The 72,089-nt window shown below is 39.5% G+C and overlaps 1 pseudogene; it reads right to left on the bottom strand.

Moving 5' to 3' along the window:
- Window positions 1-31,794: 31,794 nt before the first annotated feature.
- Cep19-ps1 (centrosomal protein 19, pseudogene 1) lies at window positions 31,795-32,527 on the bottom strand (annotated as a pseudogene).
- Window positions 32,528-72,089: the final 39,562 nt, after the last annotated feature.

The following is a 72,089-nucleotide window of genomic DNA, read 5'->3' as shown; positions in this document are numbered from 1 at the left end:
GATCAGAGTTAACTTGCAGTCAATATTAACTGGATATTCTGCACTCTCCTGTATATTTTACACATATTGATTTTTCTCATATGCTCAGCAACTGTAAGAGGTGGGGGTTAATAGCACCATTGTGCCTATATTGGAACTGGACTCTAGAGAGTGAGAAAAATAACTATCCTGGAGTTGTACAGACACCACTTGGTAAAAAGAAGCAAACTCAGGTCCCCACTTTGGGCGTTTATTTTGATTTTGATAGTTGATTTTTGTTTTGTTTACAAAATGAGGTCTCTTTGTTTAACTTAGGATGTACTTGAAATGACTGGTACCCAGGTTTGTCTCAAATGTAAGATCCTCCTGCATCAGGCCTCCTAGGTTCTGTAGACATCCCTCTGACCTACTATTGAAGTTGCTACTATATGTCTGCTGTGTCTGTTAGACTTTTAAAAACATGTTTGTTTGTTGTGTTTTAAAGGCAGGGTCTCATGCATTCAAGGATAACCTCAAATTTGCTATGAAGCCGAGGATGACCTTGAATTTATGATATACTCCTGTCTCTACTTTCCAAATCCTGAGACTACAAGTATGTTCCCAGTCATGCCTTCTTTAATATGTCTTTTTAAAAATAATTTATATTAAAAAAGAATACAAGTGACTGTATATAGCCAAATATTTTTCCATATTGTTAATCTATTCCAAATGATTTTAATGGACTATCAAATTTCTATAATATAGACTTAGGGATGACTTGTAAAAGTGGTTTCATGACAAAAAGAATTCACAGAAACCAGTCTGTGTGGACTATTTTTATGTGATATTTGGGAAGTAATGAATAAGATACATTCTATGTGAGGTCAATGTTTCTCTCTTTACAATAATAATGTAATGATAAAGTGTGTAAATCAGTTTGCTAAAGACAATCGTTTCATGCTCTAATTTAATTACTGCAATACCTATTGTATAAGGTAATCCATTTGTAATAAAGAAATGGATTTGAAAGACCAAGTAAATGGCTAAGTGAAACAGAGCTCAGAATCAATATAAGTTCTGTTCAATTCCAAAATACACATCCCAAATCACTAATCTGCCAATATTTAGCAGCATCAAGTGACTCAGTTTTCTACCAACTGGGACTCCATACAGGAACAAATCTAAAAGGATCCTTAGAAGGAGGAGGGTGATAGGTAGCTGCAACTGAGTCTGTTGTCTAAAGCTTTTGTTTTGACTTCAAAGAAAAATCTGCGAAGTAATTATGAGTTTGCTTATTTGCATGAATCCCAGATGACTTGATAATTTAAGAAATACTGAGTCTAGGAATCCTATTATTCCAGAACCTTGGTTACCTAAAAATCCAATCGAATACATTAAATCCATGTAATCTGTAACTGTATCTGCTGCCAAGAGGACTCTTCAGAAGACAGAATGGAAAGGCTATGTCTTCCCTCCTTAGAGGTGTTCCATTATCGGGATATGATAGTGTGGTTCTACTGACAGTGTCAAGTGAAGGTTATAACTTCATTTGACTTTACAAGTGAAATAAAAAACAACTTTAATCATAGGCTGCCTTATTTCCCTCACTTATGATACATCAAAAAATGTCTATTACATAGGACACATGTCTCCTATATCCTGCAGTCACAGACATGTGTCAGAACAAACCCTACCTCATAATCTACACTCTACTTCACTATTATACCACTTATCTGCTTCAAATTACAAACAAGCCTTTTATCTAATGTACTAGTCATCAAGTCCACTTGGACAACCAGAGATTTTTCTTATTACTTTAAGCTCCATGACCTTGATGATTTCTACCTAGTTCCTTAATAGAAGAACTCAAGTTAACACGGACTGAATGTGCATGGTGCAGAATCTTGGGTACCAGCTTTGGAATTTTGCCTATCTCAATTATATAACATGTAATCATTAGGAAAATAAGAAGAAAAAAAGCATTTTACTACTTTTTTTTTGCAAGTTCTTGTGTGTGTATACTTAAAGGAAAGAGGATTTGAATGCAATAAAAAGTAATATAACTGCATTTTTTATCAAAATATTTTCTAGCAGGATAAGACTGGAAGAGTGCAAGACACTGAAAGGTAAATTGCTACAGTTGGAGGCATGAAACTTCAGGAAATAAGGAATGCTGAATAGGTAAATACATGAGGCAAATCAAAGGTGACATTGACTTTATAACACAATAACAATGACATTTTGGGTTTAAAAATACACAAAGAATTAAAATATATATCAAGAGTGAAATAAAATGAAGAAAGAGAGTGAATGAAATTGAATGTCTTACTATTCTACTGTAGAGAAGGTTTAAGTTACTATATTACAGGTGACTAGGAAAAGCCAAGGACGGGAATTATAATTTTGAGTGTAGTTATTAAATAGATAATAAAAGCGTATCTGATTAACAATCAATAAAGTGAAAGAAGTAGAAAACATGATAGGAAAGAACAAATATAGAATGATCATCAAGGTGCAGCAAGAACAAAGCTGAACAAACACATTAGCACGAGCATGTCAAGTGTTCTCATTAAAAGACGAAGACTGTAAGAGTGGATCAGACAAACGATATGCTACCTAGAAGGTCGAACGACTTTTTCACTACCTCTCTCCAAGAAAGAAAGAAGCAAAGAAGGAAAGAAACAAAGAAGGAAGGAAGAAAATCAATCAATCAATCAATCAATCAATCAATCAGGGCCCGGAGCTACCACTCAGCAGTTGAGAACGCTCTATGTCTTCCACAGGACCCAAGTTCTGTTCTTAGCACCTGCATCAGGGGGCTCGCAACTGCCTATATCCCAAGTTCCAAGGGATCTGAAATTCTCCTCTGTCCTCTACAGGCACCCACACACAAGTGGCATACACTCACACTGACATATGCAAATACACATAAAAATTAATCTTTTTCAAAAAGAAAATGGCGATCAAGAGATGCCTGTTGTGGTGATTAATTACAATAGCAAGTTTTCCTGAAACTATGGCCACTCTTTCATGTTTTGCTTTTGATTGGTACAATTTGATTTTTTTGAATCGCAGCCTCATTCCATAACCCAAGCTAAGTTGAATATGGCCTTGGTCTCCTATGTATAGGAAATAATGATTTTTAATATTTATTGTTCCATCATTTTCCAGGGGAATTTATTTCTGTTTGTTCCATACAGAAAAAAACACAGCATATATTTTAAAAAATAAAATAAATAAAAATTCATTTAGTGGACCAGAGTTACTTACAGGAGCATTGATAGATCTGAGTGTATTAATTATTGATTAGCTAATTGATATGTGTGCATTCCTATGTCAGATCAAATTTGATCTGATATAAGAATACACACATGTAAAGAATATACTTTTTAGATTAAGCATTTACAAAGACTGTTACATTTAACAAACTAGGCATGCAGAAATTTCTGTAAGCTACAATGGGAAGGCTGAAGCAAAAGGATTACAAGTTTAAGGCCAACTAGGGATACGTGGAGGGAGTTGGAGTCCAGATTTCACTCTATATAAAAACACTGTCTCAGTTAGAAAGTAATACCAGTCTTTGTATATGAACACTGCTGCCAATCCTCAGAAATTCCAAAGGAGTGGCACCCAGCAGAGAGGAACTCTCTTATCACAGGTGAATTCAAGGTGAAATCAGTTTCATTCAAAAGGTAAGCAGGAAACCAGCAAAGAGTTGAAAACCAAATATTCCACTTTGAGAGAACACAGGGGTCAAAGAAAATATTCTACTAGAAATTAGAAAGTATTTTTTTGCAGTGAAAATAAGCAAATTACAGCACATCAGACTCCCCAGGGTAGAGCACATACTCGAGGTTTAGAGAAATCTAAGCTTCATAGGTACTTATCTGGAAAGAGGCTTGGTTTGTGAGCCAGTTGAATATTGGAAGAGGTTACAATCAGAAAGATCAGTGTTGTCTTGCCCTTCTCCATTTGCGAGTGTTTCAGATACTCAGGATTTTAAAAGAAGACCTTTCCAAATCCATGTACCTGTCATGGAGGTGCTGTTGTTAGATTTGGAACAGTAGTGCTTCCTGTAGGCTTTCACTTTAGTCAATCTGGTGATTTTGGAGATTCATGCTGCTATTCAGTGAACTCATGGACACCTTTGTCTTAAGGGCCTTCATAGACACACATTCTTGTATCTCAGAAAGCTATTTATAACCACTAATACATGTTTTTTTTTAAAGATTTTATAGCTCTGTTGATAAGAGCAATATAAATGCAAAAAAGTACATATTCTTCAAACCATTTACAACGTTCAAAATAAAGGAGATATGAGAGAAACTGAAAGGTGAACTGAACCACAAAATTGGAGTGTTTCCCTCCTGATTGCAGTTTTAAAGCACCAAGACTTCATGGAATAAAGATAAGGGTGGATGTAGAACTGCTGTCCCAGTACACTAATAATCATTCCAAAAACAAGGTAAATGGCTGAAGAAATGAAGGACGTTCTTAAATAAAACAAGCGATTACTTTTCCTCAAATTAATGGATAGCAATCTGAGACAAAGCCCTCTGAGCAAACTGCTTGCTTTCCCTTCACCAATTAGTCCATTTGGTGCAGTGCAGTTGGCTGTAAACCAGTGTAGTGTGCAGTAGTTGCCTTGTCCCATGGTGGGCGCAACCAGAAGTTTAGTCTCACGAATCCAAGAAACAGAACGCTTGTTGAGCATCTAATTTAGGGGATAACTTTAGGCACGAAAGAGTTCCCTGCTTTAGAAAATCTTCCTGGTCTACAATCTGAAAAGGAACATCAGCCATCTCCACAAATGGAGAGAAGTAGAGAGAAAGGCTTTCTGGAACAAGCAAAAGCCATGTATAGATCTGGAGAGGATGCATGGCTAAAGGCCCAGCTGACAAAAGATTCCTGGGTAAGATGCTTGGATAAAAGGATCAGTGAAGAGAGCTAGGTAAAGCAGTAGGAAGGTACAAGACACACAAGCTGTAGAGACCATGTTGAAGTTTGATTTTCCTGTCACTAAGGAAAGGAAACTAGGAAAAAGTTAGATAGGGAGATGAAATGGCTAACCCCAACATTTCAGAGACCGAACCCTACCTTCTAGGAACTATAAGTCTGGACTCCAATATATGAGTATTGATCCTGTTGCCTCACTGTAGTTGGATCCATAACAGGTTGGTATGATGTTGGGTCGATCACATTCCTCCTAGGCTAATTTTTTTTTCTCAGTGTCATCCCTAAATCATTTCTAGCTTTTCACTCTTGTTCTTGGTGCACCCTCCTTCATGAATGTCATCTTCTTACTTCTGGGTCACCACTTCTTTCTACAGCAGGCCTCATGTTCCACCTCCCTGCTTCCTTAGAACAATATCACATCCTTTCTCAACAGTGCATGTATGCCCTCTCCCTCTCCTTCTCCCTCTTCCCTTCCTTCTCCCTCTCCTTCTCCCTTTTCCCCTTCTCCCCTCCATCCCTCCCATCCCCTCCTCTCTCTGGTAAAACTATAAGATACTGATGCAGAGGCAAGAAAATATGGCTTGCATTTATCTGCAGTCTCTCGAGGACAGCAATTGGCTAAGATTACCTTTGGCACTAATCAAATTCTTTTCTAGTAGAAAGTATCCACAGCTTATGGGTAGATATTTGAAGGAATCCTATGTCTCAAGTTCTACCTAAGAAAGGTGTTGTGTTAATTAATTATAGAATACATAGTATAAAATATCATTTTTGATAAAAACCCAAGTCATTCTAATTTGCCTCCAGAATCCATGGACTATGAGTTCTCTTTAGTGAAGCATGCCTTGTCTGACTTCTTCATGTTCTTGGGGAAGCCAAATTCTGCCCAGTGCCCAGAAACTCAACTTGCTGGGTTTCCATTAGTATACTTTTCAGGATATGAACAGAGTGTGTTTTTGTTCACAAGTGCTAGTGTTCCTGGTGTGGCTACGTTACTAAAATTCTAGCTAGTGGTCTTATGAACCCAAAAGCTTTCAAACAATAGGTTTTCTGAAGACTGAGAATGTACATCTATGTTCATCATGTGTACATGATGAGTGTCTCTTAACTGGAAATTTATTATCATATTCTGGAGTGTTTTTTCTACATAATGAATGGTCTATATCTATTATATAATGAATGGGACCCTAGCCTAAATAAGAAATTCATTTCTGTATCATATATGCCCTATACACATAACTTGAAGGTAATTTCATAAGGTAGTTTAGTTCATCCATTTGTGTGTGTGAATGGGATGGGAAGATATATATCTGTGTGGTGTACATGCACACTGAGGAAGATTTTAGTTGCTCTGTTTCATTGCTTTCCATCTTTTTTCTTTGAGACAGGGTCTCTCACTATTCCTGGAACAAGGATGGTGACCAGATCGTCCTAGTGATCCCCCCTCTGCACTCCCCTCAGTAGTGGGGTTACAGATTTGGCCAAGTATGTCTTCAGCTCCTTGCCTGTACTTTGACCATGCTTTATGACGTCAGGACTCAAAGAACTTCCTGTTTGCAGTATTAGGCATATCAGATTTTGAGGCTAGGGAGACTCAGTCTGTGATACCAATCATCAATAAAGGAACAGCACACTTTGTAAACTTGAGCTTTTGGAAGGGGCTGGTACAGAGGCCACATTTATGAGATTTAAAATGAGAATTAAATGTTTCCAACCGCAAGTATAGAACCTAGAGCAGAAAGATCTGCATTTGAGATTAATTTTGGCCACAAATGGATCCAAGGACAACCTTAGCTAAAAAATTAGGCTTTATCTTTTTAAAAAAATCAAAACCCACCCTATATGCACAGGTATCCTAGGCACCAGCTAATGTATTCAGAATATGTCAGGGGAAGTCTTTTAAAGTTATTCATTTTGCTCATTTTTACAGCTGATCAAAAATATCATGTATTGTTCAATAAAAACCAAGAAACTCAGGAAACAGGCAGCTCATTCAATAACTCAGAAGCAGCAGTGAAGAGGTTGGGACTCTAATTGGGATGTGTCTGATTATTTAAGGCCTTAGTCTTGGGTCCCACTACACGGTGACCAGTCTGAGTTCTTCTAAATCATCCAGAACAAACGTTGAACACTGCATCAAGATTCTCTTCCTCCCATTTACCAACCCATAAAAGCTTTCCTGTGTTGTACCTTGGCTGTCTCAAGAACACACCCCAGGGAGGAAGAACTCTCCATTTGGGATATATAATACCCCCAAAAACTTCCACAGGAGACACAGCAAAACATTACATGTAAAAGTTCTTCCTGCATGTCAGAGAAAAAGACTTGAATCCTCGTCCAGGGACTGGAGAGATGGCTCAGTGGTTAAGAGCACTGGCTGCTCTTCCAGAGGTCCTGAGTTCAATTCCCAACAACCACATGGTGGTTCATAATCATCTGTAATGAGATCTGATGCCTTCTTCTGGTGTGTCTGAAGACAGGAACAGTGAATCCTCATCCAATAATAGGCATATGACCATCTATAACTTAGTTTACCCCTATGATTTTACTTTCTAATAGTACAAAATTTGTGGAGGTTTTTCTGATCAGTAGAATTAAAATTGTAGTGCTTCATAGAATTTCTCGCATAAAACAAAAGGACAATACCTTTCTTCACTCCTCTTATTTGTCCTACACATGCAGTGTTAGTTACTTTTCTATTGCTCTTATAAAACATCATGACCAAGTGAATTGAGGAAAAGATGGTTTGTTTCGTCATTTGGTTCCAGACGGAGACATCAGAGCAGGAAACTGAGAGATCACATCTTCACACATGAAGCCAACGGGAAGTACTGTGAGGCAATAAACTCTCAAAGCCTAACCCCTAGGATGTACTTCTCTCCAGCTAGGTTTCACATCCTAGAAGTTCCATATCCTATATAAACAGCACCACTAACTGGGACCCAAGTGATTAGGTACATGAAATTATGGGGAATATTTCTCATTCTAATCACCACATTCCACTCCCTGGTTTCAATATCATAATCATAACCACACCCCTGTAAAAGTATACTCAGCTCAACTTTAAAAGCCACTATCATCTCAAACAGTCTCAGCACTGTCTATCCAAGTCCAAACTATCTTCTGAAACTCAAAACAATCTCTTTACTGTGGCTGCTTTACACACACACACACACACACACACACACACACACACAGAGAGAGAGAGAGAGAGAGAGAGAGAGAGAGACAGAGAGACAGAGAGAGAGAGAGAGGTGGAGGATTGGAGAAGAGCAAGGAAATACTTGAACCAAAACAAGTTCCAAAATCCAGCAGGGCAAACAACAAATCCCATAGCTTTACAATCAGTGTATGGGGCTTTAGATTTAATGGACTTAAAGAGCTCCACTTCTTCGGCTTTGCTGCCTACAACATAATCTCTCTCCCTTACTGATCCCACTCCCTGTATAAAGCTTGACTCAGCAGATGTCTCACATCTTGGGCAATTCCAACACTATGTGGTCTCCACCATCACCCAGTCTTCCTTTTCACAGATTAATGCAAGGGTCTCTCACAGCATAGGTTGCCTCGCTGCAGTGGGTCTCTGAAACTGTCAATCTTTCATGTTTTCATTCCCCCAAAGCTAGTACCATGTAAGAGATACCACTAAGTTTATGTGCCAGCTACAGATGGATGCTCACATTCTCCTGAATCGCAGGGGCAATAGCTTCTGTATGTTGAAGCAATTGTTTTCTAAAACCAAGCAACATTCTAGGCTTTCTCCTTTCATAAGTTGGAAGCTTATTGGGGTGGGATGGTGCCCTAATGCTACCCACCCTTTCCATCGTTCTAGGGAAACACAGATGGCCACTCCTTAGTGGTGCTAATTCTCATTAACATCTAAAACATCTCTTTCAACATATGACTTTTCTGTAAAATTAAGTTTCTTATAGTTCTCTTTCTCTCAAAACCATATATTTTGTTTTTCTTTCCCCCATTTGCTCTTTTTCCCATTGTACATCTGCATAAATGCAAATCAATTACAACTATTTCACATACTCAACATTATGTTGCCTTAAAATTTTCTGTGCCAAAGAAATTAGTCATTTGTATTTTTACACTAATATTAAATTACATAAACTAAATTACAAAGATTAGTATTAACATGGACACTTACAGGTTTTTTTTTTTTTGGAAAGTCGGTCAGATGGTGTTTTGTTGGGGCAAATGTGTGAAGGAATGTTTCATTTAAGTGGACACAGGTGTGAAAGGCTAAGCCCGACTCAAGAAGGAATGTTTAACAGAAGGAGACACAGGAAAGAGGATGTTCTGCTAAAGCAAGCATGTGAAAGGACATATGATGAAGGACTCTTTACTAACACATGTATATTGGTCTGCCTTATATTGTGTAGTTGAGCTCCATTTGTCAAGACATGGCAGACTCAGGCTGATGGGATGCACATGCTGAGACAAGGCATATGTTAAATCAAGGCATGTGGAGGACATGTGATATTTGGACGGTATAAATAGGACTTGACAGACAGTGACAGAGGCTGAAGTTGGCTGGTACAGCTAGCTATGCAATGCTTGTGGGTCTCACTGATCATCATTTCCCAGAGAAAGGTACAGTCGAGAACATGTTGTGTTCCTGCTGGTCCCTCCTGCTGACTCAAGTTAAGACTGAGGCCTGTCTGTCTCTGCTAAGTCGTATCACTGCTGTTGTTAATCTGACTCTACTGAACTGGATTGCTGTGAAGTGTTTGCAAGTGGATCAAGCTGCCACTGCCTGCTAACCTGTGAAATGAACTGCTGATTTCCAGACAACACAGAGTTGTTACAAAGAACCTTCCTAAATATGTTCATTTCCTCCATATCCTTTCTTTTCCACTACCTCTGGTGGGTGGTGGGGTACAAGGGAGGCTAAAGCATTTAAAAACCATCATTAAAAACACGATTTGAAAAAAATTAAAGTTACAAATAATTTAGCCCAGGCAAGTTCTCAGGACATAGACAGAAGTAAGATGGATTTATTTTGCCAAATAACCCATGAATCAAATTTAGCACAGTTGCTAATAAAGTTCTTGCTTCCCTTTAAAACCTTTCACCGTCCTACAGAACATCCTATTAAGATCTACTTATAGCATTAAATCAAATTTCAAAGTCTTCCACATTCCTCCAAAAAACAATATGGTCAGGTTCTTCACCGTAAAAACCCACTCTCTGTTACCCACTTTTGTATTAGTTACTTTGCTTTACTCTGTGATAAAACACCATGCACAAACCCAACTACTAGAGAAAGGATTTGTCTTTGGTTTATAGTTCCAGGGAGAGAGTACATTAGTGATAGGTAGTCATAGCAGCAAGCAGTCAAAAGTGGAAATCTGAGAGATCACTTCTTCAGTATACAGAAAAGCAAGAGACTCTGTGCTAGAAGTAAAGGGAGGTTGCAATGCATACTCCTGGTGACATGCTTCCTGTAGCAAGGATTTATGCCCTCAAAGTTCCATGATCTCCTCTGGCAGTGCCACCAACTGGAGACCAAGTGTTTGGGTACATGCACCTATGGAGAACATTTCTCCTTTAAGTTATTACATCCCCTCTAATTTTTTAAGTACACTGCCTAATTTGTTACATAAGGAGCATTGTGATTGCTCATTGTTTTTGGTTGGACATCAGCCCAAGTATGCTATTTAAGAAATGATGCCAGGAAATACATTATCTGATAGGAAAGGCTGAAACAGGAAAAAAGCCAATGTAGTACTTATTAGTGTGCACCAATTGGTCTTGATAACTGAAGTCCAGTCTTACTGGGTACCTCCACATGTTGGCGTCATCTTACCTAGGAACTGAGGTCTCCATTTGTCCTTTTGGGGTTATATTCAAGAGTGTCATCTCCCATGATCCATTAGCCAAAAGAGAATTCTTGGCCAGAGCAGTAGAACATAAAGAAACTGTGGTCATGCACTAAAATGATGTGTATTACAAGATGTGAGAAGACCTTCAAATCTCCAACCCTCCTTCTTATGTCATCATAACTGCCACTCAGGTTTTCAAATTTTTGAGAAACCCATTGGGGAGGGGCATTGGACTTTGCCATCAAACAGAAGAACTGGTAAGCAAAGTTCAAAATCCCAATAAAATTCATAATTGAGAACAGCAGGAGTTTGGGCTAGCTCCTGACCAGATTCCTATCCTGGAGCATGTGACCAGGACACCCCACTAAAAAGGCCATGATTACCAGTCTCCTATCATAGAAACTAGAGTTGTTCTTGCTAATGAAGTACCTAGGGGCTCTGGTTTAGCTAAGGAGCATGCTATCCTAGGCATTCCTTCCAGCAAAATATTTAATCTCTGGTTCACCCTGAGTAAGTCGTATGCATCATCATGTGCCAAGAGTGAAGCAGTTTGGACAAGCAAGGATTGTCTCTTTCATCAAGGATCAGCATGGGGGGTCTTCATACAGAGCTGTACCCAAGACTCCCATAGAGGGCCTCTCATCCAGCCCTCTGCACTCCTGGCCCTCACTCATAGCTGAGTCGGATTCTCCTACCCCAGGCTCTTCGTAGGCCTGTAGGCCCTGACCCCAACTACTCCAAGTCCCCAGCAGCATCTGGGTACATAACAGGATGGGAGCCCTCATTCTCAACTCCTCGAGGTTCCCAGCAGTATCTGGGTACCCAGGAGTTTTAGAACCACAGCCTCTATCCCAGCCCCCGACATTTCTCACCCAGAAAAATATGGACTGGGACCCCTATCTTAGACTGTATGTTGCTTCCCCATGCATGTTGACATCCACAAGCCTGGCAGCCCAGCTGGTAGAAATAAAAGTAGCCCAACACTCCTGCCTTTCACCTTCCTGAAAGATGTTCTGACAACCCCACCTCCGAGGCAGAAACTCAGAACCACAGTGGTTGGACATTCTTCCTCTTCTTATGTTCTAGTTTTAATATTTTCAAGGTTAGAAGTTGCGTGGCTCTTTTTTCATTGTACATGGTAGTCAGCTTTGGATTATGTCATTTATAATGTAAGCTTGAATTTAGAGGAGAAGATTAACTATTCATCATCTTGCTATTACAGAACTTTGACCATAGTCAATGCTCAATTAATATTGGTTGGATTACATTGTGTTTCAAATTGAGAATGATTACGCACAAAATGCCTGTATCTTCTTCACAGTGCAACTTTTATATACTTCGGTCTCTTGGAAAATATTTGATAAATCATCTCTGTCTTCTTTAATGTGTTTTAGTTTTATACCACCTTTAAATGCTTTGAAGTTCCAAAATACAAATATATCTTCATGTAATTTAAATGGCAATCAGCAAGCTCTTTCTTCCTTATGAATATACAGAAAGCCAATGGCCACAGCAGGTAACTGATGAGGCTAATCTTTCAATGTCCTCATAATTCTCTGCCTGATTGCTTCTGGTGTGGGAGGATACATGATCACAGAAATGTCAGGTGATTTGATCAGGATCAGAATAGATTATTGACTGTCCTCAAGTGAACTGCATGCTTGCAGATGATGATATCTCAAGGGAACCCTAAGAAGAAATCAATATGGAAACTGCAGAATCTTGTAAATGAGGGCTAAAGGAAGGATTCATGAAATGCAAAACCCAGGATCGCGTAATGCAGTGATGTTATTATACTTCATAGTCTGTTACTCTGACCAAAAGCATGTAGCAAGGCCGGCAGGTTTCAGTCTGCAACTCTACATTTTGAATAATTTGCTTTCGTGCTTCACTAAAGTTTTTCTAAGCAGTAGGAATATTTTTGAATAATGTTAACAAAAATATTCCATTAGATGTTGTTTCCAAGGTGCAGAAAATAAGCAGATGGCAAAACCTTTATAATCATTAGGGCTACTAATATTACTGCCAACGGTTGGCGATAAACAAAAATGTATATGCATTATAGTTTTATCTTTGTATTATACTTCAGATGAACTCTACTGAGCTATAGTTCAGATCAATTAACATTTACATGATGAGATAATTCTACTCTGTATGTTCCGCAGATATGCCCTCCTTAGTCTTGGCTTCTTTTCCCATGTGTGATCTTCTTCATTATTCTCATTTTAGTACCCTAAAGAAGCCCTCTACTCTTCCTTTTGCCTTTTCTTTAACTGGTTTGTAATACCTAAGAACAGAGTTAGTAGACTAATGAGATGCTCAGTTTTTATTGGTAACCTGTGATGTCATAATAATAGAGCTCTCCAACATGGTGTGTGTTTATAACATTTCTCTTCTGAAGTTCATTTGTGGTTCCAGTGTCTGAGGATATTGATTGCACATGCTATCCTGGTTTGAAGGCATTCGTTTAGGAATGGCTGCTAGAACCTAAGACTCCAGAGATAACAAGAGGTTTTCTGTGTCAGAGATTATGCAATCTTCCAAATGCTTCTATCAGTAGGGACCACTTTTCTAGTAAGGTCAAAAAACCCCCTCATACTTTCTATGCACAGCCAACTCCATGGATTCAATGTTTTTGTAAGTGGAAGCTACTCCTGTCTATTGTCACATCTAGTTTCTTACTTTATCCATTTTCTATATCTAGAGCAAACTCCAGCACACTATCCCTCCAAATGTGTTAAATTCTTGCAATGACTTTGTGGTCCAAGAGTTTAAAATCACCCTTGACTTACTCACTGAACTCTCTTCCATACTTTAAGCTTCTCTTCTCTGTAGGCTCCTAAATAGACTTACTCTAGTTGTAGAAAGCACTGCCCTGTTCATGTTGTATCTCTGTTCCACTCATTGCACTGGATTCTGATATCCATCCACGTTTAGAGACCCTTTCTCTACTTACATCAGAGACAACACAGTTCCTGGAGTCTAATTGTTCAACCCATTGAACTTGTTTTCAAATGAAGCTTACCTCCATACTTAGGTTTTTCTTTATCTCCTTTTATCTCTCTTGACAATAGAGCATGAATATCACGCACCTGATCTTCACCTCTTGCAGAGGAAAAGAAAGGATAAACAAGTCACCAAAAGCTCTCCCTGCTACTATGAAAACCTCTCCAAGTATGCAGTTGTTGCAGGTGAAAGGTTGGGTTTTGCTGGTTTGTTGACTTGTTTGCTTGTTTACACTATTTGGTTTACTCTGTCTATGGTATAGTCTATCTTCTAGAACACAACTTTTTGAGTGTCTTTTAAAATCTCATTAAGTTAAGAAATGCATTTGTAGGAAAGAAAATTTTTCTCTACTCTCTAAATTTCAAAAAATTTAAGAGTGCTAATTTACTTAACAATACGAAAACCACAGAAAATGCATCTATTTTATTAATAATTTTGACAGTAAAGAAGTGAAATTTAAGAGTGATTAGACTCAGCATAGTATGACCCTTTTAGCAAAGTAAAGAGAACTGGAACTTCAAATATTATCAGTTACAGACTGTGCTAATGTGGCAATACAATATGTGACAATTCAGTCCTTGAAGGACAGATTCTCTCAGTAACATCAACTTACACACACTCCTCCTGATGATGATTCCTGTTTCCATCAAAATAATGAGACTTTTTTTCTCTGTTATGGAAGATCAGGAAAGTCTCTTTCTCCAAAGAAAATTTATACCACGAGCATGGGATATCTTTCCATCTTCTGAGATCTTCTTCAATTTCTTCCTTCAGAGACTTGAAGTTCTTGTCATATAAATCTTCACTTCCTTGGTTAGAGTCACACCAAGGTATTTTATATTATTTGTGACTATTGTGAAGGGTTTTGTTTCCCTAATTTCATTCTCAGCCTGGTTATCCTTTGAGTAGAGGAAGGCTACTGATTTGCTTGAGTTAATTCTATATCTATCCAACTTTGCTAAAGTTGTTTTTATCAGCTGTAAGAGTTCTGTGGGGGAACTTTTGCGGTCACTTAATATCATATCATCTGTAAATAGTGATATTTTGATTTCTTCCTTTCCAATTTGTATCTCTTTGACCTCTTTTTGTTGTCTAATTGCTCAGGTTAGGACTTCAAGTACTATAATGAATAGGTAGGGAGAGAGTGGCCAGCCTTCTGTAGTCCCTGATTTTAGTGGTATTGCTTCAAGTCTCTCTCTATTTAGTTTGATGTTAGATATTGGTTTGCTCTATATTGCTTTTACTAGGTTTAGTTATGGGCCTTGAATTCCTGATCTTTCCAAGACATATCATGAAGGGGTGTTGCACATTGTCAAATGCTTTCTCAACATCTAATGTGTTTTTTTTTCCTTGAGTTTGTTTATATAGTGGATTACTTTGATGGATTTCTACATATTGAACCATTCTTGCATCCCTGGGATGAAGCTTACTTGATCAAGGTGAATGTGTTCTTGGATTCAGTTTGCAAGAATTTGGATGAGTATCTTTTGCATCAATATTCATGAGGGAAATTCATCTGACTTTCTCTTTCTTTGTAGGGTCTTTGTATGGTTTATGTATAAGCATAGTTGTGACTTCAAAGAACTAATTAGATAGTGTTACTTCTGGTTCTATTTTGTGGAATAGTTTGAAGAGTATTGGTATTAAGTCTTCTTTGAAGGTCTAATAGAATTCTCTACTAAAACCATCTGGTCCTGGGCTTTGTTTTTGGTTGAGAGACTTTTCTTTTTTTTTTTCTTTTTTTCTTTTTTTTCCCCGGAGTTGAGGACTGAACCCCGGCTAGGCAAGTGCTCTACCACTGAACTAAATCCCCAACCCTGAGACTTTTAATAACTGCTTCTATTACTTTAGAAGTCATGTGACTGTTTAGATGGTTTATCTGATCCTGATTTAACTTTGGTACCTGGTATCTGTCTAGAAAATTGCCCATTTCATCCAGATTTTCCAGTTTTGTTGAGTATAGACTTTTGTAGTAGGATTTGATAACTTCTTGAATTTCCTCAGTGTCTGTTGTTATATCTCCCTTTTCATTCCTGATTTTGTTGATTTGGATACTGTCTCACTGCCCTCTGGTTAGGCTGGTTAAGGGTTTATCTATGTTGTTGATTTTCTCAAAGAACCAGCTCCTGGTTTTGTCTATTCTTTGTATAGTTCTTTTTGTTTCTAAAAAATGGTCATCTTGCCGAAAGCAATCTACAGATTCAATGTAATCCCAATTAAAATACCAACTCAATTCTTAATAGAGTTAGGAAGAGCAATTTGCAGATTCATTTAGGAAAGCAAAAAACCCAGGATAGTAAAAAGTATTCTCAACAATAAAAGAACTTCTGGGAGAATCACCATCCCTGATCTCAAGCTGTATTACAGTGCAATCCTGATAAAAATTGGTATTGGTACAGAGACAGGCAAGTAGATCAATGGAATAGAACTGAAGACCCAGAAATGAACTCACACACTTATGGCCACTTGATCTTTGACAAAGGGTCCAATGGAAAAACTATCCAATGGGAAAAAAGACAGCATTTTCAACAAACAGTGCTGGAATTGGAATCGTGAATTGGAAGTCAACATGTAGAAGTATGCAAATCAATCCTTTCTTATCTCCTTGTACAAAGCTCAAGTCCCAGTGAATCAAAGACCTCCACATAAAACCAGATACACTGAAACTAATAAAAGAAGAAGTGGGGAAGAGCCTGGAACACATAGGCACAGGTGAAAATTTCCTGAACAGAACACCAATGACTTATGATTTAAGATCAACAATCTCAAATGGGACCTCATAAAATTGCGAAGCTTCTGTAAGGCAAAGGACACTGTCATTAAGACAAAACAATAACAAACAGATTAGAAAAAGGTGTTTACCAATCCTACATCCAATAGAGGGCTAATATTGAATATATACAAAGAACTCAAGAAGTTAGACGTTAGAGAATTAAATAATCCAATTAAAAAATGGGGTGCAGAGCTAAACAAATAATTCTTAACTGAGGAGTACCGAGTAACTGAGAAGCACTTAAAGAAATGTTCAACATCCTTAGTCATAAGGGAGATGCAAAATGGCGAGATACCACCTCATACCAGTCAGAATGGCTAAGATCAAAAACTCAGGTGACAGCAGATACTGGTGAGGATGTAGAGAAAGAGGAACATTCTTCCATTGCTGGTGGGATTGAAAGCTAGTACAAGCACTCTGGAAATCAGTCTGGCAGATCCTCAGAAAATTGAACATAGTTTTACCTGAGGACTCAGCTATACCACTCCTGGGCATACACCCAAAAGATGCTCCAATATATAACAAGGACACATGCTCCAGTATGTTCATAGCAGCCTTATTTATAATAGTTAGAAGCTGGAAAGAACCCAGATGTCCTTCAACAGACGAATGGATACAGAAAATGTACATTTACACAATGGAGTACTACTCAACTATTAAAAACAATGACTACATGAAATGCATGGGCAAATGGATGGAACTAGAAAATATCATCTTGAGTGATGTAACACAGTCACAAAAGAATACACATGATATGAACTCATTGATAGGTGCATATTAACCCAAAGGCTTGGAATATCTAACAAAAATTCACAGTTCATATGAAGCCCAAAAAGAAGGAAGACTAAAATGTAGATGTTTCACTCCTTCATAGAAGGAGAACAAAATACTCATGGGATGAAATACAGGGACAAAGAGTAGAGGAGGGACTGAAGGAAAAGTCATTCAGAGACTACTCAACCTGGGAATCCATCCCATATGCTGCCATCAAACCCAGATACTATTGCTGATGCCAAGAAGTGCTTGATGGCAGGAGCCAGATATGGGTGTCTCTTGAGTCTCTGCCAGAGCCTTACTGATACAGATGAGGATGTTTGCAGCTAACCATTGGACTGAACAAGGGGACTGTGATGGAGGAGTTAGAAAAAAGACTGAAGGAGCTGAAGGGGTTTGCAACACCATAGGAAGAACAACAATATTAACCAACCAAATCCACCAGAGTTCACAGGGACTAAATTACCAACCAATGAGTACACATGCAGGGACCCATGACTCCAGTCACATATGTGGCAGAGGATGGCATTGTCCAGCATCAATGGGAGGAAAAGCTCTTGGTCCTGTGAAGGCTTGTTTCCCCAATATAGGGCAATGTCAGGTCATTTAGGTTGGAGTGGGTGGGTGGGAATGGGAGCATTCTCATAGAAGCAGGGGGAAGGGGAGGAATTATGGGAGACCAGAGGAAAGGGGATGATAACATTTGTAATGTAAATACATAAAATATCCAAGAAAAGTAAAACTATAAAAAAAGAAAATTTATACCTAATGTTTACATGAATAAATGAAGGCAAAAGAACTCTTCCTGCATCTGCTGGTTTTCAATTGTCTTCAGCCAAAATAATCCTTAGTCCAAAGTGCCCTTCACTTCAGTATATATCTGGTTTAGGGGCAATTGTAGAAGCTATTCAAATATACTGAATAGAAAGTACTTGGGTGTCTGGGACTTAGAATAATGGAACCAAAGTATGATTTTTACAACCTCAATCTTTACAGTTGAATGCATTCAGGGACAAGTAGGAAAATATAATTCAATAAATGTCCAATAAAATATCAAGTAACATCCCAGTTAATGTTATCTTTGGAAATTATTAAGTGCATGCTTATAAATTTCCCTATCATGTTTGATGATGAAAAATATTCTACTGAGGAAAATGCTCTGGTCAAGCAAGGCACATCACTGGGGAGTGTCCTTTTGAATGGTTGAAATGTTCTACCTAGTTAGGCAGGTCACACAGAGTCCTGACCAGCAATGCAAGGAGCCTGTGTTTTATTTTGTCTGAGATGGAAGGCACTGGATGCTTTCCAGCAGGAGAGACTCATATCTGATCTAGACTTAATTTTAATAGTTCCTTCTTGGCTGCTAGCTGGAGAAGGGACAACAGAAGGCAAAGAATGGCAGGTATATAAGAATCTAGTCTAGACAGAGAAGGTGACTTTTCCAACACAGTTGGCGCCACTGAGGAACTGAAAACAAATTCCTGTGGATCCACGGCCCTGTGTGGTAGAACGACTTGTAGTGCACCTAACACTGAGACCCTGGAATGGATCTGAAATCAGGCTGCACTTGTCAATTTTTCTCTCACACTCCACACTTTTGCCTCCATAAGTCACATCCTCGCTCATCTCTCCCACGTGACGTCTCCCTGGCATGCACACCTTCCAGGATTTACCTTCTTTCTACAGCAGCAGCAACCTGCACAACTCAGGAGTGGAGAATGATCCTCTGGAAACGACAACCACAAAAGCCAACATAAGTACCCTTCTCTTCCTTTTTTTATGTCACAAAAACTAGGAGTATTTTCCACATTAAGATCAGATCTCTCAACCCAGCTGCATAGACATAATGGCATTGCACAAATTATTTATGTTCACCCTACTTATCTTCTGGAGGCAGAAAACAAATGTTAAAAACAGACAGATCTTATTTTCCAGGCCAGGAGCATATGCAGTTTTTTTTCCTTCTTAGGACCAGCTTAGCATTTAATTCTAGAGCAGCTGAGCCTCGGTGTGTTTAGCGATCTCCGTACACCAGAACGAAGGAGTTGACTGGAAGGGTTATTTCCTAGACAGATGATGAAGCAATCTCTTAGCCTATGAGAAATAGAGCAACCAGGTGAAAAGAAACCTTCGAGTCAAAAACCATCACAGACTTACAAATGGCCCCTTGTAAGAAGTAAAGTACCTTCCCCCAAAATGTAGATCTCCTGCTTGTGACCCAGAATGAATGCCTTTGAGATGATTCACCTGGATACCCAAAGAGAGTTGTGTCTCTCATATGAGCTAATTCATATTTTCAAGCTCATTTTCAAATTCACACACTAGCAAGTTATAAAAATATCTTCTAAACTAGACAGAAATGTGTACACTTCAGCAAATCGGTGATTGCAAACCACCTGCACTCTACTGTATTGAATAGGAAGAGAGAGTGGGAAGCCTTTTCTAGTCCCTGATTTTAGTGGTATTGCTTCATGTTTCTCTCCATTTAGTTTGATATTGGCTACTGGTTTGCTGTATATTGCTTTTACTATATTTAGGTATGGGTCGTGAATTCCTGATCATTCCAATACTTTTAACAATTCAATACTTTTTGAATTTTGTCAGATGCTCAGCATCTAATGAGATGATCACGGTTTCGTTTTTTTTGTTTGTTTGTTTGTTTGTTTTGTTTTGTTTTTTATTTTTTTGTAAATACTGGATTACGTTAATAGACTTCTGTGTATTGAACCGTTCCTGCATCTCTTGGATGAATCCTATTTGATCATGATGAATCATCATTTTTCTGTGTTCTTGAATTTAGTTTGCAAGAATTTTATTGAGTATTTTTGCATCGACATTCATGAGGGAAATTGGTCTGAAGTTCTGTTTGTAGGGTTTTTGTATGTTTGTAAGGATTACTTATAAGTATAATTGTGGCTTCATAGAATGAGTTATGTAGTGTTACTTTTGTTTCTATTTTGTGAAATAGTTTGAAGAGTATTAGTATTAAGTCTTCCTTGAAGATCTAATAGAATTCTGCACTAAACCCATCTGGTTCTGGGCTTTTTTTGGTTGGGAGACTTTCAATGACTGGTTCTATTTCTTTAGGGGTTAAAGGACTGTTTAGATAATTTATCTGATCCTGATTTAACTTTGGAACCTGGTATCTGTCTAGAAAATTGCCCATTTCATCCAGATTTTCCAGTTTTGTTGAGTACAGGCTTTTGCAGCAGGATCTGATGATTTTTTTGAATTTCATTGTTTTCTGTAGTCTCCCTTTTCATTTCTGATTTTGTTAATTTGGTTATTGTCTTTGTGCCCTCTGGTTAGTCTGGCTAAGGGTTTATCTATCTTAATGATTTTCTCAAAGAACCAGCTCTTGATTTTGTTAATTTTTTGTACAGTTCTTTTTTTTTCCTACTTAGTTGATTTCAGCCCTGAGTTTATTTCCTGCCATCTACTCCTCTTGGGTGTCTCTGCTTCTTTTTTTGTTCTAGAGCTTTAAGGTGTGCTGTCAAGCTGTTAGTGGATGTTGTCTCCAATTTCTTTTTGGAGGCACTCAGAACTATTTGTTTTCCTCTTAGAACTGCTTTTATTGTGGCCCATATGTTTGGGTATATTTTGCCTTCATTTTCATTAAATTCTAAAATGTCTTTAATTTCTTTATTTCTTCCCCTACCAAGTTATCATTGAGTAGAAAGTTGTTCAGTTTCCGTATGTATGTGGGATTTCTGTTGTTTTTGTTCTTATTGAAGACTAGCCTTAGTCCATGGTGATCTGATAGGGTACGTGGGATTATTTCGATCTTCTTGTATTGTTGAGGCTTGTTTTGTGACCTACTTTATGATCAGTTTTGGAGAAGGTAGCATGAGGTGCTGAGAAGAAAGGATATTCTTTTGTTTTAGAATGGCATGTTCTATAGATCGATGTTAAATCCATTTGGTTCATAACTTTTATTAGTTTCACTGTGTCTCTTTAGTTTCTGTTTTCATGATCTGTCCATTGGTAAGAGTAGGGTGTTGAAGTCTCCCACTCTTATTGTTTGAGGTGCAATGTGTGCTTTGAGCTTCAGTAAAGTTTCTTTTATGAATGTAGGTGCCCTTGCATTTGGAGCATAGATATTCAGAATTGAAAGTTCATGTTGGTGGATTTTTCCTTTGATGAGTATAAAGTGTCCTTCCTTGTCTTTTTTAATAACTTTGGTTAAAAGTCAATTTTATGTGCTATTAGAATGGCTACTCCAGCTTGTTTCTTTGGACCATTTGCTTGGACATTTTTTTCTCAGCCTTTCACTCTGAGGTAGTGTCTGTCTTTGTCACTAAAGTGTGTTTCCTGTTTGTAGTAAATGCAGGGTTCTGTTTACCTATGCAGTCTGTTAGTCTGTGTCTTTTTATTGGGGAATCAAGTCCATTGATATTAAGAAATAATAAGGACCAATGATTATTGCTTCCTGTTATTTTTGTTGTTAGAGGTGGAATTATGTCTGTGTGGCTCTCTTCTTTTGGACTTGTTGAAAGATTACTTTCTTGCTTTTTCTATGGTTTAGTTTTCTTCCTTGTGTTGGAATTTTCCATATACTATCCTTTATAGAGCTGGATTAGTGAAAAGATAATGGGCAAATTTGGTTTTGTTATGGAATATCATGGTTTCTCTATCTATGGTAATTGAGAGTTTTGCTGGATATAGTAGCCTGGGCTGGCATTTGTGTTCTCTTAGTGTCTGTATGATATCTGCCCAGGATCTTCTGGCTTTTAAAGTCTCTGTCATGAAATCTGATACTGATAGGTCTTCCTTTATATTTTACTTGGTCTTTTTCTCATACTGCTTCTAATATTCTTTCTTCATTTTGTGCATGTGGTATTTGATTATTTTGTGATAGTAGGAATTTCTTTTCTAGTCCAATCTATTTGGAGTTCTGTAGGCTTCTCATATGTTTATGGGCATCTCTTTCTTTAGGTTAGGGAAGTTTTCTTCTATAATTTTTTTGAAGATACTTACTGACCCTTTAATTTGGGAGTCTTTACTCTCTTCTATACCTATTATCCTTAAGTTTGGTCTTCTCATTTTGTCCTGGATTTCCTTGGTGTTTTGTTTTAGGAGCTTTTTGCATTTTGCATTTTCTTTGACTATTGTGTCAATGTTTCCTATGGTATCTTCTGTACCTGTGATTCTCTCTTCTATCTCTTGTATTCTGTTTGTAATGTTTACATCTATGACTCCTGATCTTTTTCCTAGGTTTTCTATCTACAGGATTGTCTCCCTTCATAATTTCTTTATTGTTTTTATTTCCATTTTTAGATCCTTAATGGTTTTTTAAATTCCTTCACTGGATTGATTGTGTTTCATGTATTTCTTTAAGGGACTTGTGTTTTTCCTCTTTAAAGGCTTCTACCTGTTTACCTGTGTTCTCCAATATATCTTTAAGGGAGTTATTTATGTTCTTCTTAAAGTCCTCTATCATCATCATGAGATAAGATTTTTAAATCAAAATCTTGCTTTTCGCTTGTGTTGTGGTATTCAGGGCTTGCTGTGGTCAGAGAACTGGGTTCTGATGATGCCAGTTAGCCCTGGTTTCTGTTGCTTAGGCTCTTGTGCTTGCCTCTCACCATCTGGTTATCTCTGGTGTTAACTGGTCCTGTTGTCTCTGACTGGACCTTGTCCCTCCTGTGAGCCTGTGATCTGGGGTATGCCAGCACTTCCGACAGACCAGTTCTCTCCAGGTAGGATTTGATTGCAGAGAGCTGTGGATTTGCTCCAAGGTGCAGCTGGAAACAGAAGAATCCTGTCCCTGGGTGCTCTGCAGTTCTTATTGCCTGTGAGTAACTGGTGGGTTCCTCTTTGGCCAGGCATTGGGGCAATAGTGGTAGTCTCACCTGTAAACTTAGGAGGGACAGTACTCCTGGGAGACCAGCTATCTCCAGGTGGGATTTGGGTACAGAGAGCTGTGTCACAGGCTTAGCTCTAGGTCACAGATTGAAATGGAAAGGTATACTGTCTTTTAAATCTCCTATTGTAAACTTTGTATTTAAAAAAGGGTTCCAAAAGCAGATGCTGAGAAGATCCAAGTCTTGGGAATTATCTTTCTTTGGTTACCACTGACAAACAGAAAGGAAATAGGGGAGAGTAAAGACTATTCTTTTTTTTTAGATTTGTTGGCAGAAGAGTCTGATCTTCAGTTCTTTACAGCAAGAATCTTCATGAAATTTTCTGCATCAATGAACCCATTAATAACAATACCCCAAGTATGATCCTAAACATGACCCAAGCCAACTTCCTTAATTGTTGCTGTTGCCCAGGTTTATGAAGTTGGAATATCTCTGTCAAGCTGACTAGTCTTATCTACAGAGTGACCACTTGCCACATTGGGGATGGTTGTGCTATGATTTTCTTCATAAGCATGCCGTATACTAGTGGGTGTTTGCCAGGTATTTGATATTTATATTTTTTTGTTCCCTTTTAGGGCCAGAAGAGAAGTAGAGAGCATGCCTCTAAAGCAGCTGCATAGACACTCATTTGTATATATTACACATGACATTACCACCCACCTCAAATATGACATAAATCTCAGCAATAGCCTTGTGTTTATTTCTTGCGTCTCTGGATGGTTCTACTCTTTTTTTCAGCCCTGAAAGAAGCAGAAGTCATGGACCCCTTTCCCATTTTTTCAGCTTCTATTAAAAGAAATTAAAGTATTTCTTGTTGAAACGAGGTATCATGTTCTTTAGGCTCCAACTGAGATAAATTAGTTGAATTGGTCATTAATTTTGATATTGTGACATGAAATAAAAACAGTTAGGGAAAGTGTGCATTTACCTGATTAATTATTAAATAAGAATGAGGCATTTACATTTCTTACTCCAGCAATTCTTTCAGGTATTTTATTTAGATTCACATTTTGAATAAACATATAATGGTATCTTATAATTTCAAGACATTGTGAATATTAATAGGGTTCAAGGAACAATTCTGAAAGAGGAAAATGTGCAGGGATGATGTCACATAAATAATCAGGAAGAATAAGCAGAAAAAAGGGGGTTAAGCTAGAGCAGATGACTGTGTCTGAATAAGAAGAATGCAGTGAAGGCAATACCAGTAGCAACCCATCCTATTTTAATAGATTACTATGGTTTTCAGCTTTACTTTTATCATCTTTATGTTTATACTGTTATAATGTAACAATACCAATTGTTTCATTATAATAATATAAGCATAAATTACTTCCTTTCTTTAAGTTTTTGTTTTTTCCAGGTATATAACATATCTATCTATCAATCAATAGATCAATCTATCTTCTGTCTATCTATTTATAGGTATAAATATGGATATGGATATAGATATATAGGTATATAGATATTCTAATTTTCTAATACCCTAGGTGAATTAGTGAGTAGAATTCATCATCTGTTGGCTTTTGAAGTGTGTATTAGCCCTTTCATAGGATTATTTTATGTATTCTTCCTGGAAACATTGTAAAAATAGGTATCAGTGTCCTCACAGGTAGAAAAAAATAAGGTTCAGGAAAGTGGGTATGCTGTAATCTGCATATTAATAAAAATCAGTTGCTCATTGGAAGTTTAGTTTCAAGTAAGATTATCCTATGCACCCATTGTTTCATTTAGGATTTCTATTGTTGCAATAAAAGGCCATGACCAAAAGCAACTTGGGGAGAAAGGGGTCTATTTCTCTTACATGTCCAATTAACACTTTATCACTAAGGGAAGTCAGGGAAGAACCCAGAAGCAGGACTCAAAGCGGAGGCCGTGGAGGAGCATTGCTTACTGGCTTGTTCTTCGTGGCTTGCTAAGCATGCTTTCTTATAGAACCCAGAACCAACCTATCATGATGGCTGCCATTGCCAATCATGAGCTGGGCCTTCTCACATTAATCATCAATCAAGAAAGTACAGCACAGGTTTGCCCACAGGCCAGTCTCCTGGAGGCATTTTCTTTTTTTTTTTTTTTTTTTTTTTTTTTTTTGGTTCTTTTTTTCGGAGCTGGGGACCGAACCCAGGGCCTTGCGCTTCCTAGGTAAGCGCTCTACCACTGAGCTAAATCCCCAGCCCCCCTGGAGGCATTTTCTTAATCTAGGTTTCCTCTTTAAATATGATTGACATAAAACTAGCCAGCACAATTGACCCCTGGTTAACTTACTACACAGACACTTCACTTTCCAGTTAGAACCTGTCCTTTCTCATTTGTCCCCATTATAGAGTGTGAATATTAATATCACAATACAAAACCTATAAATTTAAAAGTCCCATGGTCTTTTAAAACCTCAATCTCTTTAAAACATTTTAAAAGTTTAGTCTATTTAAATCGTTTTCAACATTCAAAGCCTCTTTAAAATACCCAGAGTATTGGTATATCGAAAATCTCTCTAAAATTCCATAATCTCTTAACTATGGGCTCCCATAAAATCAAAACTGAGATACATACTTTCTTTTTCCAAGAGAGGGTAATCAAGTCATAGTAATCAAATAAAATCAAAACCAGAGCCTAACTTTGTCAAAACACCTGATGTCTCAAACCGATTCCCAATCCTCTGGACTCCAAAGAGCTTTGGCAGTGGCACCTCTCTGAACCTTCCATTTGAAACATTGAGTCCATACCTGCTGCTGTTCTTGGTGTTATCTGTGGCACTACTGTCCATGATCCTGGCATCTCCAAAATTGCGGAGTTTCCATTGTAGCTGGGATACACCTTAATCTATGGGCGCAACTTCCCTTTGGGGACTCTAATATTATCACATGGTGCCAAGCCTCAACTTTTCTCCAGGACACCTTCAATCCTGAAGCTTTTACTTAACTGAGGTTTTCCAGTCACTAAAAGCCTCTCCTCATTTCTTGTGTTTCCAAACCTCAGCAACCTTCCATGTCCTCTTCATGCCTTCAAGACTAGTCATACCTGGGAAACTCTTAGACATTTTCAACTTTGGCTGCCAGCACAAAGTATAGCCTTGGCTCTCTTCATCACTGCTTCCACATGCAGACCTAGAGGAATTACTTCCACATTTGCAGTCCTCAATTGTTCCAGTCTTTTCTAAATCACAGCTGATTCTTCAGCCCCAGGTGACGAGCATCAACTGTCCCGGGAAAACAAAGTTTTCATTTTAGTTGTTCTTAATTCAAACATCAAACAGGTTTGATAAAGTCTTTGGAAGACACTCAAAGTTCCCATAGAAACTTCACAAGCAAAGCCTCCATTGTCTATGTTGATCTCAGTATTAGTGCCTAATTTCCCACAATAGCCAATTAAGCTCCAAAAACTCAATGGCTTTGCCATCCCAAAGTTCCGAAATCTTTTCCCAATCCTCCCAAAAACTACATTGTCATGTCTGTCACATCCCAGATACCGATTTCACTATTAATCAATATTTCTATTGCTGTGGTAAAAATTACATGTGGTAAAAACAACCTAAGAGAAAGGGTTTATTCCCCTGTACTTTCAGGTGACAGCGACTTCCATTACTGAGGGAAGTCAGGACATGAGCAGAGACCCCAGAGAAGCACGTTCCTCATGGATTGCTTAGCTTTCTTACTGAACCCAAGATGACCAGCCCAGGGGTGGCACTGTCCACTGTGAGCTGGGCAGTCTTACATCAATCATAAAGAAATTGTAGCATAGACTCACACATGGGCCAAATCTGGCTGAGACATGACGTCAATCAAGGTCCCTTCTTTCAAAATGACTCTAGCTTGTGTCAAGTTGATGTAACAGCTAGGCAGCACACCTATCTTTCCATGTGACTGAAACCATTCCATTAGACTTGGTGACATACACCTGCAAAATGCCGGAATGAGTTCTCAATCTGATGGGGTGCATCACCCAGAAAAGGACATCACAAATGTGTATATCATGCACTTATTTTTAAGAATTTATAAAGAATTATACTCAGTATGATTTTTGGATTCATAAAGCAAAACGAACCTAATTCTGGCCATGCCTTAATTAAAATGAATTTCTCCTTTAGAATGATGGTAATGATCCTCTGCCAATTTGAGGAACTCTTAAAAAGCCACACACAGGGAACATTCTAGATCAGGTGAGTTTCCCCATCCACTTAAGACTGACCACACCAAGAGGCAAAAACACTTAATTGTTTTTCTCTTTTTCATTTGTCTTTTCTTCTTACGAGATTCTCTCAAAAAGTGGAGCAGCTTCAGCATTATGAAGAGAAATGGAACTGGAGACTCCAGGGTAGAGAGGTAGAGCCTGTTCCAAGTGGCTAGCCCCAGTACCTGGGACCATGGTAAGGTCCTAGGCTGACCTGCCACTAAAGGTCATGACTAAGCCCATGGCAGCACAGTGGCAGGGGCTACTATCAATTTCTGTGGCTCATATTACCATTAGAGAGTGTGGGGATGTCTCTGGTCAGGGTAGACTCTGGGGACCACATGAATTGTCCAGGGGCTGTGCAGAACTGGCCCTGCCCTTCATTGGAGAGCTGGCTTTAGCTCTTACCTGCAACAGCACTCAGGACCCTCACCCAGGAGCACAATGAAACTGGACTTAGTGACAACTAAGAATTGTGAAAGGAATAGTCCTGCAGATCCAAAGCTGCAGTATCTCCATGACAAATGGCAACAACAGGATAACTGGAAGGAGTTCCAATGAGGAGCCAATATTGATGGTGTCACAGTATGAGATGTTTTCTCTGACTATTTTTTTTCTTGTTTGTTCGTTCGTGTGTATGTGTGGTTTTTATTTGGGGGATGGGGGTGCATGATGTGAAACTCACAAAGAATCAGTAAAAAGTTTTTAAAAGGAGAGAGAGAGAAAGAAAGAGAGAGAGAGAGAGAGAGAGAGAGAGAGAGAGAGAGAGAAATGGAGATTCTCTCAAGATGGAAACACTGATGAAGAAACTGAGCCAGCTTTCTGCCCCTGGAAATAGGGACAGACATTTTTGGCCATTATGATGAGTGGTAGAAACTCTTGACACTTAGAACCTTACGTTCTAAATGTCTTGTAGTCTGGATCCCACTCTGCATGAACACAAATAACGGTGCGCAGTGTCATTAGGCACAGTGGTGGAGTCATGAATTGTATGGGCTTTCTTTCCTTCTTTCTTTCCACACCTTCTCTTCTCACTGCACTCCATACAACACTACCACTTCCACAAGTTCATTCTAGCTGCTTCCTTGTGGAAGAGAGCAAATGGGTTAACATCACCCAAAAGATAACCCAAGTCCTACTCCTCCTCATTGAGGTTGTCCTGGTTTCTTGGCTCATTGAGAATGATGTTTTCCACTCAACCTGTTGAATACTCTTTATTGGCCACTACTCAGAAATCCACTGCTCAAAAATTTCAGCCCTTGTGGTTGACTTTACTGCCAAATTAAAAAATAATGCAGTCGTTGAAGTCTGATACATATTGTTGGTCATCCACAAAGGTTCTTCCTTTTTACACGATATAGAAAACATTTGTTCTGTTATACTCATGCCTGTCCACAGCATGGGAGATGACAGGATTCCATTTTCTTCTCATGGGTAGACTGCTAGCCTCTATAAATTAAATTTTTAAATCATAACTTTACCCTGAGAAACCTGATGTTACTCCAGACCTTTCTCTGCAGACCTACATGAGCTGTAGAAGGTGACAGCTGAGCACCAAGTAGGTGAGATTCTCCTTGGTCAGGTGTGAATAATAAATGCCCAGAATATAAAATATAGATAAAGGAGCCTCAGAAACTCAGTGCTGGCTTGGTTACACTTGAGAGAAACAACTAAATAGAAGTATCAAGATGGTAGTTGGATATACACAGTTTAGATTCCAGAGCTGGAGGGACATATTTGAAGAGAAAATTAGTTCTAAGTCTAGCAACTGGTAAAGATAAATTATAGAGAGAAATACATATAAGAAAACTGGCATCTTAGAATGGAGTAACTTTAACACAGAGAACTTCTGAATACGAAACAATTAGGTTCTGAGTCTCATAAATATCAGGAATGGGAAGACTATCAGGTATGTTATTAAAATAAATAGCTGGACTGTTGATTTTACTAACCTCATGTTTTTGAAAACACAAAAGAACGGTGTGTATGTGTGTGTGTGTGTGTGTGTGTGTGTGTGTGTGTGTGTGTGTGTTCAAATGATAAAATTACCATAACTTTTGGTTATTCCTTTTTTTATTGTTTAAATTATCTCTACTAAACATGTGACAATTTTATATTGAGAAAAACCACAATAAGTAGTTGAAATAGTGATGACTTTTACAGTGTATACAAGGCATTTAATTCAGTATCTTCACGTTCACCTTAGGATGTGAACTTACTGTGAAAAAGTATTTCTCTTTTATTAGTCAAAGAATTTTGCCTACAAATTAATTTTAAAAATACATGGAATATTATTTCCTCCTGTATACAGGAAGAAAGACCAAGACATGGCCATGGTACTTTGGACAGTAAATATAATAGAGCATTCTTATTAAATAAACAAAAGTTCACAGCTAAATGTCACCAGACACAAGTCTACTAGTTATCTTGAGAATAACTTTATAAGCTTGAGTTGTGTTTTTGTATAATTCTCAAGTCTCAAATGCAGAGGGATTGCACAAAAATGCAATTCTTGGCCACAACTCACATTCCAAAAGAAAGAATAACAACAACAAAATACCCAGGCAAAACCATCAAACCACATCCTGGTTTTTAAAAAAAAGACCTTTAATGTGCTACTATGGCATCATCTGGTCCCCATCATTACCAGCTGTGACTTGCACACCCGGGGAAAGGCCAGGAACTAAAATCAAAGGCCCGTGACAAGTCTTTGAAGTTGAATGTGTTTAGCCCATTTTTAATGAAGGTGGTGACTAGAGAATTAAAAGGAAGGAGAGGCAGGGACAGTTGAGGACCAAGTTGCTAAGTTAGATCACTTCAAGTCTTACAAGTTGCATACTTTTAGGTGGATCACAATTATATCTGTTTTTTATTCAGTTCCTGTCAATCAAAGGTCACCTTTGAGCAAAGTCCATTGGGGGTGCGTGGGAAAAGGAATACAAAAGCAGAAATACTTTATATAAAGTAAGGAAGAAGTGACTAAACCCTCTGACAATGATATAAGACAATTTGGTCCTAATAACCAGATTCTCACAGCTGCAATGCATGGCTCCTAAGGCACATTCCACAGAGGAATTCCTCAGCATCGAAATCCTGACCCAACAAGTTCATCAAGACAAGCTTCTTAAAGCAGAACTTCATCACACTGTGAACGTCCCTGGGGGTGGGAGGGATGTAGTAAATGCATCGTTCCCCTACATTCTAAAATCCTTTCCAAGATCATCTCAGAAGCACTGTGTTCTAAAAATCTATGCTTAGGACATCCTTCCAGGAATGACTGTGGCCGTGCAGGACAAAGCAGCAAAAAGCTTCGTGAACACTAGGGCAGACTTAGACAGCAGAAAGTGAATGGCTTGATGAAAAATAGAGAGGAAGCCATGTCAGGCTGATAAACCTCACAATGGCTGAGAGGGTGCACTTAACAAAAACAAGAATTCTCTGTGATTAGGAACAAAGCATCTATTCCACACTGGACTTGAATAAGTAAGCTGTCTCTAAGTACAGTGAAAACAATCAGGCAAATAAGTAACTTTAGAACTGAGTCATCACATTGAGTTGTAATTAATATTAGGCCAATGGAAAAAAATTGTAAAGCTCGAAGAACCCACTAATGTTATAGATAGCAAACCATAGACGGGAATCCCTAAATTGGTCATTTTAAGTTATGGTTTTAAATAACTCAAGAGATGCCACAAAATTTTAGTAACCTGAGTATTTTAAAGCTAGAATATGTCTAACTCTCTTAATTTGCTTCTATAAGTTTGTTCTTGTCCCCCATAAGGCTGCATGCTTGATAAAGTAAATTAACAGTACTTGGTGCCTTCGTTCCTTTCGGAATCTACAATTATAACCCATAGGGCAGAAGCTCTGCCAATTATAATTCAATTCCTACAAGACATCATCAAAATGCTGATTCATCCTGACTAAACAAGCTGCATATGAATTACTCACTTCAATGCCAATGTGTTCATTATATCTGACTCTTGCCAAAGAAGAGGGAGATAAGGGGTCGCCATGTTTCCAGGGCATTTCATTAATGCACAGTGTAGTAAAACTGAGTTGCTTTTTTGCCTTCCATGAATCATGTAGAAGAACCAGTGAAAATTAGAGAAAACTGAAGGTTTCATTATCTGAAGGTGAAAGTGGAGTTTTGAAAACTCTCCTTTCTTAAATGTTTTTGCTATGTCAAATCTACATGTCATGAGTTCCCTAGGCCATACCTTTGCTACATTTCGATTTCTATAAAAAGGTCTGTAGCATTTCAGGGCCAAGCATGGGCCCCTCTCCACTGAGGGAAAACCTTTCCAGTCCACCCTCAGGAACCTGGGTTTTGACTCTTCTACAATCTTCATCAAATATCTGGCGCTTAGCTTTATCTTGAGTAATATTATTAAAATACCTTTTTACAAGTTCTTGAGTTACCTTCCCTTTAGATTGTCGACTCCTTGAGGACTGATTCCTATTCTGTATTTCTGTGTTTCTCATAGGCCTTTGTCGTGTCTTGGTTTTATAGATCATTGGTGTTTCAGTGTTTTCTAGACCCACTCTTTGTTCTTTGTGGATACATGGAGTAGTAGGTCTCAGGACTCATTGACTGATGCTGTGTCCCAGCTGCAGGACAGTAGCTGCTCATCCAGAGGGAACGAAACCTCAACAACATACACAAAACTGTGGCCATCCTTGCTCTTCTGATTTTTCTCAAAAAGCTCATCCGTGATGTTCTTCCTTTGGGAGAGCTCCTTGTCAATCAGTTTGTTCAGGTCTTCTTCAGGGGATCAATGGTTGTTTCCCATCGAATCTGTTCCATTGTTTCTGCCAGGCTCTGCCCCTGCCCCTTGTAAAAAAACAGTTTCTCTTGCTGCTTCAGAGATGCCTGTTCCAGGTAACTCTTGTGCTGTGGGTTATTTAATTGTTCAGCAGCTCTGGTGCAATATGAGAACTTTGAAAAGTTTTGGATAGGCATGATTCACTGGCAGCTCTTTCCTTTGGTTTCATTCTCATAAATCAAGACCATAGCTGGAAGTTGGAACCTAACTCCACATTTCTTGGCAATGTATTTCATCTTTTCATGTAATTCAGGGTTAAACTGGAGGAAATCTCATACAGATAGGACAACTGTACAACCATTTCCATGTATCATCCCTGTTATTCTATTTGCTCTAGGAAGGCAGGAAGTACGTCCACTTTCATTAAGATCTTATTACATGTCCTTGAAAAAGTACAGAAAGTGTACATCTGAACAGCAGTGAGGGTGTGGTTTCCATCCTACCACATTGCACAGAGCAGCACCGAGATCGACTGTGAGGCGAGGTGGAGCCTGATGCTGTAGGAAGCAGCGATAGCCATAGCCTACAGCCTGATAATCTGAGAGGGAAAGATTCTAAAAGAGCTTCGAAAATTTCTAAAAGAGCTGTCTTCATTCTCCAGAAATCTCCAGACAGCTCAGCTCTTGCTAGAAAAAAAAAAATCTAAAAAGAATTGATATTGATCTCATGCAGACCAAAAGCCCAGCAGTTTATTTACATATCAATTCAGTCCCTTTTGATTATTAGTTCATGAATTAGTATTCTAACACCTTAGCCCCTTAATTCTTCGAAAGAGATAGCAAATCCACTTTTAAAAAAAAATGGCAATTGAATTCAGAGATTGGTCTATCTTTATAAACACAAACAATAAATTTAGCTAGGTGGGATCCTGTCCTGAGATTACCATTCTGACCACACCTGGACCTTAATTAGCTCTGTCTCAGGTTGACTTTGAACTTGGAATCTGCCTGCCTTTGTATTTTTCTGATAAGCTGGCTCATAGTGCAATTGCCTCTGGTTTTTTTGTTTGTTTGTTTGTTTGTTTTGTTTTTTTAAGTTCTGTGAAGCCCTCTCATAAAATTTATATATTAAATCCTTATATTTCACATAGTTGAGAAATGATGTATTTTTGAACTCATGTTTTCAGAGTTCTTTTCCACGGTCTTAAGGACTGTCCTGAAGGTCTCAGCATTCTACCATTTTACACACCCTTGCCTCCTAGATTCAGGCTATCTCTGATTATCATGGACTCATTAACCTCTGTAGAGAGGATATTATCCCCAAAGGAGGAACATGCAATGAAGTATACAAAAAAGCCTTACACCTAGCGACCAATGCTCCTTGAGGTCAATACCCTGATGGCTCTATTCCTGGGGAAGGAAACCATGACACACCATCCCTTTCAAATGGCAAAGCAACACTCAGCACCTTAGAGAATAAACTAACTTAAAACATTAGTGTAATGAGAACATGAATATTATATACTCTGGATCTTCATGTGAGTTGTAAGGGAATAAGTTCTTATCTTCTACAAAACGATGCTGGAATAGAGATGGTGCAGCTGGCTTTGACCCAAAGTCAAGGAAACAAATCAAGGACTATGGAAATGTCTTCTTCAAGATGCCCAATGAGAATGACCTCTAGGAGAGTCCTCTCCAGAAAGTTATTGAGGGTCAGTTGCAGGATTTAGCAAGAATCCCCCCTCTTGACAGACAAAATATGGAGGGAGGATCCTGGACCCACTTACTCTGTCAGATTGACTGAATTGGAGGCCTGTGAATGGTTATAATATCCCTGTTCCCTGCAAACATTTTCTTAATTACCATGATCCTGAAGGTTTGTGTGTCTAAATGTTTGAAAATGGAGCAACATCACTAAAAAAAGTTTTGATCTATTTCAGGACACTACAAAGCATATTATCACATTGTTATTTGGAATCAGAACAACCTAGATGTAAATTCTATTTCTGTCTCCTAATGTTGCTTATATCAGTCAAAGCATTAATTTTTCTGAGCCTTGCTTTTATCATCTATCAAATGGAATCATGACGCCTAACTCACTGCAGTGCATGGTCCCTATTGTTATGGAAATAACTTACACATGAGCACTGGCTTAATTTCTTATCGTAGTTGAAGTTTTCCACTGCCTTAAATTTGGCACAACTTTAATCTATATTCATTTTCAATAGACTAAAAGATGGTAGAGTGCCATCATTGATGCCCAGGACAATAATACCATCCATTTTTATGAGAATTCAAGACAAATAAATTGGTAAACTTTTTGGACTAAGACCCAGAAGATAAATTATTTTGCAAAAGTATATACTAAGTAACCTTTTTCTAATCCAACTTATGAAAATAAATTATGTAAATAATTTATTTCAATAAAAAGAAATAAGTCATTAATGAATTTAAAGATAAGAAAGTCTCAGAAAAATATAGACTACTACCAAATACTCCAAGGGAAGGAAAACAAATTTCTGGAAAGTCTTCAAAAAGGACCTCAAAACAGAGAGTTCTTCAAACCTCTGCCAGTCCAGTTCACTGACAACCTAATAGAACTGTGCAATGGTAAAAGCATGTTTTTTTTTCTCAATTTTGTCCCATCTCTGAACACTCTTGGACCACAGAGAGGGGAAATTAAATTTACTTGGGAAGGTAAGTGATGAGGCCTTGCTCCTCTCACTGTCCACTTTCTACCTCAAACAGTATGAAGCAGAGTAAGAGACCAAGCTGAGAATCTCCCAACAACAGAAGACTGGGTGCTATCCCTGTCAGAGTTTGTGTTCATGTGTTGGCCAGTAGAAGAAGTCAAAGGACTAAATTTTCACACTTGACCAGAACTGCCTCAGAAAAAAACAAAGTAGGAGTCAGTGGGAAACAGAACTAAAATTCATGTGGCAGCCTTGGCTACTTCCCAGATGTCTCTCTGCTTTGTTTCCTTCTTGCCCCCTTGTCAGACATCCTCACTAAGTAATATGGTAGTCACAAGCTTTGATGGTCAACACCAAGGAACACAAAAGTGGGAAAGTATAGCAGTCTATTGGGTATCAGTAGACTGATAAAGTAGTTCATTTATATAAAAAAGGCTGTAAGTAAATGTATCACAGGAAAAATTATGGGAAATGGAATTAGGATAGGGACACCAGAAGGGACAAAGACAAGGGATGTTTCATGGCATACTACCCAGTGTCTTCACAGTCACATGACTTCCCACCCCACTCAGCACACAGCCTGATCGCTGCTCTCCATGAGCAAACAGATATTTCTGATAACCAGCATTTAGATTACAGATAATAGAACCTCCCCCTTAGCTCTGGCCAGAGAACTTCTTAGACAAGCAAGAGTTCCCATGGTCTAAGATAAGGGTCAGGCAAATAGAGATATGAAGTTAGACTGTCTCAGCCAGGAACTGTAAGCAGTGATTTAGGGGCAGAATTCCTAGGTCTGGGGGAGGTACCAGCCTCAACATCATAGACCCAAGGAGACAAGGCTTTTTAATCTACTGAACAAATGCTAAGTCAAATTACAGAAAACACAGTCCTGGAGAGATAAAAGCACATTCCCTGGGGTCAGGAAATTGTAGAGCATTAACGGGAGAGAATTCCCCCAACCCATTCCCTATATTTATCTTTCTCTTTCTCGTTTCTTTTATCTTCATTTCTCATTTCCTGTGTCTTACTGACATTTTAAAATAATCATTCCATATGGGATTACTCAGCAGTTTATATAAAAGTGAACTAGTTTAAATATCAAAAGTTGTATTTTTCGCCGAACAATGATACGGATTAAAAGTCTCATCTGGAATAATCCTTAATTCATAAGGACAACCGAAATACAGAGAATACTGGGCTATGTGTGCTATGTGGCTGAGATACTTTATTTAATTTTAACCCTTGCTTCTAAAATCCCTACACTTTTGCATATTTCTCTTTAAAGTGAAAAGCACTTTTGTTCTACTCCTCATTAGCTTGACTAGGTTTTATGAAATTACCACTCGGGTTACTTTCTGTTTTAAACTTTAATATACACTAAATCCATAACAACTTTCTTAAATTACTTACCAATATTCATCTTGCGAATTTTCAAATTGCAACCCAGTTAATAAGTAATATTTACTTAATGATTTTGAGTTTTAAAAGTTCCGAATAATTTTATTAGTGCAATCCCATAGCGTAGTCTAAATAGGAATTTTCAAATTTAATTTTATCATTTCTTGATTTATGAAGTTCATTCTAAAACCTCAGCCTAGTTTGACGTGTTTCACCGATTCTGCTTTTGTGTGAGCCTGAATAATCTCTTCATTTTTTTTTCTGGTTCCTCCTTCAATTATGTGAGTGGGTCCCAGGGATCAAGCTCCGGTTATAAAGATTGGCAGCAAGTGCCTACCTGCTGAGCCAGCTTGCCCACCCAGAATTTATATTTAGCAAAACACATGTCACCTGCTTTATAGAAAATAGCTCAGGAAACACCCACGATGACCCTACAAAGTTGATACTCTTGCTTATTTGCAGATGGGACAATCTTCAGGAGAAACCCCAAAGATCTCCTGTATCTGCACTCTGACACAATTTAATGAAAAGGACTAAAATGGGAAGTAACAGGGACTCTGAGGACGAGCCCGGAGACACAGCTGCCTCATCAGGGATCCCCAGTGGAGACTATCCACAGATGCTCCTCACTCAGGGACACCAATGTCTCTTAGGATTATGCCCCTTACCCCACCCTACCCACATCCTCCCAGATGGGTCGATAGCTGTGTGTCTATACTGAGTAACACTAAAGAAGTTTCTTCCTTTCATACTTAGTATCTCAGCTTTTAAAATAATATTTTTTTCATAATTAATGATCCCTCAAACAGTTAACTGGAGGAAAACGTTCCAGAACTTCAACACTGGACTCCATGCAGTAATGGCTGCCCCTTGGAAGCATGATCCTGTTAAATATTGTAAATTTAATTGTACCCCAGTCCAAAAAGCTAAAGATACATTGACATAGTATCTGATACCCCATAATGAAACTTTATTTGAAACTAGTTTGAAAGAGATCAATATGAGATCTGCATGGGTCTGATCCCGAAATGGCTGTTCTGATAAAAGGGGAGGAACTTGAACAGAGACAAATACATACAGAGAAAAAGACAGGATGACGTCACACAGGAAGAACATGGCCTGAAAAACAAGAGTTTAAAAGAATACAATAATCCAAGAAATAGAGAGATCACTGGCCAAAAAGCTCAAAAAAGGGAGGGGGGTTTGCCAACACTTACCCTTCCTGTTTCAGAGGAGCACAGAACTAGTGATACCTAGACGTCAGGTCTCTGGCTTCCAGAGCTGAGGTAGTCATCTTCTGGTTTTTAGACACCTGATTGGTGTTGGGTTTTGTTTTGTGGGGTTTTTGGGGAGTTGGTGGTGTCTGAGACATGGTTTCCCTGGATTTCCTGGAATTCACTCTGTAGCCCAGGCTGGCCTCGAACTCAAAAATCTATCTGCCTCTGCTGCTGAGTGCTAGGATTGACCGTGTGCACTACCACCAGAACTGGTGCCATTCTGTTAAACATCAACTGAACCTCTCTTGGCTTCTCTCTTCCTCCCCCATGATTTCCTGAGTTTGCCTAGTTGTACCCGAGTCACTGTTCTGACCTCTTCTTTTGGTAACATGTCTTCTCTGGACTTCCAGGATGGATTATTCCCAGCCCATCAGTGCTGCGCTTGAAGCTTCTACAGAGTAGAATGAAGGCTCACTGCATGGACAGACCTAAGCAAGTTCAGTGATCGCTAAGCCCATTCCAACTTTTGTATCACAACTCCCTTGAAAAAACAACAGTTTTCATTTTTTCCATCCTCCAAATATATGCAATGAAAGGGCAAAAAACCCCATTGATTGGCAGTCAGCCGGCACCAGTACCAAAATCTTGTATCTGCAAAAGCGCATGTCAATGACTAAGTTCAGAGGGGAGTTGGGGATGTCTGCAGGCTTCAGAAATGCTTCCGGCAGCTGAAAACTCCCTCCTCCAAGTAATGCTTCAGGCAGCTCAGGGCCCCAACTACACACACATCTAAGAGAACCCAAACTCTATAGTTCCAATCCCCTTCTTTGTGGGATTCCTGCTAAAACTGTAACTTTTTGTTGGTTACAAGAGAAAAACAATGTTAAATTAAACTTTAATTGGAGTAAGCTTTAAAAAACTTTTGATTATTTCTCTGTATATTTTCTATGTAAAATCAGTTATTGAGCCTGATCTCATAGAACAGTCAAGCTTCTCACCTCTGTTTTCAACACGACATGAATATCTAAATAGATAGGTCTTATCTATTAGAGGATATTAAAAATACCATATTCTAGTGTTCTACGCACTGCGTGCGATCCTTTATGCTGCCTTCCTGACCCTTGACAAAGAGCATTTAAAGTGCAGTAAGGGAAATAATGGTGGTATTCCACTGCCATGTAAACAGATGACCACACAGGTCTCCTGTTCACTTTCTAATCAGTGCACGAGACCAGCTCTGAGTTCAGCACTCCATGAGTGTCAGCACAGTGCTGAGAATAGAGAAGAGCTAGGTCTCCCATAGGCTACAGGCTTGTTGCTCACACAGTACAGTTTGAGAATGGAATATGTATGGTATGGCAAAGGAGTGTCTTTAATCCTAGTCTCATGCATTCAGAGATATAACTGTCCATACTGCCACCATTCATTTTGTCTACACTGCCACAGTCCATGAAAACATGACCTCAGGACTCTTCATCCATAGAATTAGCTTAAAGATTTCAGAGAATGTAATCTATTATCGGCAGGAGATAACATTGTTAAACTTTGTATGTATACTGATTTGACATTCAGATTATTTTTTTAATTTTTTATTAGAGATATTTCTTTATTTACATTTCAAATGTTATTCCCTTTCCTGGTTGCCTGTCCATAAGCCCACTATCCTCTCCCCCTCCTCCTCCCCCGTAAGGGTACCCCCACTCCATACCCCGACATTCCCCTGCACAAGGGGTCCAACCTTGGCAGGACCAAGGGCTTCTCCTTCCACTGGTGCCCAACAAGGCCATTCTCTGCTACACAGACATTCAGATTATAATGATGTGCAAGGCATGCCTATCTGCCATGCACAGAGGCTGTCCGGCAGGAATGGTCCTACCTTTGTTCTTGTGCCCAAAAGCTTCCCAGAAAGCAGAAAGGGGCTTGCCTTTTCCTTCTGTTGAAGCAGATTCTTGGAACCTATCAGGAGTGTCTTTGCTACAGTCATATGTGGCAGCATCTGCTGCAGCTTAGTATATCACACATCTCCAACTTCAAATATGAGCTGTGTTTTTGGCTGATTCCTTAAGGCTGAGCAATCTGATGATTGCTAACTTGTTCACCTATTGGCCATGTATAATCCTATGTCATTGTATCTATTAGCCATGTATAATCTTAACACTGTCCATAGCTGACTCCTACCTTCACAATTATTTCCTTGAGCCAGCTCGTTCTGTCGTACCTCAGCATGTAGGCAACAATTTACCTTTTTAGATTTATATTTATGTTCCTGCCATCCGGTGGTATATTTAAGGATCTTTGCTCTATGAAATGATCCAGCTTGATCTCAGAATGAGGATACATTTGAAGGTTTGCAGTGAGTGGTGGATGTGGCTAGACTTCAAATATACTCTCATGTTTCTCCTTTTCTTACATGCCCATGATAGAGTTTGTAAATTACACACAGTAGGAAATAAGACTAATGACAAATAAAAAGATAACAATATCCTGTGATAAGAATTACAAAAAGTCATGTTTCTCAAAATGCTTTATTGTCCTGTAAACTTTGACTACTTCAACTTACATTTTTTCCCTCTGTTGTTGAGAACTTTTACTTTTTACCTAACAGACTTTTTTTTGTAGTTTTCCTGTGTTATGTATAAATTGTTAGTGTTGTTATTGTGCTTTGTACACATTAATAAGTAATTTGAGACACTTAAGCGCAAGAGCTGTGAAAAGACAGTCCACATATGATGATTGCTAAGTGACTATCAGGTAGACAATGTGTATTTGCATGGACACCATGGACAAAAAGGAATGCTGAAAGATTTTAGCATGCAACTTTGAGCGGTGCCCAATCTAACTCTTTTAAGCAATTTATTTCCAGAATTGCCCATTTATATATTCAAAGCACATTGATTGGAAGTAGTTAAAGCTGTAGAAAACAAAGCAATGGCTAAGGCAGAGCTGCTGTTTTGTTTTCTTTAATTCCTCTCAACAAGATTCCAAGAGCCTTAAGAACAGAGTATAGGAGGGCACATCTACATTGTTCTCACTTCTTTGTGGCATTGCATTGGTACCATGAATGCTCATAAAATGGAGAATGTATGTCTCCCTGGTATTACTTTGAAATATTGATTATTCAGAACAGAAATCCATTAATAACTAAATAAGAAAGATGGAAATTACTAGAAATCTGTAAGGGCTCGCTTCTCTACTTTTTTTTACATACTCACTTTTGCATCTTTTGCTCTTTATTTTTATCTCTCCTTCCTTCACATTAACCTATGACTCAATAGGTTCCATATCAAAGGCACACATGCAGAAAAAATACCGTTTTCTTAGTGCTAATCCTTAATTCCTTAAGACGATTCTGATAGACACAGCTTGAATTTTTGATGCCCCCAAGGCTATGGCTAGAGAAACAGGACTAGGTAAAACCTTGGTTATTTCAATTGAAATGACAGTTGATGTTACAAATTTCCCAATGGAAGAAAGTCAGACCTAGACAAAAATGTCAAAAGCTCCAAGCAGGTCTAACACAGCATCTGTTACCACACCTCAGCTAGTCAGTTAGGTAAGTTTTGATTCAGAGGATCAAACCTCAGCAACTTATCCCAGAATAGAATTGTCTTAGATCATAGCTATGACTACTGTGTATGAGCAGCAACCACAAATAATGTGGAGATCATAAAACCCTTAATAACCAAGTGTGCTTCATCCTGAATTGATATCTCAACACTTTATGAGGAAGAAGAGGCCTCTAAATCCTGCAGCTAATTCAACTTGCTTTTTTGGTCCTGTTGAAACTAGCTGATTGATTGACTAGTGGCTGGGTCATTTAATTCTCTGTGGAGAATTTCAAAACAAGGTCATGGCTTCAGAGCAAGGGCTGTAGATTGCTCAATGGGGCACCCTACAGGGACAGTCACTTACCAGGCTGCCACATGGTGAGCACCTGACACAAGCCCTGTGAAAATATTGCAACAACTTAATGGCAAATTCCTGGTAAATTTAAGGGCATTTTCTTTTATTTTATCCCACATATATTAGTGTAATAAATTCCACAAAGCACAAATGACAAAAGGTACATAGGAGTCAAATGGAAACTTTGAGAATGAAAAAAACTGCCTCTATAAGACTGGCACAAAATATACACGTGGGAAACAACTACATCAAGGGGAATGAGTGTTTCGCAGCAAGAAACTCACCGAGCAGCCTGGCTTAAGCCTCAGGCCTCCAAACCTTCCTCCCTTCAGAGACTCGTATCTGTTTGCTCACTGTTTGGAGCAGGGGGTGACTGACTGAAAGGCACTCATATCAAGCACAATACAAAGAAATGTACTTCTTTAGGACTTCTAGAATCTCCTGCAAGGTCATGCAGGGCACTGTAACATTAGAATCCACATCGTCGCTGAACACAATAACACGTAACAATTTGATCTTGTCCCCACAAGTGAAGGTCTCATTGTACAGGCTGACGGGGCTGATAAATGGCCAAAGAAGGGTGATGAAAATGATTGTTGCCATGGGATACAGACAGCAGCCCCTTAGGTCCACTAGGTAGAACTGTTTCTCTTTGAACCAATTTGGTGGCAAATGCGTTCTGCCCACCTCTCATAGGATGCAAAAAGACTGGATGTTCTTTTGTGCTACATTGATCATAAAAAGATTAATGCTTGTGTCTCCTAGCTGTTCCTTTCCAAATTCTAGAACACAATGGGCTTATTGCATCATAAAGAAGACAGTAATACTATCATGAAGGATATGAAATTTTAAATGCAAAATTTTTAAGAACCATTCCAAATCTAGCCATTCTCTTGGTGTGAGTAAATCAGCGTTCTTATTACCAAATGAGATCCATAGTCAAATTATAGAGTAGGCTTTGAAATCACCAAGTTAGTTAAGATGTCTACTTCTTCATCTTCTATAAGACAGAACTAACCACAACACACAACTTTATCTCCTATGAGGAAAGAGAAACCACAGTCATTTACAATTGTAATATGTCATTGATTATAAGATACATCCTGATTACAGACATGTGAAATATGGCATACAAAAAAAGACACGTACATTTTAGAGTTAGTGTTAATTGGCAAAATTGAGCAGTGGGGCTTAGCAAAACAAATACTTCTTAAGGTGATTGTTTTGGGGTCTGACCCCCCCTTATTTTTCGATATGTCTATTTTAGTTGTTAGCTTCCTGTATATTAAAAATGATTATTATCACACATGTGTGAGCATGTGTCTGTGCATATGTTTACATATATACCAGGGTATGTGTGTGGCCATGAGATGAGAACTTGGAGGAGTTGGTCCTCTCCTTCCACCCTGTGGATTCTGGTAATTGAACGTAGATCATCAAGCTTGGAGACATGGGCCTTTATCTAATGAGCTATCTGACCAGCACATTTTATATTTATAAGCCACTGAAAAGACCTACAGAAAAGATAGAAGTTGGAGCTTCTGGGGAAATGCACTTCTATGCAGTTGCTGCACTACACCTCTGTGCCAACCAGTATCTGAAAGCTGCGGCTTTTGCTTGTTCGCCACAGATCTCAAAGCTGTGTATTGAAAGATTCATTCCAGGGTCCATGCTTGCACTCAAAGTATTGGTCTTCTCTGGACCAGCATCTCTGCGATTCTCACACACTATCTCTTTTCTCTCTCTTCCTAACCCCTTTCCCCTCTCTTCCTTCTCTCCATCCATATTTATTAGGTACCCATGCAAGGCCAGGTTCTATGCTATGGGTTGAGATACTGAGAAATCAGTATTAGCCTCGCTCAAGAGCAGGAGAGAATCTTGTGGGAAAGCCAGGGTAATGGGTGATGGGACCGAAGTGCAAGGCTGATGTAGAAATCATAAAGGCCTTTGCACTTAAATGACTTCAACATGAAGACCTGGGCCATAAACAGGAGGTTGCCAACTCCCATAAATTCCTCACACCAGAAAACTGAATGCTCCAGGAAACTGAATTTTCTGATTTACTTAAAAAAAAAAAAAAAAAAAAAAAAATCCCAGAACATTGGACCCACCCACTTCCTCTTTCCTCCCACCCTCACCTTATTTGGCACTTCTCCCCAGACCCCTCTGCAATAGCCAGTCAGCAGCCTTACTTCCACCCACTAGTATTGCTCTGCACTCTGCACTTTCACTTGGCTTTCCCCATTGTCTTCTCTCCCACCCCTCTCCATTTCATTACATTGATTTACACAGCATCTGCTACAGATCTCAGCAAAACTACCTACACAGCTGAGAGGCAGAGGCATTTAGCAACTAGTCAGCGATAGCAGAGCCAGCAGGCAGACAAACTGGAATTCTTTTATTTTTTTTTAAATTTTTCACTAGTTTATTATTTACATATTTTTATTTTTACTTCCATTTTTATTTACATTTTAAATGTTATCCCATTTTCTGTTTTCCCATCCAGAAACCCACTATCCCACCCCCCTGTTTCTATGAGGGTGCTCCCTCACCCCCCAACTCCTCCCACCTCCCTGCCCTGACGTTCCCCTGCACTGGGGCATTGAGCCTTGACAGGACCAAGGGCCTCTCCTCCCATTGATGCACAAGAAGGCCATCCTCTGCTACATATGCAGATGGAGCCATAGGTCCATCCCTGTGTTCTCTCAGGATGGTGGTAATTTTTTCCTGATATCCCTACACTGGCATTGATTATAAGACTATGGAATCCTCCAGTTCTCATGATGCTTTTTCTGACAGTGTCAGCCCATCAACATCTTTCCTTAGCCTTTAGTCTTCTTGTTGCAGACTGTGCCATTTGCCAAGGGTTTTAAATGTGTATTCGTGTGTGTGTGTGTGTGTGTGTGTATGTGTGTGTGTGTGTGTGTGTGTGTGTGTGTGTGTGTGTGTGTGTGTGTGTGTTTAACTAACTGTACACCATGTACTGGGATTTGAGATTACTAATGCATAGTAAAGACACAGCCTGCTTCTTTAAGGCAACTCCTCAGCTGGCTTCCTGATAAGAGTAGGTTTTTGGTGATGTTGCACTACAAATGCCCCAGAGGCACCAACCAGAACATTCATACCCTTAACTGGGTTTTCACTCTGAGCAATGAGTGCCATGAATGTGGTATCACTGGCAATGAACAAAAACTAAGGATTTAAAAGCTTTTCTGGGCTCTGCATTCCATCCCTGAGCAGCTACACTAGAAGAGCGTTCCTCTCTGAATACAAATCAAATGACATTGTGGATGGGAAATTAGATCTCTGCATCAAAACTTCTCAGGACATGAATCCTCCAGTGGATCAGTGCTCCCACTCATTGGGTTTGATTCTGTGCAGTGTCTAAACCACTCCCAACATGTTCTCAAGGCAATTAGAGACACGCAACCACCCCGCCAGGCTGCCAGTCGATCACTTAGTCCATTACCACATAACATATTACCAGAGAGTGGTGAGAGCAGAATTTGTCTCCTCCTCATTATTTACATGACATATAGAGCACTTCACACTCTGTGCAGGGAATGTTTAATGAGCCACAGTCACTTCTAGACATCTAGAATGAAGTGACCTCAAACTGAGGAAATAGAGGAACAAAGAAAACCTAAAGGAGAAACAGAAGATCGAACATAAGCAAACAGAACAGGTAAAAGTGAAGTAAGGCCCAGCGAGAGAAAGAGTGCCCTTGAGGAAGGAGCCCAACAAACTGCATAACAAAACATCCTATGAGCTCCACCTGCCCTGCATGTTTTATATTAGAGAACAGTTTGTTTAGCTGGGTAAAGGCCGAAAGTCAGCTTCCTGTTCTATAATTCAGCCAAATGTCAGCTAAAAAAATTTAAAGCAGTTGCATTTTTTTTGAGCAAGTACAATGTTGTCCTGTCTTGATACCCTAAACAATGCACTCTAGAGTGCTTGCATTAGATGTTGCAGAGACCTGGAGATGATCTACCATAGAGAGGTAGTGGTCCAGAAAGAACTGGGAGTATAAAGGATGATGTGTATAGGTCATTTGCGAGTTTCATACAAGATTTTAAAGGAGACTTCAGCATCCATGGGATTTAGCATCTCTAGAGAGTTCTGGAAACATCCATTTAAGACATCCACAGGAGAAGAACATTGGTCTAGGAGATGAGAGAAGTGTTTTTCCGTGGTCATAGGTGTGTTAAAAGGTGAAGGGAAAGTGACTACATGGAAATATCAGTGTGAATCCAGAAGTGGGTTGGTCATCTACTTAAATATACTGTAACCATCTAGAGGAGAGGGCATGAGCCTTGAATTCTTGTTCCAAGAAATAATCAGAGCGACGGCTCCATCCTTAGCTTCCTGGGAGTTTTACTCTGTAGATACAGCCTTGTCAGTATTCACCAGACTGGTCTCTGCTCTAGACCGTTTCCTTATTTGCAGCAGTTAAACTATGCCATTTCACAGACAAGCCACACCCAGCCCATCCTGCATACCGCCTACTATTCTGGAGTCTACTGAATAAGGATCATGAGATTGTTAAAGATTTCAAGTAACTAATCTGCTTACATATGCATAACTCTTAGGGTTCTGCATTGATCGTGTAGACCAGGTTAAAGAATGAAATTTTTAAAAAAAATCCCTTTATTTTTTGAGACAGGGTTTTGCTATGTAGCCCAGATTAACCTATAATTATTTATGTTGACCAAGCTTTGAACTAAAATTCACAAGTGATTCATTCTCTCTCTCTCTCTCTCTCTCTCTCTCTCTCTCTCTCTCTCTCTCCCCCTCCCTCTCTCTCTCTCTCTCTCTCTCTCTCTCTCTCTCTCTCTCTCTCTCTCTCTCTCTCTCTCTCTCCCGCCCCCAGGTGCTAGTATTATAAGTATGCCGTCATATCCAGCTAACAGGTTTGTAGACAGATCACTGTGTAGCTCAGGCTGGCTTTAAACACTCAACCCTTCTGCCATAGCCTCTTGGCACAAGTACTAGGATTACAGACATGTGCTACCACACCCAATTTGGATACCTGTATTTTTCAATTTTAGTACATTTTCTGGTCGTGTACTAGGATTACAGACGTGCCACCACACCCAATTTGAAGACTTGTATTTATCAATTTTAGTACACATTCTGGGCGTGTCATAAAGACTTTGTCAACTCCCAGTATCTTCTCAAACCACTAATTGCCGTCACGTAAGGCTATATCAGCTCATCAAGGTCTCTTTAATCACACATAAGTCTCATTACCAAGATGCATCCTTTCCAAGAAGATGCCAAGAGGAAAGACACAGTTTGAAGGGATCTGGCAAGGTTTCTCTGGTCATTTGCACAAGATAAACAGTTCCTTCACCTCATTAATTCACGTCTTTTGGCATCAAGAACATGCATTATCCTTGCAGTTTATCACCAGCCTCAGAAAACCTTGGAAATTTTTGCAGAAGCTTAATGGCTCAGACTAAAAATCGCAAGCAAAATTCCCCCAGCTGGCATCTGCAGTATGCTAGAGCCATTCATGGGATGGATATTGCCTTCCAGATGAAAATTAAGCTGGAAGATAAAATGGGAGATGTTTCAGAAAGCACCATGTAATCTCTGGATATATTTGGGGGTAGCTTAATTTCCATTTGTCTAGGCTTTCAGCTGTTTACCATAGAAAGTTCAGCGGGGAATAGGAAACCAAGCTTGCATAAAAATTACAGTTATTTGTCTCAAAGGACATTATGTGCAATGGCCACATTTTTAAACCTTCAGGTTCACCTCCCTGAACCACCTCATCCACCTAAATTATTGTTAATAAATTACAGAGGCCTTGGATTCAGTTGTAAGAAGTAGTATGGTTGTTAATATTGTGCACCTGACAGGCTCTAGGGTCATCTGGGAGATAAACCTCTGTACACATCTGTAAGGTGATATTAAGCCTGGGTTAATGAAGTTGGGGAGACCCTCCTTAAATGCAGGCATCACTATTCCTGAGATCTTGAGCTGGATCAAAATGAAAAGACGAACAGAGCAGGGACATTCATTTGCTTCTGCTTCCAGGTTGCAAAGCCCATGTGACTCGCCGCCTCACACTCCTACGGTTATGATTTCTCCGCCATGGTTAACTGCATGCTGTGAGCTAGCACAAACTTTTCCTTCCCTAAGCTGACTTTGCCAAGTATTTTGTCCCAGCCACAAGAAAGGCAACTAATGGAAGAGAAAAGGGATGAATCTAGTTTGGATGTGAGTCAACAGTTCATCTCTCTCAGATGAACCGATACACAGCAAACACCGAAAAACACAAGACCAGTAGAAGACACTGTCAACATGTTAGGACTTGGCATTTTTGATATTGTTGTTCTTCCTATGGGGTTACAAACCCCTTCAGCTCCTTCAATCCTTTCTCTAACTCCTCCATTGAGCAGCCCATTCCTCAGTCCAATGGTTGGCTGCACGCATCTACCTCTGTATTTGTCATGCTCTGGCAGAGCCTCTCAGGAGACTGCTGTTTCAGGCTCCTGTCAGCATGCACTTCTTGGCATCTGCAATAGTGTCTTGGTTTGGTGTCTGTATATGGGATGGATCCCCAGGTGGGGCAGACTCTGGATGGTCTTTCCTTCAGTCTCTGCTCCATATTTTGTCTCCATCCAACCAGAAACCCCCACCCAAGCCCCTTAAGCTCCAAGAGACTAAACCACTAACCAAAGAGTACACACAGAGCAACCCATGGCTCCAGCCACATATGTAACAGAAGATGGCCTTGTCAGCCATCAATGGGAGGAGAGGCCCTTGGTTCTGTGAAGGCTCGATGCCCCAGTGTAGGGGAATGCCAGGATGGTGAGGCAGGAGGGAATTGGTGGGGGGTGCATGGGGGAGCATCCTCATAGAAGCATGGGGAGAGGGAATGGGATAGGGGGTTTCCAGAGGGGAAACCAGGAAAGGGGACAGCATTTAAAATGTAAATAAAGAAAATATCCAATAAAAGAAAAGAAAAAAAAAGAGTCAACATTTTTAGAGTTAAGAGGCATTTTTAGAGAAGTGATGTGTTATTCCTGCTGAGTAGTTGTGACCACTCAGGAGGAAAAAAGACTGCAGCTATAGCTAGAAACAAAGAAGAGGACCAAACCCCAAGCTTTTTTTCTTTTATGTTAATGTTTTGTTTGCATGTTTTCCTGAATTGTGTGCACCCTTGATGCCTATAGAGTTCAGTGGGCATCAGACCCCAGAAATTGGAATTATGGCTGAGTGTGAAGCAGGATGTGGGTGCTGAGAACCAAACCCAGGTTCTATGCAAGAGCAAGGAGTTCTCTTAACCTCTGAACTGTACCTCCAGCCCCTTGTTATATCCCCTACAGCTAGGGTTAGAACACTGGCTAGCTCCTGAAAAAGCAAGTGCATGTTCTTAACTAGCCCCAAAGGTCATGTTTTGAGAGGAGTCATAAGAGTCAATGGGTGACAAGAATCATATTCCTTCCACATTTTCCTGAAGTCTTGAGAAGCAAGAGCCTCCAGGTCTCCTCAGATCTCTTCCCACAGGGAGAGAATGGAGGTGAGGACAATGAAAAGTCACTAAAGCAACAAGGAGACCAGGAGAGATGTGATTCTATGATCCCAGCACTAAAGTGAGGAAGCAGGAGTAGTGTGAATTCTAGGCCAACCCCTTGCCACCATCACTAGAGCCTCTCTCTCTCTCTCTCTCTCTCTCTCTCTCTCTCTCTCTCTCTCTCTCTCTCTGTCACACACACACACACACACACACACACACAAAATGAAACAAAGAACAGGAGGAAAGAAGAGAAAAGTAGAGTAGGAGCAAAGGTGTGTGGTTGAAAGCTAAAATTTCCAAGGTGGGTCCGAGAGCTACAGAGGTGACTGAGAATGGCTGGCAGAGCAGGAGGAAAGCTGCACCAGGAACAAGGGTCCAGAGACGACTATCCCTGTGTTTTCACTCCACTCTTTGAGGGCACATAAAGTCATCCTTCCTAGGTACAAAATGCCTTCCAGCTTCCTGTTAGCACAGCTTCCCGGGACATACCTGCCTTGCTGCAAAAGTGTCCTCACACCTCATTGATTTCCCCTCCTCTTACTACTCAGCCCCAAATGCTGTACTGACAGGTAAAGCTGCATGGAATGCTTTGGAGCAGCATGGAAATGTGCAGGGGAAAGGGCTGCTCGATTCAGCAGTCTCTGTATCCCTTTATAGTGTAACTTGCCATCATTTCTACAATATCCTCTGGATATTGGGTCATGATGCTCACTCAATTAGATAAATCTTCTGTCAATAAAGAGATGACTTATTTCATTAGCCCGAGTTACTGTTCAGCTGAACAAACAGTAAGTGAGGGAGGCCCTTTAGATGTGTGCTCCTTGTGAAAGGCTTTCTAGAACAATGAGTCCTAGCCATTTACTGCAATACTGAAAAATAATGCAACTGAGCTGTATTAACCCAGTTAGGGGTGCATCTGTTCCTGGGAGACACAGCAGGGACATACCTCTCATGCAGACCTCCCCATTCTCATGTAATTAGATGACAGAGATGACATTAGTGCATCGTAACACTGCACTCACCATTGTGAACCCCAAAGCCTTCGGATAAATGCCATCACCATACAGACAACTGAATGACTGAAGAAATGTGCTTTTTAGGGCAAATAAACGTTCTATTCATGGAAAGTTATTGCAGGCAAAAAATGGTGTATGAAAGATGAAATTTCCCCCTCTTTCCCTTTCTCTCCTCCTCCCCTCTCCTGTACCATATGGAATCGGCTGTTGCTGGGGCTCTCTTTAGGGGGTACAAGGATGCCTGTCTTCTGTCTTCAAGGCATAGCATGCATCAGAGAAGAAGAGCAGAGGTTGAGTAGACAACACAGGGGTCAGTGGGGTTCATTCCCTTGCCCTGCAGGCATGAATGATGGTTAATCCTGAAGCTAGAGGAGGTAGTTATGGCCCGGAACCTGCTAGTGGCAGTTTGCTGATTATAAGAATTTGGGGGAAAGAAAATTGCTTGGAAACACTTCAAAAGACAAACTGAAGGTCTCTCACTGTGCCCGAGTGAGGAGACTGAGTACTACGCAGATAAAGACTTCCACAATCTAACTGGCCAACAATTGGTTGCCAGTAAAGCACTGTTCAGCCCAACTCCCCATCTTTGGCTCCTCCTGTCACTCAATCTCCCACCTACCTACTTCCAATGTTCACTGCAGAACTCTGCCTTTCTGCAGTAGCTCCCTAGACGACTGTAGCTCTTGGCTTCCTTCTCCTTCTGAACCTCCACATTACTTAGCCTGCTATCTCTGAGTCCCAAATTTATTTTATAAAATATGATGATGCCAGTATTCTAAGTAGAGCTGGATTGCATTATTATACTCTGGCTGTTTTGTAGCATAAACTTTGACACCATCTGTATAGATTCCAAGTACTACCTAAAGTCAGAGCACAGAGTTTCTTTTGAACTAAAGAACACATTTACTTATATAAATGCCCTTAGGTCAGTATGTAACCTTCCTGGTAGGAAGCCAAACTCTTTCCTTCTGGGGCATAATGAGAGATAAGGGAAGGGGAAAATGGATGCTACCCAACCACTGCTCTTCTCCATCTGTTTAGATTCAACTACCCCACAGAAGCCAATACAAACAGACCTGAGTGAGGCCACTCTGTGAAAGTCAAGTGCTTGCTGAAGGCTTCCAGGGCAATAAAAACGGGGGCCAGAGGTCATGCAGTCACATTTGCCAAAGACTGCTTGGTCTCAGCTTCACCATCATGGTACTGTCACACCATAAGGAAGATAGAAGACTGACCTGCCCATACCCTGGGTTCCTACACTTGGTTCCAAGGGATGTGACCAGCCTGAGAACTCCATAAGAAACCAACTAAAGAAGTCTGACCAGCAAGTTTTCTTATTACAGAGAGGGTCCCTCATTGGTGTAACATGAACTACAGCTGACCTTGGATTCTTCAACATTGACCTTTGGCCCTGAGCACATCTCTGTGACTAAGGAAAGTCTCCATCAATTGAGTCCTTACTTATGGGCACACTTTTTACACTAAACTTGTACCACCGTGAATAAAAATGCAAATAACCTTAACCAAGTCATTATCATCTTTCACAATCTCTGAAACCAAAGATGCCATTCTTGTGCAGCTCAAATATGTCACCCTGGAGCACATGTCTGTGCCCTGACCTCAACCCTGATCCTAAACATTTGATGCTTGTGTTGTTTCCAGTCACTCACTGCTGTTCACTGACTAGAATAACTCAAGACAGCACTGGGGACAGCACAAATCTTATTTTAAGACTCAAAGTCATTCACCTGCAACTCTCCTAATCCTATCTGACCATTTGGATGGTCCTCAGAGATGCCCACCATGAAGTAATCACCAGTTGACTAAAAATCAAGTGGACATCATTCTTGCCCTTCATGCTGGCATTTCTTCTCAGATTTTATTCTATTGGAACAAAAACACACTTTCAAAGTCTCAGACACCAGTTGATCAATAGCTATCTTGAAAGGCAAGCCTTTCTCCTCCTTTTATAACTTCAAAACTTAGACCTCACATGGCTTAGCCAGCTCTTTAAAGTTACTAAAATAAATCTTAAGAGTATTTTATGTTTTGGTTTTGATTCCCAGTCAGCTTAGAAACAGAGATGAATTTCTGTGCTTCCCATATCTTTTGAAAACTGGCTCTCCAGGGCAAAGAGTTTTTCACAAGCAATAACAAAAATGGGCAAAGCACCCAACCTCACAAGCTTTATGACACAACCTGGTTCCTGACCAGTTGTAGCATTTCTTTAGGCCTGTCTTTCTCAAGCAGCCCTTAAAGTGAACCATTGCCTGCTTATCAAGCCATACCACCTTTGGTCTATGTTCTAGAATAATCCATTCTGATCTCCTCAGATGAAAGGAGGCATGGGGCTTCCTGATCCCAAACCCATACAGGAAAAGTATCCTCCAGGTACTTGGGACTCCACTGGAACTTACCAATAGCCCAGCACCTTTCTCTGGCAACAATGTTGCAGGCCTGACATGAGAATTAGCCACTGGACCAGCTCAGTTAAAAGAATAATTCAAGTATGCTAGTAATAGTAGGAGATAATAATTTACTTAAAAGTTATTTCTGCCCATCATCTTGAGAATGAAATTTAAGAGCTGAAAAGATATTGGAAATCATCCACTTTAACCTGGCACATTTGAGTCTGGAACCCTCTGTAAGACTAGATTTTAACTTTGTTTGGAGCCTCAGTTCTAAGTATTGTAGGGGCACAAACACTTTTTTGAAACCTGTTTCAGAAAAATGTGAAGATGTGTTTTGAAGTTTAAAACTGAACAACACCCCATAACTGAATACAGTATATTTGGAAAAAGAAAACTTTGGACTTCATACATTAATTACACCATTTATGCCAGAACTTCAGAATGCTTTTGACATTTGAAGAGAGGACTTTCAAAGATTAATTAAGTAAAAATGAAGGTCACTAAGTGAACTCTAGTCCAATAGGAGTAGCAACCTTATAAGAAAAGAAAATTGGAACACAGTCAAGACATTGACACAACCATATAAAAACCGGGGACAGACCAGACCAGGTCTCACACACACTATTACTCCCAGCACTTCAGAAGCAGAGGCAGGTGAATCTCTGAAACTCTGAGGTCAGCCTCCTCTACGTAGTAAATTCTAGACCAACCAGTGCTGCATAATGAGACACTTTTGAAAATCAAAATAAAGCAAAACCCAAAGAGAGGTGGCCATCTAGAAGCCAAAGAGAGAGAATGGAAGTCAATCTTGACAACATTTGACCTTGGATATTCAATCTACAAATCCCTGTAAAGGAAAGGTCTCCTTGTTAATGTCCTGATCAACTCCAGAAAGTGAATACAATCGATTAATTTTGTGCGAACTTGGGTCAGTTTCTACCATCATATGGTTTAGAGGAAAAGGTCTTCATGTTTTCAGAAGAAAACCAAGTGTGGACCAACCCTATCTGTAGGCCTGTGGATGAGTTATAGAATTCTGTCACAAGACTGGAATCACAAATTAGGTCTTAGAACAACAGAGATATCAAGTCCCTTCCATCCTGTAGCAGTTCCTTCACAGCCTGGCTGCCCACTGTGCTATTAAAAGGCCTGAGAAGAATACTGAGCATGCCATGGGAATAATTCCTTTTATGTAAGGCCCCTCTGCAAGGAGGTCAGGAGCTGGCTGCTCATGAACCTTCTCAGTTCTGGATGCTTCAGAGTCTTTGAATTCTGCAGCCTTCCTGCATCTTCTATTTTCACACCATTTTTGGTAACTGACATTCTCCTCTTTGTTCTGCTCACATGCTGGTTTGGTTTCTATAGTGCATAACTATAACTCAATGTGTTTTCTATTCCTCACAATACTAACACTGATGCTGGTGATGGTGATAGAAGGAAAGGCTCACGCTTCGGCAGGCCACTCTTTAGACCACCTTTTCATTCATGAGAAATAAGGGTAAGAAGTCTGTGTGTTCTTGTTGTCATTAATCCCTTTATAGAGAGGAGATTACTAGAGGATACCCAAGTAAAGGATTTTTCTAACATGACATCATTAGTGGAAGAATTAGAACCGGTGCCCTAGCATCTAGGTCAGAGAACTATGTAGGGTTGTAGCACTTGCCTGCTGTGCACTTTCCATAGGCAAACTCAGAGAGCTGCACACACAACCCATTGCTAAATGTGCCTCTCAGTGCACACATGCAAATCTTTCAAATGTCCTATTTTGTTCTTAAAGTAAATTGTCTCAATAATGTAGTTATTGGAAAGAGCATTGGACCAAAAAATTAAAATACCAAAGATCTGATTTCACAGTCTTCTGACCTAAGGAAATTATTTGTATACACTGGCAAAGTTAAACAAATATACAGTTGGGAAAAAAAACAGAGACATAATTGTCAGCAGGAGTCAAAGTTTTCTGAATGTCTACCATGCCTTGGAACTCCATCACAACACATGGATCCTCTAGGCAACATGTGAAGGGTAAAATATTGCCTTCAAGTCCCTCGTTTCCTAAAATTATCGAATGAGACTTTGGGGGACATACTTGTTTGAATGAGAATATCCCCTATAGTCTCAGATATTTGAACAATCAGTTCCAGTTGGTGGAGGTATTAGAAGGTAATACCACCTTTCTGAGAAATATGTCACTGGTGTGGGCTGGCATGTCCTATGCTTTCTCTGCTTCTTGCTTGCAGTTCAAGATGTGAGTTCTCAGCTCCCTGGTCCTGCCACAATGCTTGCCTATTGCTATACCTGCCCACCATGTTGGACTCTTATCTCTCTCAGCCCATAAACCCACATGAGCTCCATTTCCACTAAGTTACTTTGGTCATGGTATTTTCCTGCAGAAACAGGAAAGCAATTAATGCACGGTTGTATTGAAGTATCTGAAGATTCTAAAATAATTCTAAACTATCCAAGTGGGCTGTAAATCAAAGGCAAACATCCTTAAGAGATACATATACAGCTTTCTACATGTGACAAAGTGGACAAGAAGAGTGGGAGTAACACTTTATTCCAGAGGGGGGTGATGAAAGATCATTGGAAATCACAAAGTGGGTGGAGAGACAAATAAAATACAGAGAAGCAGATGGGTGATACAGCAAAAGAAGCAAAAAGAGACCCTTCATCCAAATATTAGCTGGAGCTCCTATCTAAACAGAGACTGGCAATCCCTAACACAGGACAGTCCCCACGTCCACTAAGTTTTAAATCCAATTGAGGGTTCTGGCAAAGCAGTAACTCCTCTAATACGTTGGGTCAACAGGAAGTTATCTTTGTCACTCTGGATTTCTTGGAGGGCTGTGGCTGGGTACTATATTCAAATGGAACCTACTATTGAGTGCTGAGCTCCCCTACAGGGTCCCATAAATAGAAACCGTCACAAATCAGACCATTTGGAGACAAATTATATGAATCTAAGATAAGAGACAGCCATGAGAACCAGTCTTGAACAGGGTGAGGGTCAAACATTGACATATCAAAAATTGAGATGTCCAGAGGCTGTGTTGTGGTGATCATTTTTGTGTGCTTTGTAAAGATTTCCTTTGTATTATTCAAATGCTGGTTTCTGTACCTGCAGAAATCTTATTACAGGTCAGACATTGGTAGTGTCATTTTTATAAAGCATCGCCTGCCTCTGTATTTTATAAACGTTGTTCTCCATCACATTCTGTCTAATTAAGAGCTGAGTGGCCAATATCTGAGGCAAGAGAGGAGAGACAGGACTTCTGGCATAGATAGGGACTCTGGAAGAGATCTCAGACAAGAAGACTTGCCAGCCAGAAGCAAAGAAGTCGATACCATAACTGGAGACTGAGAGGTAACAGACTGCATGATGGAACATGGGCTAGGACAGTATTGTGGGGTTAGCATAGCTGAGAATCTGACCTTCCCAGCTACAGTGCCAAAACTTATAATAAATGTAAAACGGTCCCTGTGTCATTATTCGGGAGCTGGCAGTCTGAGAGAAAGTCCCATTTTAAGGCTGAGATCAGGCAGTTAAGTGTAGAGTTGGCAGAGCTGGTCTTGAAGGCTGGGAACTGAGTCCTTCACTTGAGGATAAATGTGGAGGCAGGCAGTCTGACCTTGAGTTGCTTCCAGCAAGGTACTGGATGCTGAGAAGTTTTGAAAGCTAGAAGTTAGGTACTCCTGAATAAAACTCAATGTTGTTGACTTCCCAGTACACTTGGAAGACCTAACTTGGCTAGAGCAGAAACTATGCATAGGTCATGCGTGGGAAGAGCGTGCATGACCCACGGGGTTGCATCCTGGTTCATAAACAGGCGGGGCATCTGAAAGGAAGAGAGGTATGAAAGCATCTGTTGTTTGGCCAGTCCAGTTCAGCAAAAGCATCAATAGTAGAAACAGCAAAAGTCTCCAAGGTCAACCGATTCCTTCCCCATGCAGGGAGTGCCCAACAATCTCAGCCATCCCATCATCTCAATTTCTTTTTAAATTTCCAAAATTTTCAGTTTTTGTCTCTTGTGCGCACTCCCACTTTTTAAATATTTTAGTGGTATTTTCATTTTGTTTTATTTTATAGAGTTTTAATGTTTTATTTGAATTCTTCTTGGACTTATCTAACTTGACTAGCTTGCTAATCTGTATTGGGAAATCAGTTTACCTTTTTAATTATACTACCTTGTGCTTCCTATTCATCCTCATAGACTGACATCCTTGTCACTCTAGTGGTGTACGTGCATGTGTGCATGCACGTGTATGTGTGTATATGTATGTATGTGTGTATGTCTGTGTGTGTGCGTGTGTGTGTGTGTGTGTCTGTGCATGTATGTGTGGTATGCTCATGCATATGTGTACATGTATATGTGTGGAAGCCAGAGGATAACTTCAATTGTCATTACTCAGGTGACATTCACATTTACTTTTGGAGAAAAAAAAATCTTTCATTAGTCTGGAACCTGCCAAATATCCATCAAATACCAGGGATCTGCCTCCCAGGCCTGGAAATACAGGCAAGAAACACAACATTTTCTGGCTTAAGAAAATACAGAAAACAAAACAAAAAACAAATAAAAAATCAAACCTTTTGGAAGTTCAAGTTAGGTCTTCATGCTTACAAGCAAACATTTTACCCAGTGAGCTATCTCCCTGGACTCTTATTCTTGTTCTTTTCTTTTGTTTGTATTTGAAATTATAATTTAAATATAATATTTCTCCCTCATGTTCCTCCCTCTGACCCCTCCTACACCTAGCTGGTCATGCTCTCCTTCAGGTCCATGAGCTGTCTTTTCATACCTTGTTTCTCATTGGTTTCCTCTTCTATTGGTTGTCCTAAAAGCCAAGCAAGTATGAACATCCTAGCTTTTCAAGAAAATAGCCAGAAAGTGACCCCCTCTTGTTTGCCTCCAAAAACAGTAAAATGAGGATATAGCTTTGAGATGCTTCAGAAGATATTATGAGTCATACCAGCTCTCTGGAAATTTCCATTACCTGTAGTACATTTCCAGTTGTACTTTGGATGTCTTTGTCTAGATTTAGACCTCCCTAAGCATTTAAACTTGAATCAATATTGACAGTGAAATCTGTCTTCTTTTCTCTGCACAAGGATTCTCTGAAATACACATCCAAGTCTTTCTTTCCTTAAGGTGCTGCCAAGTGAAACAGTGAAAGCCAATGTCTACATAAGCAGAGCAGAAACACTTGGTCAACCTTTCATCAATGCTTTGAAAAGAAAGAGGGAGGAAATGTATCATTTTGAAACATTGGATGTGTCTCCTTTTCCCCATGGTAACCTCTGACTGATGTTTCAAAAAACCTGTGCTATTTCCAGTGTGTTCTCGGCCTGGTGAGTCTGATATTTGCCATCCCTGTGCACAGGGCATGAATTCAGGGACCAAGTTGCCATTGTACCCAGTTAGCTCACTTATAGCACCTTACTGAGCCCTCAGAATTTGATGCATGGCCCCTCAGTGAGTATGAGCTTGAAGGAGAAGAAACGATTGAGACCATTGTTGAAAGTTAATAGGAGAGTTAGGCCCAAGGGCACTGCAAAGTCCAAACAGGAAGTAAAGAATTTTGTTGGTTCTCAGTGCTTAAACCAAAAGACAAACCAAACACAAACAGTGGTAGGGACAATCCAATGTTAATGCTTGTCACATGTGTGTCTGGGATTTGCAGAAGCCATGGATTTCTATAACTATAAGCAATCAACAAATGTGTTTTATTAAATAAATGGGTGAGGGGATAAAGTAGATACTATACAGCACTGAAGAAGGGAGCCTAACAATAACTTAACCAAGTGCGATAGGCAGGGGTGATGAAAACTGCTCTAAATTGAGGTCTTGATTACTTTTCTATTGCTGTGATAAAACATCAGGACCAAGGAAACTTAAAAATAAGAGTTTCATTGGGTGCATGGCTTTAGAGGGTTAAAGTCTATGATGTCAGAGGAAGGATGGAAGGAAAACACCTGAGAGATCACATCTTGAAGCACAGGCACAAGGCAGAGAACACACTGGGAATAGCATAAGTCTTTTGAAACATTGAGCATGCCTGCAGTGGCACACCTCCTCTAACAAAGCCACACCTTTGAATCCTTCCCAAACAGTTCTGCCAACTGGACCAAGCATTCAAACATGAGTCTACAGGGTCTGTTCTCATTCAAACCCAAACAAGTTATAATACTTGTACAGTGTAACAAATACAATGGTAACTAATACTAATTGAGAACTTAATCTCCAGCATTACCCTGAGCACTTTGTTTTATTTGATTGACTCTTCATATGGTTCTAGGAGATGAGGACAGTTATTATCATCTTTATACAAAAGAAGAAATGGAGACAAAGGCATATGAAGTACCAGAACCTTCCAAACACAAGGTGCATGAACTCAGCCGTTGCCTTCACGTCATTCCGTAAATGCTTACAGCCAATAGACGCTGTGTGGCATGGCAGACCTATTTCCATTCTAAGCATTCTACATGTACCATCCCACTTAACCTTTGTGGCAAACACAGCCACAAGCTGTGGTACCAAACAAAAATAATATTGTTTGTACTAAAGACCTCGAGTCTCACACTGTAAGCAAATGGAGAAGTTTCCGAAGAGTTATCTCCTGTAGTCTCCTCTTCAAGATAGAGATCTCATATAAATTATTTCAACTTTGCCTTCAATATTTACATATGTTTTAATCCGGTAATAAACATCGATTGCTCATCACTTTCTCTTATCTGGCTATAGGCCAAGATGTATGGTTTTTAATATGCTACTAACCCATATGATATATTTACAGTTTTGCCTTCATGAATGCTGGGCTCTCATTTCCAGAATTGTTTTATTATCCTGTTTACTCTGAAGACAGGAATAAACAACCCTATAAAACATGATTGTTTAGAACATGATACACTGAAAAGAGCTTCAGGCTATTTATAGTAATTAGACCGTGAAGAGGGAAACAGACCATATGCATATTTGTTATGTCCATAAAATGTAACACATGGAAATAAATTCTGACAGTGATGGTGGGAATATTTGTATATCACATATCAACATATAACCCTGAAGTTCATGGTTGGAGTTTGTCAAGATGCTTCTGTTTTGGACCTGGGAACATCAGATCACCACAATAAATGCTAGCCATGGCTAATCACGAGAGACATCTCACAGACCCATTGCAGTTTTCCTCACTTCCCCCTACTCGTCTTATTTAGTTCTTTTCAGGATAATGACCCAATATCACACAGAGTCACATCTCCCTTAAACTTAGATCTCAGGGTCTCCTGAAGCTAACTTCTTCCTGATGAATAGCCCAGGGAACTAAGACAGGGGCAGACATACCCCTTAGTTGCAGTTGCTGCAGCGACTGCCTTCACTGGCTCAGGAGTACCCAGTTCCATGTCCCTGCTCAGAGCAAGAAGCTTTACTCCCCACCCTAGCTTCCTACAGTGTGAACATCAGCTCAAGTTCAAGTGAAAAAGACAAAGCTACAAGGTGTGGTCCATCATCTCTGGTCGTTAAAATGCAATCAAGTGGAGGGCTATGCATGCATAAAATAATTATAGGATGGCCCCACATTTTGTTAATTATAATTTCTCACTAAACCTGGACACAGTTATATTCAGTTGACAGCTGCAATGGTAAAGTTCTTGTACTGACAATGGCCTTTGGTAAGAATTAAGTTGCTAGGGGAAGTACTCCTTGGTCCTTGGTGGTTCTGTCTGAGTAGATGCTAGGAAGACCAGAAAGATGATGCAGAGTAAGCAGCCAGAGAGAGGGAGGCGCCCACTATGTGAGAGGAGCACTGGGAGAAGACCAATAAGGGTAGCAAGCAAACAGGTGGGGGAGGAGATGGAAAGAAGTCACCTGAGTGTGTAATCGAATATTCTCCTCTCTTCCTGTGTGACTGTTCCTATTTTCTTCATTCCCAGAAATGCTCAACTGAGTGGATGTTCTTTGAAAGGATTGCAAAGCTTTGCTCTACTCACACAGCTGTGGTATCTGGTTTACAATGAAAGTTAGCAAGTGTTTGAAGCCCTTCTTCTCAGCAAGGCCTCATTCCAGTCAGTCCAGGAAGATAATAGTTTAAAAGAAGTTATCCGGCAGCAGCTCTCTGCTCCCAGACCCTGTGAGAGAGAGACCCAACCGCCTGGTCAGGTGGGCACTCCTGAGGCTGCAGAGCAGAAGAGACCACCAACACTGCTCACCCCTGCCCACATCCCTGGCCCAAGAGGAAACTGTATAAGGCCTCTGGGCTCCCGTGGGGGAGGGCCCAGGAGCGGCAGGACCCCTGCCAGAGACACCGCCGGAACCTGAAGGAAACAGACCGGATAAACAGTTCTCTGCACCCAAATCCCGTGGGAGGGAGAGCTAAACCTTCAGAGAGGCAGACAAGCCTGGGAAACCAGAAGAGACTGCTCTCTGCACACACATCTCGGACGCCAGAGGAAAAAGCCAAAGACCATCTGGAACCCTGGTGCACTGAAGCTCCTGGAAGGGGCGGCACAGGTCTTCCTGATTGCTGCCGCTGCAGAGAGCCCATGGGCAGCACCCCAGGAGCGAACTTGAGCCTCGGGACGACAGGTAAGACCAACTTTTCTGCTGCAAGAAAGCTGCCTGGTGAACTCAAGACACAGGCCCACAGGAACAGCTGAAGACCTGTAGAGAGGAAAAACTACACGCCCGAAAGCAGAACACTCTGTTCCCATAACTGGCTGAAAGAAAACAGGAAAACAGGTCTACAGCACTCCTGACACACAGGCTTATAGGACAGTCTAGCCACTGTCAGAAATAGCAGAACAAAGTAACACTAGAGATAATCTGATGGCGAGAGGCAAGCGCAGGAACCCAAGCAACAGAAACCAAGACTACTTGGCATCATCGGAGCCCAATTCTCCCACCAAAACAAACATGGAATATCCAAACACACCAGAAAAGCAAGATCTAGTTTCAAAATCATATTTGATCATGATGCTGGAGGACTTCAAGAAAGATGTGAAGAACTCCCTTAGGGAAACACAGGAAAACATTAATAAACAAGTAGAAGCCTACAGAGAGGAATCGCAAAAATCCCTGAAAGAATTCCAGGAAAACACAATCAAACAGTTGAAGGAATTAAAAATGGAAATAGAAGCAATCAAGAAATAACACATGGAAACAACCCTGGATATAGAAAACCAAAAGAAGAGACAAGGAGCTGTAGATACAAGCTTCACCAATAGAATACAAGAGATGGAAGAGAGAATATCAGGAGCAGAAGATTCCATAGAAATCATTGACTCAACTGTCAAAGATAATGTAAAGCAGAAAAAGCTACTGGTCCAAAACATACAGGAAATCCAGGACTCAATGAGAAGATCAAACCTAAGGATAATAGGTATAGAAGAGAGTGAAGACTCCCAGCTCAAAGGACCAGTAAATATCTTCAACAAAATCATAGAAGAAAACTTCCCTAATCTAAAAAAAGAGATACCCATAGGCATACAAGAAGCCTACAGAACTCCAAATAGATTGGACCAGAAAAGAAACACCTCCCGTCACATAATAGTCAAAACACCAAACGCACAAAATAAAGAAAGAATATTAAAAGCAGTAAGGGAAAAAGGTCAAGTAACATATAAAGGGAGACCTATCAGAATCACACCAGACTTCTCGCCAGAAACTATGAAGGCCAGAAGATCCTGGACTGATGTCATACAGACCCTAAGAGAACACAAATGCCAGCCCAGGTTACTGTATACTGCAAAACTCTCAATTAACATAGATGGAGAAACCAAGATATTCCATGACAAAACCAAATTTACACAATATCTTTCTACAAATCCAGCACTACAAAGGATAATAAATGGTAAAGCCCAACATAAGGAGGCAAGCTATAACCTGGAAGAAGCAAGAAACTAATCGTCTTGGCAACAAAACAAAGAGAATGAAAGCACACAAACATAACCTCACATCCAAATATGAATATAACGGGAAGCAATAATCACTATTCCTTAATATCTCTCAACATCAATGGCCTCAACTCCCCAATAAAAAGACATAGATTAACAAACTGGATACGCAACGAGGACCCTGCATTCTGCTGCCTACAGGAAACACACCTCAGAGACAAAGACAGACATTACCTCAGAGTGAAAGGCTGGAAAACAATTTTCCAAGCAAATGGTCAGAAGAAGCAAGCTGGAGTAGCCATTCTAATATCAAATAAAATCAATTTCCAACTAAAAGTCATCAAAAAAGATAAGGAAGGACACTTCATATTCATCAAAGGAAAAATCCACCAAGATGAACTCTCAATCCTAAATATCTATGCCCCAAATACAAGGGCACCTACATACATAAAAGAAACCTTACTAAAGCTCAAAACACACATTGCACCTCACACAATAATAGTGGGAGATTTCAACACCCCACTCTCATCAATGGACAGATCATGGAAACAGAAATTGAACAGAGATGTAGACAGACTAAGAGAAGTCATGAGCCAAATGGACTTAACGGATATTTATAGAACATTCTATCCTAAAGCAAAAGGATATACCTTCTTCTCAGCTCCTCATGGTACTTTCTCCAAAATTGACCATATAATTGGTCAAAAAACGGGCCTCAACAGGTACAGAAAGATAGAAATAATCCCATGCGTACTATCGGACCACCACGGCCTAAAACTGGTCTTCAATAACAATCAAGGAAGAATGCCCACAGATACTTGGAAATTGAACAATGCTCTACTCAATGATAACCTGGTCAAGGAAGAAATAAAGAAAGAAATTAAAAACTTTTTAGAATTTAATGAAAATGAAGGTACAACATACCCAAACTTATGGGACACAATGAAAGCTGTGCTAAGAGGAAAACTCATAGCGCTGAGTGCCTGCAGAAAGAAACAGGAAAGAGCATATGTCAGCAGCTTGACAGCACACCTAAAAGCTCTAGAACAAAAAGAAGCAAATACACCCAGGAGGAGTAGAAGGCAGGAAATAATCAAACTCAGAGCTGAAATCAACCAAGTAGAAACAAAAAGGACCATAGAAAGAATCAACAGAACCAAAAGTTGGTTCTTTGAGAAAATCAACAAGATAGATAAACCCTTAGCCAGACTAAGGAGAGGACACAGAGAGTGCGTCCAAATTAACAAAATCAGAAATGAAAAGGGAGACATAACAACAGATTCAGAGGAAATTCAAAAAATCATCAGATCTTACTATAAAAACCTATATTCAACAAAACTTGAAAATCTTCAGGAAATGGATAATTTCCTAGACAGATACCAGGTACCGAAGTTAAATCAGGAACAGATAAACCAGTTAAACAACCCCATAACTCCTAAGGAAATAGAAGCAGTCATTAAAGGTCTCCCAACCAAAAAGAGCCCAGGTCCAGACGGGTTTAGTGCAGAATTCTACCAAACCTTCATAGAAGACCTCATACCAATATTATCCAAACTATTCCACAAAATTGAAACAGATGGATCACTACCGAATACCTTCTACGAAGCCACAATTACTCTTATACCTAAACCACACAATGACACAACAAAGAAAGAGAACTTCAGACCAATTTCCCTTATGAATATCGATGCAAAAATACTCAACAAAATTCTGGCAAACCGAATCCAAGAGCACATCAAAACAATCATCCACCATGACCAAGTAGGCTTCATCCCAGGCATGCAGGGATGGTTTAATATACGGAAAACCATCAACGTGATCCATTATATAAACAAACTGAAAGAACAAAACCACATGATCATTTCATTAGACGCTGAGAAAGCATTTGACAAAATTCAACACCCCTTCATGATAAAAGTCCTGGAGAGAATAGGAATTCAAGGCCCATACCTGAACATAGTAAAAGCCATATACAGCAAACCAGTTGCTAACATTAAACTAAATGGAGAGAAACTCGAAGCAATCCCACTAAAATCAGGGACTAGACAAGGCTGCCCACTCTCTCCCTACTTATTCAATATAGTTCTTGAAGTTCTAGCCAGAGCAATCAGACAACAAAAGGAGGTCAAGGGGATACAGATCGGAAAAGAAGAAGTCAAAATATCACTGTTTGCAGATGATATGATAGTATATTTAAGTGATCCCAAAAGTTCCACCAGAGAACTACTAAAGCTGATAAACAACTTCAGCAAAGTGGCTGGGTATAAAATTAACTCAAATAAATCAGTAGCCTTCCTCAACACAAAAGAGAAACAAGCCGAGAAAGAAATTAGGGAAACGACACCCTTCATAATAGACCCAAATAATATAAAGTACCTCGGTGTGACTTTAACCAAGCAAGTAAAAGATCTGTACAATAAGAACTATAAGACACTGAAGAAGGAAATTGAAGAAGACCTCAGAAGATGGAAAGATCTCCCACGCTCATGGATTGGCAGGATTAATATAGTAAAAATGGCCATTTTACCAAAAGCAATCTACAGATTCAATGCAATCCCCATCAAAATACCAATCCAATTCTTCAAAGAGTTAGACAGAACAATTTGCAAATTCATCTGGAATAACAAAAAACCCAGGATAGCTAAAGCTATCCTCAACAATAAAAGGACTTCAGGGGGAATCACTATCCCTGAACTCAAGCAGTATTACAGAGCAATAGTGATAAAAACTGCATGGTATTGGTACAGAGACAGACAGATAGACCAATGGAATAGAATTGAAGACACAGAAATGAACCCACACACCTATGGTCACTTGATTTTTGACAAGGGAGCCAAAACCATCAAATGGAAAAAAGATAGCATTTTCAGCAAATGGTGCTGGTTCAACTGGAGGTCAACATGTAGAAGAATGCAGATCGATCCATGCTTATCACCCTGTACAAAGCTTAAGTCCAAGTGGATCAAGGACCTCCACATCAAACCAGACACACTCAAACTAATAGAAGAAAAACTAGGGAAGCATCTGGAACACATGGGCACTGGAAAAAATTTCCTAAACAAAACACCAATGGCTTACGCTCTAAGATCAAGAATCGACAAATGGGATCTCATAAAACTACAAAGCTTCTGTAAGGCAAAGGACACGGTGGTTAGGACAAAACGGCAACCAACAGATTGGGAAAAGATCTTTACCAATCCTACAACAGATAGAGGCCTTATATCCAAAATATACAAAGAACTCAAGAAGTTAGACCGCAGGGAAACAAATAACCCTATTAAAAAATGGGGTTCAGAGCTAAACAAAGAATTCACAGCTGAGGAATGCCGAATGGCTGAGAAACACCTAAAGAAATGTTCAACATCTTTAGTCATAAGGGAAATGCAAATCAAAACAACCCTGAGATTTCACCTCACACCAGTGAGAATGGCTAAGATCAAAAACTCAGGGGACAACAGATGCTGGCGAGGATGTGGAGGAAGAGGAACACTCCTCCATTGTTGGTGGGATTGCAAACTGGTACAACCATTCTGGAAATCAGTCTGGAGAATCCTCAGAAAATTGGACATTGAACTGCCTGAGGATCCAGCTATACCTCTCTTGGGCATATACCCAAAAGATGCCCCAACATATAAAAAAGACACGTGCTCCACTATGTTCATTGCAGCCTTATTTATAATAGCCAGAAGCTGGAAAGAACCCAGATGCCCTTCAACAGAGGAATGGATACAGAAAATGTGGTACATCTACACAATGGAATATTACTCAGCTATCAAAAACAATGACTTTATGAAATTCGTAGGCAAATGGTTGGAACTGGAAAATATCATCCTGAGTGAGCTAACCCAATCACAGAAAGACATACATGGTATGCACTCATTGATAAGTGGCTATTAGCCCAAATGCTTGAATTACCCTAGATGCCTAGAACAAACGAAACTCAAGACGGATGATCAAAATGTGAATGCTTCACTCCTTCTTTAAAAGGGGAACAAGAATACCCTTGGCAGGGAAGAGAGAGGCAAAGATTAAAACAGAGACTGAAGGAACACCCATTCAGAGTCTGCCCCACATGTGGCCCATACATATATAGCCACCCAATTAGACAAGATGGATGAAGCAAAGAAGTGCAGACCGACAGGAGCTAGATGTAGTTCGCTCCTAAGAGACACAGCCAGAATACAGCAAATACAGAGGCAAATGCCAGCAGCAAACCACTGAACTGAGAATAGGACCCTCGTTGAAGGAATCAGAGAAAGAACTGGAAGAGCTTGAAGGGGCTCGAGACTCCATATGTACAACAATGCCAAGCAACCAGAGCTCCAGGGACTAAGCCCCTACCCAAAGACTATACATGGACTGACCCTGGACTCTGACCTCATAGGTAGCAATGCATATCCTAGTAAGAGCACCAGTGGAAGGGGAAGCCCTGGGTCCTGCTAAGACTGAACCCCCAGTGAACTAGACTGGTGGGGGGAGGGCGGCAATGGGGGGAGGGTTGGGAGGGGAACACCCATAAGGAAGGGGAGGGGGGAGGGGGATGTTTGCCCGGATACCGGGAAAGGGAATAACATTTGAAATGTATATAAGAAATACTCAAGTTAATAAAAAAAAATATAGAAAAAAAAATTTAAAAAAAAAAAGAAGTTATCCTTCCTATGATCTCCTGAACTTCTGTGTTGGCACCTCCTGCCGCACTCACTTCCTCCCAGGGGAAGAGGTATATGCAGAAGCCTTACTTCATAAGTTACACATGCCTTGAGAACATTATGTGTCTGGGATATTTTTGTGACTTCTCCTTATAGGATCTGAAGACAGTAAATATTTGCCCAGTGGATGAAAACTAAAACAATAGACTCCATGTGTCGTATGTACAGATAGGGGGACTTTGGGTATAAATGTGAATAGCCCGGAGTGGAGATGACCAGTTAAAACACTTAGGCAGACATAACTTCAAGTTTCTGCACATAGAGACTTCTCCAAGAGAAGAGAAAGCCTTCTGGGAAAAGCACTGAGCATTGCATTCTAAGTATGTAGCTTTTACTTAAGAGAATGGCCACACTACTCATAAGCAAAGAGAAAAATTGGTCCTACCACTTCTGGGTGAAGATGAAAAGTTTGGGATGAGGGCAGAGTATGATAAAAAGTAATGGTGATTCTCTGCTGCAAAGTATACAGTGCATACATATTTTAAGAACTGAAATATACTGTGTAACTTCAATTTTTTCAAAACTGATTTTTAATGATGGTTCTTAAATGCTGTAACCCTCCTTGGACCCACCACTCATCAGAGGTAGAGGAAAAGAAAGGATACAGGGCAGGGAGGGGAGGTGGACCTGTTATAAAGGTTCTTTGGAGCAACTCCCATCTGTGTTGTCTGAAAATTAGCAGTTCAGTTCACAGGTTAGCAGGTAGCACAGTTCAATCCACTCGTAAACATTTTACGCATACACCAGCAGTCCAGTTCCAGAGTTGGGTCAACAACAGCAGTGACACGACCTAGCAGAGACAGCTAGGCATCAGCCTTGGCTCGCGGCAGCAAGAAGGACCAACAGAAGCACCAGGAGAAGTTCTAAGTTATGACTCTCTCAGGGAAGCGAAGATCATCGAAGACTCAAGACCCAGAAGTGTGGCACAGCTAGCTGCTGCACCAGCAAGCCAAGCTCTGCCTCCTATTTATATCCTCCAAACATCACATCCACTATGGATCTTGCCTCGGCATCCAATCAACCCGAGTCCACAGAATCGGCAAGAAACTGCAGCACACCACCGGAAGTTTTTTGGTGTGTTATCTCTCAGCGGTGTCCAGACAAACTCAGCTCAATGGTCATTAACAAAGAATCCTTCATCACGTGTACTTTTACGTGCTTGTTTTAGCAGAACATCCTCTCTCCTGTGTCTGCTTCAGCAAAACGTTCTTCCATGAGTCTGCTTTAACCTTTCACCCGTGTCTACATATATAAATACATTCTTCTGAGTTTGTTTATGTATATTTGATTTCAAGGTTGACCACTCGGCACTGGATAACCAGTTAGGGAACACCTCCATGAGAGAGGCTAATTCTCCCTCTCTTAGTTAATCATTGTTACCTGTAGTTTTCGGTCTATGGGTGGAACCCAGTGAGATTTGTTTTTTCCCTTTCATGCTTAACGTGTCTATTTCAGGCTTCAAAATGAGGTCTTTGATCCACTTGATGCTAATACTTTTGTGCTGGTAATAGAGGCTAAATTCATTCTTCTCCCTGAGGGCATCCAGTTTTTTCAGCACTATTTGTTAAAAATTCTATCTTTTCTCCAATGTATAGGTTTTGGGTTGGGTTTTAGTTTGTTTGATTTTGGTTGTGGTTTTTTTTTTTTTTTTTTTTTTTTTTTTTGGTTTTGCCTCTTTGCCAAACATTGGATAACCGTATTTATGAGGATTCATGTTTGTGTCTTCTGTTTATCCCCTGGTTTACATGTCTGTTCTGTGCTAGTACATGTCTGGACTGTGTCATTTGCATTACTATAGCACTATGACACACTTGAAACCCAGAATGGCAATATCTCCCAGATTATTCTTTTTTGACTCAGGATTCTCTTGGCTCTACAAGTTGGTTGGTCGCTGCATATAAATTTCAGGATTGTTTTTTCTGACTCTGTGAAGAAAATTGTGGGTATTCTGATTAAGATGGTATTGAATCTGTACATCTTTTTTTTTTTAAAGTAGGATGACCATTTTCACAATATTCATTCTACCAATCCACAGACATGGGATGCCTTTCAATTTTCTAGCATCTTTCTCTATCTCTTTCACTAGAAACTTAAAGTTTTCTTTGTAGAGTTCTTTGACTGACTTGGTTAGGCTTATTTTGAGAAATTGTATTGTCTTTAATGTTATATTAAATTGTATCTCCATGATGTCTTTTTCAGCATGGTTGTTGTTAGTGTATAGAACAGCGACTACTTTTCATAGGTTGATTTTTTTATGCTACCATTTTCCTGAAACTGTTGATTATTCCAGAAAGGTAAACAACCTGAGTGTTCTTCAGTTGAGGCATACTTTTACACAATAGATTATTCTTCAGGAGGGCTTGGGGGATACCTTATGCATAATACCATATATCATCTGCCACTAGGAATAATGCAATTCCTTCTTTTCCTCCTGTGTCGGTTCTATTTTTTTGTCCTGTTAGTCCAGCAACAGCTTTCAACACTATATGAAAAAATAGTAGGTGGTCAGTCCTGTCTCTTTAGTGATTTTCAGGGAAATGCTCCAAGTTTTTCCCCATTTGGGATAATGCTGGCTGTGGGTTTGTCATATAAAGCCTTTATTATGCTGTGTTCTCAGTCTCACTCTCTCTAGGACTTTTATTTTTGAAATTATAATGTAATTGTAACATTTCCTTTACATATCCTCTCTCCAAACACATGCACAGACCCCTCATGCTCTCCTTCAAATTTATAGTCTCTTTTTCATTAATTATTATTATATGCATATATGAATGTGTATATGACATACATAAATTCATAGCATTGTATGTATATTAAATATGGATATTATGTATTTATAATATATATTATTACATATGTTATATATAAATTATACAAATCATGTACACAAACATATATATTCCTAAATATAACCTATTTCGTTCATATAATGATATCTGTATATATGCTTTCAGGACTGACTGCTGAGCATTAAACAGCCAATTGGTGTCCTCTTCACTGGGGAAGGCCACTTCTCCCATTACCTGGTTTTCCCACTTGCCTGCAGTTCTTTGTGAAGTGTTAAAGATTTACAGTCTCTTAATTTTAAATTTTAGCATATTCATTAGTATTATTCTTTTTTTTCTTTTTTTCTTTTTTTTTTTTTTATTTTTTTTGTAGCTGGGGACCGAACCCAGGGCCTTGCCCTTACTAGGCAAGTGCTCTACCACTGAGCTAAATCCCCAACCCCCATTAGTATTATTCTTATTCAGCTCATATTTGGGCAATCATGTTGGTGACACTTTATAGTAAGACTTTATGCTGCTTTAGTAAATTGATGGTTTTAGATTCTCCTCTAGTAACCACGACTTTACTAGCACTGAGTCATTAGCAATGTTTCTAGTACCAGGCATGGTCTTCTTGATGAGAAAGACTCGAGTCCAAGAGAGCTGTTGGTTATCACCAAGGTATACAGGCCACTACTGCCCTCTTAGGATTATCACACCATGCTTCATTGAAGTGGTATCATGAACTCTTTCATTATGAAAGTATGTTGGATTTTATCAAAGAGTTTTTTCTTTATCTATTGATAAGATCATGTGATTTTTGTCTGTAAGCCCATTTATACCATTTATTATATTCACTGATTTATGTATGTTGAGCCAACTCTGACTTTCCAGAAAAAAGCCAGCCTGATCATGGTGAATGTCTTAATATACCTGTATTTGGTTGGCTAGTATTTCATTGGAGACTTTTGCATATATGTTAATATGAGATATGAGTTTGTAGTCTTGTTTTTGTACCTTTGGGGTATTGTTGTTGTTGTGTCCTCACATGCTTTGGGTTTTAGAGTAATACTGGTTTTCTAAAATGAGTTTTGGAGTGATCCTTCTATTTTTTTTTCTGAATAAATTCAGAAGTATTGTTTAAGGTTCTTCCTTGAATTCTGATGTGAATATATCCTTGAATTTTCAGATAGAAAATTTTTATTACTGTTTCAATTTCTTTCATGGTTATTGGTCAGTTTATGTCCTTGGTTTAAATTTGTTTACATTCTTATATTCTTGGTTTAAACTTGGTGGTTTAAATGAATCAAGAAATTCACCCACTTCTCTTAAGTGTTTCAACTTATTGAAGTATCTGTTTAAATGTATTCCCTTACAATTGTCCATAATTCTTTGATATTTGTTGTTGTTTCCTTGTTCATTTCTGATTCCGTTACTTTGGGTCATCTGTTTTTTGTTGTTGCTTTGTTTTGTTTTTTTAGTTTGTCGGACAAGGGTCTATTAATATTGTTTATCTTCTGAAATAATCAGCTCACAGATTCATTGATTATTTTGCACCATTTTCTTTGTTTTCATTTTATTAATTTCTGCTTTGATTATTATTGCCATCTATGGGTGTGGTTTGTTCTTATTTTTCATATTCTTGAGGTACATCAATAAGTGCTCTATAATCTCTTAATGTAGGTTCCATGGGGTTATAAACACCTGAGAATTGCTCTTAATATATCCCAGAGGTCTTGTTGTCTTGAGATTTTATGTATTTTTAGTTTTATATATATTTGTGCTTTTCCTTGATCTTCCTTCCATTCACTACTTAGTAATGATTTGTTTGATCTTCATGGCTTCACATACTTACTAGAATTTTATTTGCTGTTGATTTTACATTTTGTTGCATAATGGTTTGATGGGATACATGAGAGTATTTCAATTGTTCAATATGTTTTAAGGGTTTTTTTGTCCCAGCATGTGGTCTATTTTAGAGACTCTTTCATGTACTCATTCCTAAGTGGAATGTATATTCTTTGGCATGTGGATGGAATGTTCTATAGATATTTCTTAGATCTTTTTGACGTGATATTCAATTTAATTATGAATTTTCTCTCTTTTTTTCAACCTATTAGAGAAACTGGGGTGTTGATATTGCCTGCTATTATTGGGTTTATGTTCAGTTGTAATTTTAATTTTATTAGTATGCTTTTTTTATGAAATTTGAAGCACCAGCATTTCGTGCCTAGGTACTGAGTATTGTGATACTTTCCTGATTAGCTGATTTCCTTGATTAGACTGAATGTCCTTCTTTGTAGCTTCTGATTACTTTTAATTTGAAGTCTATTTTGTCAGATAGTAGAATGACTGTGCCTGCTTGCTTACTGATCCCACTTGTTTAGAATACTTTTTTTTTTCATCCTTTCACTTGAAGATGGTGCCTACCCTTAAAGTAGACTTTCTTATAGACAAGATGAA

This window comes from Rattus norvegicus, chromosome 3, assembly GCF_036323735.1.
Source record: "Rattus norvegicus strain BN/NHsdMcwi chromosome 3, GRCr8, whole genome shotgun sequence".
Classification (NCBI taxonomy): domain Eukaryota; kingdom Metazoa; phylum Chordata; class Mammalia; order Rodentia; family Muridae; genus Rattus; species Rattus norvegicus.
Note: the sequence above shows the minus strand (reverse complement) of the source record. Positions and strands in the feature narration are given on the sequence as shown.